Source organism: Rana temporaria, chromosome 4 (genome assembly GCF_905171775.1).
Source record: "Rana temporaria chromosome 4, aRanTem1.1, whole genome shotgun sequence".
In the NCBI taxonomy this organism is placed as follows: domain Eukaryota; kingdom Metazoa; phylum Chordata; class Amphibia; order Anura; family Ranidae; genus Rana; species Rana temporaria.
In genome coordinates, this window is record NC_053492.1 from 10,427,057 (window position 1) to 10,499,145 (window position 72,089).

Genomic DNA, 72,089 nt, shown 5'->3' on the forward strand with positions numbered 1-72,089 from the left:
CTCAGGATACTCCATCGTATCTCTCTTTTTTGGGCCGCGTATCTATGCGAGTGATTCTTAGAATCATTTTCGCATTGATACGCTTAAGATCCGACATGTGTAAGTCACTTACACTGTCGGATCTTAAATGTAATTACTCCGCCGGCCGCTAGGTGGCGTTTACTTTCAGGTCTCATTTGTTTATGCAAATGAGCCTGATACGCCGATTCACGAACGAAATCGCGTCGCGTAACCGTCGTTTGCGTAGGCGTAAGGTTACCCCTGCTATATGAGGGGTAACCTTACGCCAGTCCCACGTAGGCTATGTTAAGTATGGCGTCGAGTCCGCGTCGTGTTTTCCCGTCGGGTACGTCGTTTTACTAAGTCGTCCGCGAATACGATTTTACGTCAATGACGCACACGTCGGCGTCATTGACGTTTTACACCGAGAACTGGAGCATGCGCACTGGGCTATTTTAAGCCCGGCGCATGCGCAGTTCGTTCGAATCGGGGGCGCGTTTAATTTAAATACAAGCCGCCCCCTTGGATATACGCGGGGATACGCCGGGCCAATTACACTACGCCGCCCCAAACTACGGAGCAAGTGTTTGGGGAATACAGCACTTGCTCCTGTAGGTTGGGGCGGCGGAGTGTAAATGGCTTACGCGCCGCCCACCTACTTTCTACCAGAATATGGCCCAGAAACAGGAAATCTGTTCCGAGACTTCGGCCTAACCACAGGCCACAAGCACAAGGATACAAGTCTATGTAAGTGGGAAACAGATGTTTCCTAAAGATAAGAAATACTTGTAGCCTTTTCGTAACATGGCGGGGATATCTTCTTAAAATGAAGGAGCTATAAGTTTATATATATTACAACATTTAAAACCCCTTTAAGAAGACAGTGTGACGGCCCAGACATCAGTGATCGGTATTAACTATGCCAATCCTAGTTTAGGTGGATTTATTACATTACAACAGCTTTATTTCCTAGCAGCTCGCCTTAATATATGGACCCCTGAATATATCAGAGAGGTCACACAGGCAGTTCCCTTACAAGGATGAAAAGACTGGATCACTGTGTATTCTGGATGCTGAAGAGAAGTGCTGGTGGCTTGTTTGATCCCCTTTACTCCCACCAAGTTTTCATACATGAAAGAGGAAGCAATGATATCTAGTGCTCTCCGTACAATAAAAAAGATTTATTGTATAAAAAAATAATGCACTTTCAAATAAAGCACTGTGCCTCAGTGCAAAGAAAGTGCAGCGGATGATACAAGTATTCCACGAGAATCAGCATTCAGGACGCGGGTGATGTCACGCTAAGTCACGTGGTTCCGTACGTGTTGCGTCCCAGGGGGGCGGAACTTCATCAATTATACAGTATTAGGTAGATTCAGGTACGGCCGTGCAATGTTAAGACGGCGTAGCCTAGCGTGTTTACATTACGCCGCCTTAAGTAAGAGAGGCAAGTACATGATTCTCAAAGCACTTACCTCCTTACTTAGGGCGGCGTAGTGTAATCGTGACGGGCGTAAGGGCGCCTAATTTAAATTGGTTGGAGGGGGGCGTGTTGTATGGTAATGAGGCTTGACCTCAAGTTTTTTGCTACTGCGCATGCGCCGGGCGCCTACATTTCCCAGTGCGCATTGCGGCTAAGTACGCCGTACGGGCCTATTGATTTCGACGTGGACGTAAATGACGTAACTCCCGATTCGTGGACGACTTACGCAAACGACGTAAAAAATTCGAACCTCGCGGCGGGAACGGCAGCCATACTTTAACATTGTTATTCCACCTCATAACTTTAGGCCGACTGATAAGCCGGCCTAACTCTTTCTGAATCTACCTATATATTCTTAACTCAGAAAATGCGTCTTTTATTGCTGTTTTGTGACCCTCCAAAAGTGAAGGACTACAGGTCCCAGCATGAACCCCTCACAGCTTAGGATGTGTCACACCCCCCCCCCCCCCAACTAGTGAAGGACTACAGGTCACAGCATGAACCCATGAAATATAAGGGGGTCACATCCTTAGATCTAAGGCATTAATGCTTGGACTTGTAGTCCTTCACTAGTTGCTTCAATTGGTTGGTTCTTGACTGGACCCTGATGTAAGGTGGGGCTCTCTAGGGACCCTGATGTAAGTCCGGAGGCTCTCTGGGGACCCTGATATAAGAAAGGGCTCTCTGGGGATCCTGACGTAAGTAGAGAGGCTCTCTGGGGACCCTGATGTAAAGGGGCACTCTGGGGACCCTGATTGAAGTCGGGAGGCTCTCTGGGGACTCTGTTTTAAGAAGGGGGCTCTTTGGGTTTCCTGTTGTAAGAAAGGGCTCTCTGGGGACCCTGATGTAAGAAAGAGTTCTCTAGGGAACCCTGATGTAAGTGGAGCTCTCTGGGGACCCTGTTTTAAATAGGGAGGCTCTCTGGGGATCCTCATGTAATGAGGGGGGCTCCGAGGACCCTGATGTAAGTGGGGGGACTCTCTGTGGGCTCTTTGGGTTTCCTGTTGTAAGAACGGGCTCTCTGGGGACCCTGATATAAGAAAGGGCTCTCTGGGGATCCTGGCGTAAGTAGAGAGGCTCTCTGGGGACCCTGATGTAAAGGGTCTCTGGGGACCCTGATGTAAGTCGGGAGGCTCTCTGGGGACTCTGTTGTAAGAAGGGGGCTCTTTGGGTTTGCTGATGTAAGAAAGGGCTCTCTGGGGACCCTGATGTAAGAAAGGGCTCTCTGGGGACCCTAATGTAATATATATATATATATATATACACACACATATACATATTATGCATGTGTATACCCGCCCAAGTCTTTTGCTGCGTATACACGATAATTTTTCAGCATGAAAAAAACGTTGTTTTTAAAAAAACGTAATTTAAAATGATCGTGTGTGGGCTGCACATCGTTTTTCAGGTTCAGGTTCAATTTTTTTTTCCGAACATGCTGCATTTTTTAACGTCGTTTTAAACGATGTCGTTTTTCGGGTTGTAAAAACTGATCGTGTGTGCGCTAAAACAACGTAAAAAACCCACGCATGCTCAGAAGCAAGTTATGAGATGGGAGCTCTCGTTCTGGTAAAACTACCGTTCATAATGGAGCAAGCACATTCATCACGCTGTAACAGACAGAAAAGCGCGAATCGTCTTTTACTAACACGGAATCAGCTAAAGCAGCCCAAAGACGAATGGAACTTCCCCTTTATAGTGCCGTCATACGTGTTGTACGTCACCGCGCTTTGCTAGATCATTTTTTAAAATTGATGGTGTGTGGGCAACGTCGTTTTTAATGATGAAGTTGGGAAAACTTTGTTTTTTTGGACATGCTGAAAAACAAAGTTTTTTTCATGCTGAAAAATGATCGTGTGTACGCGGCATATGACTTTCTTTACTTCGCTGTTATGGGCTCTAGCCCCAGATCTTTTGTAGACCCAACAACGCCCCTGATTAGCGCTAAACAGCTGCCCTGTAAAGGCAATGTTTGAATATCGTAGATTTTCGTCATTGCACCGACACACTTTTTTCTTCTTCATTCAATAAATTTTTATTATAATTTTACTTATAACAAGATTGCAATCATAAAATCAGGAAATGATCAAGGTAGAAATCCTATTAGTCAGCAAAATTATTTGACTGGAATGTGGAGGCGGGTCGGGGGTTTAAACTAACTGTATATTTTAATGTGTGTGAAAAAAAACTCAGCAACTGTGAAAGGGTTAATGTGAGCGAAATGGTATCACCCTCCAACCAGCAGGCCCCTGGACCTCATGTGGCCCCCCAAAGAGTTTTGCATGTGGCTCGGGGCCCGTCTGGAGGAATGTTGGGGATGCCATGCAAACATAGTCAGGCAAATGCATGGCTGGAGGGAAGTCGGGGCTGCTATGTTTGCAATGACAACGGCAGTAGGGAATGCATGGGAGCCAGGTAAGTAAATGCTGCATGGTCAGATGTAGGGGGGTGCTGGAGTGGGCCGTAGCCCCCCAGATTTCAAATGTACCCCCTAACCCCCATAAGCTACATTTACACCACTGATTATGACCTGTGTGAATTGTAGCGGCAGCTCCTCCTGCGGCTATCAGTAGGTAGGTGTGTCTGCCGGCCATGATCACTATAATGACAGTTCACTGGAAGCCACACCTATTCTGGTCTCTCTACGCAGCCAATGATTACCTGCAGTGATCGCTGCTGGACCCACTTTGTGCTGATGTACAGGAAGACAGGACTTCAGTGAGGAACAATTCCCTCACTCAGGACAGGAATATGCTTCTCCCCTGTGTGAGATCTCTGATGTGCAGAAAGATCGTACTTCCGTGAAAAACATTTCCCGCACTCAGGACAGGAATATGGTTTTTCCCCCCTGTGCAATCTCTGATGTCTGGAAAGATTGGACTTCTGTGAAAAACATTTCCCGCACTCAAGACAGGAATATGGCTTTTCCCCCGTGTGAGATCTTTGGTGTATGTAAAGAGTGAACATCTGTGAAAAACATTTCCCGCACTCAGGACAGGAATATTTTTTTTCCCCCGTGTGAGATCTCTCATGTGCAGAAAGATTAAACTTATCTGAAACAACTTCCCCGCACTCAGAGTATGAAAATGGCTTCTCTCTTGTGTGCGATCTCTGATGTCTGGAAAGATTGGACTTCTGTGAAAAACATTTCCCGCACTCAGGACAGGAATATGGCTTTTCCCCTGTGTGAGATCTCTCATGTGCAGAAAGAGTAAACTTATCTGAAAAACATTTCCCGCACTCAGGACAGGAAAATGGCTTTTTCCCCGTGTGAGATCTTTGGTGTATGTAAAGATTGGACTTCTGTGAAAAACATTTCCCACACTCAGTACAGGAATATGGCTTCTCACTTGTGTGCGATCTCTCATGTTTTTGATAAGATTCTTTTAATGCAAAACATTTCCCGCACTCAGAACATGAAAATGGCTTCTCTCCCGTGTGCAATTTCTGATGTGTGTAAAGACTGGACTTCCGGGAAAAAGATTTCCCGCACTCAGGACAGGAATTTGGCTTCTCCCCTCTGTGCAATCTCTCATGTGTATCATAACTGGATTTGTTTGAAAAACATTTCCCACACTCAGGACAGGAATACGGCTTTTCACCTGTGTGAGTTCTTGTATGCACAATAAGCCCAGATTTAAAATAGAAACGCTTTCCGCACACAGCACAGGAAAACCTCTTCTCTGTTGGAAGGACGGCACCGTCCCTCACAGCCTGAGGTTCCTCAGGATAAGAGGAATACGATGGTCCATCTACACTGTGTGGTGCCGGATGGACATTTGAGGTAGTCGGGTTTTCTCCTGGACTATACTGTGTGATGTCCTCATCTTCTACTTTACAGTCTGGAGACAAAGTGAGACAATCCTCTGAGGTTTTCCTTATCTCCCGTCCATCTAAAATAGAAATGAAAAGATTAATTACTAGACATGAGTAGATTGATTCCCCTAAACCAGGACTCCGCCCACATCAAGCAGCTTTGTCTCTGAGGATCTTACAATTCCCCCCTCCTTCTGGGTTCACATATGTCTGCATCCAATTCCCATGACATGCGCGTGTGACCGGCTCTCGATGGAGGTTCACACAGGTCTGCAGCAGCCATGGTGCAGATTGCATTTTTGGGTCTGGTTCAGCTGCAAATTCAGGCAAAAATTTGGGCCTGAATCACACCTGAACCGGAGAACAGAAACGCACTAGACCCCAGGCCCAAAACCATGGCCGCATATATGTGAACCCGACCTTAAGGTAACTAGTAAATGGGTCCTTTGAATCTCCTACTGTAACGGAATGGCCCGTGATACCCAGAGACTTTTGAAGGTTGCGGGGTACTCCTGTGCCAGCTTCACTAATGACTCTTGGGTCTAGGGTCATCCTATGTTAAATAGGGGCATAGGATGACTGAGAAATTATATCATGAATTATATGAGATGGGACAATAATGATAATTCATGTATTGCAGGATATCTTGAAATATTACAAGTGGTTTATTCTGACCCCAACAGGTCAATAGGACAGTATTCATTCATGTGGGGACACATAGACTGTTGAGGTGCTAATTAAGTCTACCTGGCTGTAATAATAAAAGCTTTCTGTGATTGCATTTTATTGTCTATTGTGCTAATTAAGTCTTCCTCTCAAGAACCTTTCATTGTGTATGCTAATGACACTGTATTGTGTGAAAGTTCTATTGATGATAGATATGTGTTGGCAGTCTGAAAGGTCAGATGTCTGACCTTTCAGGTGTAGTGGATTAGCATGTCAATTATGTTTACTAAAGGAATGTGTTTTATGAAGCAGGTGGGAATAGCTTATCGCGGTGTCAGAAAGTCTGTCTAAGATGTGGATTGAGGGGGATTCGTTAGCACCAATTTGTGTGATGTTGTGGATGGAGTGAGTCATTGTCCAGATTTGGTTTCTAACTGTATATAACCAGCTGAGTTTACCATTAAAGTGTTCATTCGTATTGGAACCAGAGACAGAGCTGTGTGTGTGTCTCGTTTCTGGGGGAAATACAATGGGTCCTGTCTGCTGGATTGTGGAGTGTCGAGGAGCTGTCATAGGTTGGTGGAATGGAATATCGTAAACAGTGTTAACCCCTGACCGCTACACCTACCAATTAATTTCTTTATTCATGGACCTTAGTCAGAGAGTGAGGAAACAACGAGAACTGCCTTTTATAGGAGTGACAGTGATGAGGAAATTATAGGACGAGTGTCCACACCCCCTCTATCACTCATTGCCATCTTCCCAACACAAGAAGTCCTGCACTTCATTATTTAGTCCATGATTTAGTCATGAATAACAGCGGAGCACCACCAGAGGTCAGAGAATGAGGATGGGGGAGAACAACCAAGATGAAGACTGGACTGATCCTGAAGACCTCCATCATTGGGTTATTGACTTCTCCTTATTTATCACTTTCTGTTTAAGGTTCCAAATGTTTAAACATGGAAATGCATTATTATCAACATGTAAAAGTAGTGCTATTGTGTTCTGCTGACAATGATCATTGCTGGCTGCTATAGCTACTGGTAGTGATCTCATAAAAAAAGTCGATCCATCCAGCCTGCCTCAGAATCTCCATAAATCCAGTCTAGATACATAAATTGTGTCTGCAGCACAGAGAAGGAAGATTATCTGAGAGAAATACAGGAATACAGGACGGGGAACACAGCTCAGGAAAGTGACCAGGGTATTCTATCACCCGGTCCTTGCCCTTCTCTGGACCAATCAGTGAGCAGTATGGGTGAAGGAATGTATTTAGTGTTAATGACCCACCTGTGCTGATCTCTATAAATGTCCCCGTTATTCCATCCTCCTCCATAGACTGCTGATCTTCCCTCACATACCTCTCTTCTTCTTCTGCTTTAATCTCTACTTTTATATCATTCCGTTCTTCTCCCTAAACCAAGAACATTACATATGTAAAATATAAGCTTAAATATTGTGATATCACATACAAAACTCCACACATCGTTTCCACAAGTCCATGTTTTACATACTCCGTCCCACCAACCTTGTAATGGTGAGGAATGGTGTGATCTTCCTGTGTGGAATACTGAGAATACAGAGGACGGGGACATTTCTTTGGAGGGTTCCTGGTATTAGGTGGCTCCATCATATCCTTGTATTCTTCTGAAAACTCCTCCATCACTCCATACTCCTCATCCTCCTCTTTATTCTCTTCTTTAACAACAATATTATCACCCCCGAGGATTCCACTCTGAAAGATAAAATATAACATTCATTGTAACAAACATGCTTCTGTATAAATCATAACTACCAATAATTGTTCCTCATCTACCTGATGATGGTGAGGGATGGTGTTATCTTCCTGTGTGGAATCCCGGGAATACAGAGGACGGGGACATCTCTCTGGTGGGTTCCCATTACTGGATCCATCTGTAGGAAACACACACACTGACTGAATACATTGTTTCTATGTGTTTATCAGATGATGGGGGATCTAGGTGGAGCCTCCGTACTGCTCTCTCCTTTACAATAAAGTCTCCTCTTACCCGGTGATGTGAGGGGCGGCTGATTGTCCATCATGACGTCCTTGTAGAGATCCTTGTGTCCTTCTAAATATTCCCACTCCTGTATGGAGAAATAGACAGTGACATCCTGACACCTTATAGGAACCTGACACACACAATGATACAGTCACCATCCAGACACATCCCTTGTCTGTTACTGGATAATGTCCCAGAATTCCCGGCACCGCTCACCTCTCCTGTCAGCAGCTCCATCATCTTCTTGGTGACTTCTAGAATCTTCTCCATGTTGTGTCTCTCAGGTTTTAGGGAGTCACATGGAGGCACTGTGATGGTCATATGATCACCTGACTTCAGAAGAGGAAATCTCTGTATTGAGGAACCAATAGGAATATGATGTTAGGATCCCAGAATCCCCATCTTTTCGGTCAGGTCTTTGTTTTATTAATAGAGATAAGAGTGATGTCATGTGACCTCCCAGAATCCTCCTCACCTCTCCAGTCAGCAGGTAGATGATCTCCAGGGTGAGGTTAAGTATCTTCTCAGTCATGTGACTCCGGTCCTCCTCCATCCTCATTGGTGCCATCATTTGATCTATACAGGTCTCCTTGTAGACGGATAACTTTGGGAAATGTAAGTAAGTATTATTTGGATGGTATTGGTCACAAAATAAAAGGATGTGGATACGGGGCCTAAGGGCCTGGTATGCTCTTGGAGGGGAACCCATGCCGTTTTTTTATTTAAAATTCGGCGTGGAGTTCCCCCTCCAGATTCATACCAAACGCAGCTGACACAGTGCACTGCGATTACCTGCGGTTGTGTGCAGATAGCTGTGCCAAATCGTTCCTGGACGCAGTCAATTCTATTTTTTTTATCTGCACCAAACCCCAGGTAACAAAACCGCAGCTAAATGCAGTGTGTGAGGGGGGCCATAGGAAAGCATTGTGTGCTTTTAGCTGCGGTAGAATCCGCAGCTAAAAGCACCATTCTATCCATCTGTGTGAAAGCGGCCTTACATCTGAATCCATACGAGAGGAGTGTGGAGGAGGCATGTGGAGCATAACAGTGATAGTGATGAGTATGTAGAGGAGAGGAGTGTGGAGGGTATGACAGTGTGCATTATGTACAGGAGAGGAGTGTGAAGGGTATTACAGTGGGGAGTATGTACAGGAGAGGAGTGTGGAGGGGATGATGGGGGCAGTATATACAGAAGAGTAGTGTGGAGGGTATGATGGGGGCAGTATATACAGAAGAGTAGTGTGGAGGGTATGATGGGGGCAGTATGTACAGTAGAGGAGTGTTGAGGGGATGACAGTGGGCTGTATGTACAGGAGAGGAGTGTGGAGGGGATGACAGTGGGCACTATGTACAGGAGAGGAGTGTGGAGGGGATGACAGTGGGCACTATGTACAGGAGAGGAGTGTGGAGGGGATGACAGTGGGCTGTATGTACAGGAGAGGAGTGTGGAGGGGATGACAGTGGGCAGTATGTACAGGAGAGGAGTGTGGAGGGGATGATGGGGGCAGTATGTACAGGAGAGGAGTGCAGAGGGGATGACAGTGGGCAGTATGTACAGGAGAGGAGTGTGGAGGGGATTATGGGGGCAGTATGTACAGGAGAGGAGTGTGGAAGGTATGATGGGGGCAGTATGTACAGGAAAGGTGTGGGGAAGGTATGATGGGGCAGAATGGGGAGGGATTTTTTGCAGTGTCTATGGGGTGACCAGTGAGTGATGTTGGGAAGAGAAGGGAAGGAAAATTACCATGGAATGATGTCCCTCAGCTGGGGGGTAAGAAGCAGCTCTGAGTGACGTGTGTCAGCTGAATGTATGAAGTGGTCTGAGGGTCATGCAAGCTGGGGTGAGTTGGGGGCTGAGAAGTGGTCAGATATAGATAATTATAATTTAAAAAAGCTATTGTGCTCATCCACTACTATATACAGAACAATGAATCATACAACAGTACTACTCAATGAAAATAACCTCCTGTTATGAGATACCAGCCCCTAGCACTCTGTATGCTCAGATGATGTGAAGGTAATTGATGACCATTCATGTAACCCTGTGTTATCCAGGCTCTCAGTCTGTAAAATCAGAGGTGTAAACTCACCACATATACACAGGGTTACATGAATGGTCACAAATTACTTTTACATTACCTGGACTGAGCGATTGGAGGAAGTTTATATAGACTGATATGTGTTTTAGCTTGGGAGGAGATATCTATCAGCTGTAATCAGGCTGCAGATTCCCCCCCCCCCCACACTCACTGTCTCTTCTGATTCTCCTTATCTTAACCCTTCAATGCAATAAATGCACAAGAATTCCTCCTGAAACTTTGCACCTTTCCACCCTAGGACACAATCCTTAGGCCCCATACAAATTCAGCCAGAAACTCGGTCGGAGCTGGATTCTGCCGAGAAACTCGGTCGTGTGTACACTTTTCAGCGAGGAAGCCGACGAGGAACTCGTCGGGCCGAAAAGAGAACATGTTCTCTATTTCCTCGTTGTTCAATGAGGAAAGTCGGCCTGCCGAGATCCTCGGCGGCTTCAACACTGAACTCGACGAGGAACTCGATGTGTTTGGCACGTCGAGTTCCTCGGACGTGTGTACGGGGCCTCAGAGAAAAAAAAATCTGCTCATCTCCTCCCCGAATTTGGTGTGAGCAGTAGCCAACCCAACAGTAGCTACAGTGAGCTCCGCCTCCCGGTTCTCTCAACACACGGCACTGGTGATTGGGGGTGTTTAAGTCAGAGATCACAGAGAGAGCGCAGGAGACTGTGCTAATGGACACCCCGCCTGAATAGTCTGAATAATGTGCCCGGGTCTCAGGCAGTTAAAAACCCGGGCACGTCATAATTAGACTTGATCCCACCATTGCTGGCCTACGGATGACCTCAGACGTTCACAAAGTTGCCGCCTTCGCGGACGATCTGATTTTCTTTCTGACGGATCCGCTGACGTCTCTGCCTAATCTACTTCACTCCTTCCGGGAGTATGGCACCTTGTCATGCTTCCAAATTAATTTATCGAAATCCTCTGCTCTCAACATTACAGTGGAGCAGGACATAATCAGACTTCTACATCCTTCTTTTCTATTTCATTGGGCGACTGACTCTGTTCGTTATCTGGGAATACATATGACGCCAGACCCTGTTACTGTTTACCCAGCAAATTTTGAGCCACTCCTTGTGAGTATGAGAGCTGACCTACTTCCCTGGCATTCACTCATGTTGACCTGGTTTGGCCGATGCAGTGCTCTTAAGATGACATAACTGCCAAAGGTTTTCTATCCTTTACAAGCTCTCCCCATCAGGTTACCTCCCGTTTTCTTCAAGCAAGTGAACTCCCTTTTCCGGGAATTTGTGTGGTCTCATCGGAAACCTTGTCTCCAACTTCTCCATCTCCCTATAAGACACGGGGGAATGGGTCTTTCAGATGTGCGGGCATACTACAGGGGGATTTTACCTCACCAGGTTAGTGGACTGGCACTGCCATGTGGAGGCAAAACACTGGGTGGCTATGGAGCTTGAAGACTCTCAAGCTGGCCCTGGATTGCCTCCCAGCTGCCAAAAGACCTTTGTGCCTATCCTACTCTAGGTGGCACCAATATGGTTGTTAGAGACACTTTCCAGAACTCTTCACTCTCCCCATTGCTGTCACACACGATCCCTATTATGGGGTATCCGGAGTTCCAACCAGGCCTTCACAACCCGCAGTTCCGAAGTCTGCTGCACAGTGGTCGTCTCCATCTCTACGACTTCTTGGGGCCGATGGAAAGCTCTCCTCCACTGCCCTAACGAACACCTTGGTCCCCCCATTTTGGGGTAGCTTCCAGCTCCGGCACTTCCTCCGACAGTATGCTCGGTCTCTGGGTGTCTCCCGTCAGTTTACGGAAATAGAGGATATTTGCCATAGACAGGATCCAATTCGCCACTGTCTATCCATTATCTACGTTGCTGTGATCCAACCAAAAGAAGATTTCACCCTGGTTTTCCTCTCTAAGTGGGAAATCAGATCTTGCTATACGCTTCACTGATCCTCAAAAGGAGAAAATTCTGCATTTTGCCCAGAAATCTTCGATCGCCACTAAGGTCCAAGAAACCAGTTACAAGATATTGACTAGGTGGTATCAGGTTCCTGCTACTCTACACCGCATTTTCCCACAGGTACCAGATACATGTTGGCGATGCAACGCTGATTGAGGCACAATGCTTCACATTTTTTGGAACTGCCCAAGAATCAAGCCGTTCTTGCAGGAGGTGGCTTCATCCATTAAAGATCTGACCGATGTTGATCTAGCAGGAAACCCGGCGGCATGTCTGCTGCACCTCAACACAGCCCATCAAAAAATATAAGACATCCCTCACGATCCAGCTGCTGAATGCTACTAAGACATGTATTCCTCTGCAATGGAGATCTGTGATTCCCCCATCAAAGTCTCTTTGGTACTCCAAAATAAATGAACTTAGGGACATGGAGGATCTTACGGTGACCTTATACAAGAGGGAGGAGACCTTCTGGGACACCTGGAGGCCATGGCAACATTTTATATACACGGATGCCTATCTACGGGAGGTTTCACAACCAGGGTGAATGCCTGATCTTGGCCCTGGACGAGCGACCTTGTGACATGGCTATTTTATATCTCCGAGATTGTGTTTTTTTCACCCCCTCTTCACCTTTCCTGTGTAATCTTCCTTTTTAACCCCCCCCCCCCCCCTTTGTGCTCTGAAGACATTTTTCCACGGCCTCTGGGGCCCCCTAAGTGACCCCAGGTTCTTATTGCTATAGTTCAGTGGTTCTCAACCTCTCTAGTGCCGTGACCCTTGATAACATTTCTCAAGTTGTGGGGACCCCTAACATTAAAAAAAATTTGTAGCGTAGGTTGTCAGCACCCAAGGCAAGTCAAGTAATTTACGCCCCTAACCCATGGACATTTAGCGCTTCCTGAGTCCCTTCCACTCAAAAAGTATTAAAACCCCTTATGGTACATTTTAGGATGTACCACTCTTTGTTCTCATTTCTTTCCCTTTTATCTCTCTATCCTAATTTCTAGTCCCCCCCCCCCCCATTCCTCTCTCTAGCCGTCTTTCTTGTTCTTTCTCTCCCTATTTCTTTGTTACTTCCTTTTTTTTCCTTTCCTTTCCACATATTCTCTATTTTTATTCCTTCCCTTGCTCCTTAGTGTGGGGGGAATGGGATGAGTGGCAATGCTGGTGGAGAGTTGGGATGAGTGGCAATACTGGGGGGGGGTTTCTGACTGGCCAACTTAGGTGCTCTTGATGAAGGTCATCTGCTGATCTGAGAACAGTAGTGGGGACTTTTAATGGCAACTATAATCACAGGTAGTGTTACTCACAGTGTCCGACTTTGTGGTGTCTCGTGGCAGTGACACCTATGCTGAAATCAGGAGATAGGGTCTCCTCCATCCCCTCCCACTTCACATTCCTCACCAGTCAGCTGACCTCTAGTCTCTGCCCCCCAGCTATGTCGTGAACTGAATCGGTAGCTGCAAAGAAGCTGAGTGGGCGGCCGCGGGCTCCTGGGTGGCCACTAAAAGGCTGGGAGAGTGGTGCAGGCTTCAGAAACAGCCCAGGATTTGGTGACCCCTGCAAAATCATCATTTGACCCCCGAGGGGGTCCCGAGCTCCAGGTTGAGAACCACTGCTATAGTTAGAAGTGGTATTTGATGCCTCTAGCTAAGCCAGTAGTTCTGATGGCTGATAACCAATTTAACGTTTGTATGCTCTTAAATGCTCTGTTTTTGCTATTATTTTACTGTTATGTTTATTATAGCTGAGCGGTCCATATTATGTACAATTTCTAATGCATGTTGGTTTTCTATGTACCCCTTTTTGCTTTTCCTGCTTGTTTTGTATTGTACAATTTTGGGTACACAAACAAATAAAAGAATTACAAAAAAAAAAAACCCCGGGCACGTGATTCAAGACCCGGACTGTCCAGTTGAATCCTGGACAGGTGGCGCTCTGAGTCCTCCTCTTCTCCAGTGCCCTGTTGTAGAGCTCCTCTCCCTCAGGGCACTCATGTGGACGCATTTCTGTGTCATGCTGCTGCATCCATTGACACAGACAGCAGTACTCGGCCCCACCCCCGCATCATCGGATTTGATTGGCGGCAGCAGCAGAAGCCAATGGCTGTGCTGCCATTGATCTATCCAATCAGTACCCGATACACCGTTGGAGGTGGTGTGCTTGTCCACATCACTGGAAAGACCGGGTTCAGGTAAGTAAGGGGGTTCTGCTGCATCATAAGAGTTTTTTCACCTTAATGCATAGAATGCATTAAGGTGAAAAACCATGAGGGTTTACAACTCCTTTAATTCCAAAATGAAGAGAACGTTTCGGGCCTCGTAAGTGGGGTAATGTTCTGCCCCTGAAGGGGTTAATCTAGGTTTCCACACTATATATGTGTGTATCATCATCTGCTGGAGATAAAAGACGTCACAGTGACTATGGAGGAAGAGGACGGACATGACGGGGGTTACTGGGTGTAAATTAAGGTGACCAGATTTTTTAAATGAAATCCGGGGACATATTTTTCCTTTACTAGTAATGGCAACAATCAGCGACTCTCTGCCCGTCGCCGCCCGCCTCACAGCCTCTCAAGTCTTACTCTTCGGGCCCCGGCTACTACTGGATGGGGAGCGGAGGAGGATCACTCCGCCAGGGAAGGCAAGGAGATAGGCAGGTGGTTGGCCAGGATTTGAGCCAAGGCAGAAGAACATGCAAATAAAGTTGAATGGGCATGCGCCCGAAACTGAAGAAATATTCCTTTCACTCCAACCAGCACATGATCATCAGAAAGGGACAAAGATAATGGGAAAAATACAATCCCCCTATGCTAGTAGGCACGGCGGAGCGGGGGAGTGTAATTCTATTTTTTTTTTTTTTAATTCTCTACTGATTGTCTTTGAAATTGCCCCTGCCCCCTATTAAATCCAATCTGGGGACAAAACCAGGGACAGACTTGGTCCGGGGACAGTGTCCTCAATCAGGGGACTGTCCCCTGAAACTGGGGATGTCTGGTCACCCTAGTGTAAATAGAAAATAAGATCTTATTACCTCCTCTGCTGCCTCTTCCAACAATGTCTTTCTCTCTACTTCCTCCCGACTCACCTCTCACCTGAAACTTCCTGTCTGTACCTGACATCACTTCCTGTCTGTATTCCATACAGACTTCCTGTCTGGGTAGACTTGAGATCGCCACCTTGTGGAGCTCAGCCTCAGATGAACTGCAACCCAGAGAAACGTCTCGTAGTGTGAACACGGCCTTGTGCTGTGTGTATGTACTGTATATCCTCATAGATGGGTCATCTCCACTCCCACCAAGGGGGAGATAAATATATTACTGCCTAATCCAGCCTTTCTTAGCCAGGGATCCACCAAAGGTTTCTAGGGGTTCCTTGAGCAAATGAACAATTTCTGTCTCTCAGTAACAACTGACATCAATGATCTGTAAGGAGGGCAGTCTTCCCACTGATGACAATGTAAGAATGTCCTTCTCCTATAAGTCACCATTGTAAAAGACCACTACACTGACCACTAGAAACGGGATTCCAAAGCGGCGTGACCGGATGTCAGAGTGAGTGGACGTGTGCAAGCTAGCTCAGGCTCTCGCTCCATAGTATGAGATAGGTGACTGGTGGGGAGGTGAGTGAGCCCGGCTCAAGAGCTGAGATCTCCCGACGCAGAGAAATTGACAGAGGTGGAGAGGAGGGGTGGTGAGGGAGACCGAGAGTACCCTGTCAGCTGTGTATAGCGGGCTGAGACAAGGGGTGAAAGAGACTAAAGGAGAGCAAGTCAGCCTGGCATAATATTGGAGATCTCCCAGTGTCCTGTCGAGAAATTCCCCCTGTCGAATAATGCGCAGTATGGAGCCGCGGAACATCGGAATTTACGATCAGCTGTAGATGGCGCCTTCGCACAATAGCCGACATTGTGCCACACGCTCCCGATGCTCCTGCAAGGGGCGGAATTATTCATTATAGGCACGTGTGAGGGGCGGATGCCTACAGAAGGGGGCATGTTTTGTAATGATAACCAGTGCTTTTTCTTGTGTAATCTAGCTAAATAGGCCCTGCAACTAGGGTTGCCACCTCATCCCTCTAAAACAGAACACATATGAATTACACAGGTTCTCAGGCTAATTTAATTTAGATAAGCCTCCACTTGAGTTCAATTACCACCTTAATCAGCCACAGAACCTGTGTAATTCATATTCTGTTTTAAAGGGATGAGGTGGCAACCCTACCTGCAACCCCACCCATCAACATTGAAAAACCAGACCTCATCTTAACAGCACTGCCCATTATTACAAAATATGCCCCGTTCTGAAGAAATCCGCCCCTTGCAGACTTGCATGAGCATCGACAGCATGTGGCAGAATGTTTTGGCTATTGTGCGCAGGTGCCGTCTACAGCTGATCGTAAAGTCTGATGTTCGGAGGCTTCCGGCGGCTCCGTACTTGCGCAAGCGCAGTACTGGGCGGGCATTATTCGACAGGGGGCATTTCTCGTCAGAACATCAGCACAGAGAACGTAACAGAGGCGGAGAGGAAAGGAGGGGCGGTGAGAGAGCCCATGAGTACCCTGTCAGCTGTGTGTAGTGGGCCGAGACAAGGAGGTGAAAGCGCTGCCGGGGAGTGAGCCAGCTCGGCTCTACAGTGGAGACTTCCCGAAGTGGGGGGATGGGGCAGTGAGAGAGCCCGTGAGACAGAGTGGAGCCGGGGGTATGCAGAAAGCCTTGGAACAGCAGGATTTGTAACCGCCTTGACGCGGAAAAAGGGAGAATAGCTGGCTCAGGATGAAGGTGCTGGCACGCAAGCACAGCCACAGCGAGCTGCAAAAGGGAATCGGGGGGCAGCAGCTAAGTTGGCGCGATTCTCCCACACCCCCAGCTTAGGGTGACCACATTTCCAAGCTGCCATTCAGGGACACACCCTCTCTCTCACCTTCCCCAAAACAGATAAGGGGGGGGGAATGTAGTCTCAGGGGTTGATGGGGAATTCGGTGGTGGGTTATTTGTCAGGTGAATGTGCCACTTGCCACCAGATGCAGTGCTGCTGTCACTCCCTCTGCATGAGCCACGTGCATTGATGGAAAGAAGTGGAGTCACGATCTGGAGAGTGAAGATCACACCAGTCCCTGCTGGGTGCCGTAGAAGGAGGAGGTGCCGAGGTGGGTGGGGACAGCAGTGCTGCACTAGGCGCAGGCCTCGCTCCCGGCCTCACTGTCTGGAGAGTAAATTGTCACTGGTTGCAAGATGCCAGGCAGCGCCGGCCCTAGTAACCAGTTCTGGAAATGTAGTTACTAGTTAGTAGGGGGTGGCTGTGTCCTCTATTTCATTCCGGGACACTGTATTGTCCCAGAATGAAGGTGCCCGGGACCAGGGACAGACATGTCAATTGCGGGACAGTCCCGGGCAATCCGGGACACGTGGGCACCCTACCCCAGCTCAATCACCAGCAAAGGGGGACCAGCAGCTGCAAGCTAAAAAGGTCAACTCCTGTAGGTCATCATTATGTGAATTATCTGATCAATTGAAGGGTATTAAGGAGGAGTCATCCTTTGTATGACATGACGTACAAAAAGTACAGGAGCAGACAACAGCCTTAGGCCCCTTTCACACTCAGCGGAGTCCACCAGCTCAGCGGGAGATCGCTCCGTTGTTCTCCACTGAGCCGGCGGATGACAGGTCCGTCTCTGCTCACTGAGCATGGAAGAACCTGTCAGAGCCCCGCTGATTTCTACAGGGAGATTGGACAAAAATATTTTTAGCAGATCGTATAGAAGGCGGGTGCTAGAGGACACATCTCCGCTGACATCTGCATGCCCATAGGAGTCAATGGGTGGCCCACTCGGATCCGCCTGAAAAACAGACAGGTGGATCCAAGCGGGCTTATCATGTGAAAGGGGCCTTAGAGGGGAGGATTAGCTCAGTTGAGGATCATCTGAATCCAATAAAGGGCTGATATTCCTGACCACTGCACTCTGTATAATGTGGCTGTATATGATATGCTCCTCACTACTGCACTCTGTATGATGGGCTGTATATGATATACCCCTCACCACTGTACTCTGTATAATGTGGCTGTATATGATATGCTCCTCACTACTGCACTCTATATGATGGGCTGTATATGATATACCCCTCACCACTGCACTCTGTAGGATGGGCTGAATATGATATACTAATTACCACTGCACTCTGTATGATGAGCTGTATATGATATACTCTTGACCACTGCACTCTGTATGATGAGCTGTATATGATATACTCCTAACCACTGTACTCTGTATGATGAGCTGTATATAATATACTCCTCACCAGTGCACTCTGTATGATGGGCTGTATATGATATGCTCCTGACCACTGCACTCTGTATGATGAGCTGTATATAATATACTCCTTACCAATGCACTCTGTACGATGGGCTGTATATTATATACTCCTGACCACTGCACTCTGTATATGACATACTCCTGACCACTGCACTCTGTATGATGGGCTGTATATGATATACTCCTGACCACTGCACTCTGTATGATGAGCTGTATATAATATACTCCTTACCACTGCACTCTGTATGATGAGCTGTATATAATATACTCCTTACCACTGCACTCTGTATGATGAGCTGTATATGATATACTCCTTACCACTGCACTCTGTATGATGGGCTGTATATAATATACTCCTTACCACTGCACTCTTGGTCATTATTGATGAATACCACAAAACTGCTGCCCTGTAAAGGCTTTTAAAGCATCACCTATGAGCAATATTTGAATATCGTAGATTTTTGTCATTGCACCGACACACACTTTTTTTTCTTCTATCAATACGTTTTTATTATAATTTTACTTATAACAAGATTGCAGTCATAGAATCAGGAAATAGTAAAGGAAGAAATCCAATTGGTCAGGAAAATGACTTGTCTGGAATGTGGAGGCGGAGTCATCATTAATTTGTGTACAACAGGGCTCAAAATTTCAAGTCCTGAACTATTAGCCAGGCCTTAAGGGTTACTTTCTACCAGTTGCCCCACCCAACCCCTACCCTGCCCCGCCCCTAAACACGCCCTCATAAATTATCTCATGAAATTACACTTAAATGTTTTATGCAGAATTAAGTTACAAAAATAAATATTAACAACAACTTTATCAGTGCCCCTCCGCACAGCCTCACCTGTGCTAATCAATGCAGGCTCACCTGTGCCCACCATTGTAGCCTCACCTGTGCCCACCATTGCAGCCTCACCTGTGCCCACCATTGCAGGCTCACCTGTGCTAATCAATGCAGGCTCACCTGTGCCCACCATTGTAGCCTCACCTGTGCCCACCATTGCAGCCTCACTTGTGTCCACCAATACAGCCGCCACACTGTGCCCACCATTGCAGCCTCACTGTGCCCACCATTACAGCCTCACCTGTGTCCATCAATGCAGCCTCACTGTGCCCACCATTGCCACCTCACTGTGCTCACCATTGCAGCCACATTGTGCCCACCATTGCAGCCACACTGTGCCCACTATTTCAGCCACACTGTGCCCACTATTGCAGCCACACTGTGCCCACTATTGCAGCCACACTGTGCCCAATTTCCACTATTGCAACCTTGCCTGGGCAGAGGAAGAGAGGGCAGCCGGATCATGACTGGAGGAAGAGGAGAGCCATGGGATAGCCCGCTGTTACAGCTTACATTACAATTGCCTCGGCTCCGCATCACACACAGCCCTGCCTCCTCCTGACCACGGTGCCTGCAATAGACAGAACGCATCCTAGCATTGGACCCCTGTTCTATCACAGGCTTCGGGTCAGGAGGAGGCGGAGCTGTGTGTGACAGCGAGCAAAGCGGAGGCAATTGTAATGTAAGCTGTGACAGTGTGCTAATTGTGCTCTGTGATCTGGCGGCTTTCCTGTTCCTCCACGCTCTCTTACTCCGGGCCGATCATTGGGAGAACGGCTCCCTATCAACCCCACCAGTCAGCAGTGCCTGCCCTTCGCTTCCAGGCAGCCCAGCTCCTTGCAAGCCCTCATTATCCACTCGCAGAATGCGCGTGTAAAATTTGAGGGACTGGTGTATAATACAATGCACAATGTGTTAAATTATTATAACAAAGTATTGTAGAAAAGATCACACCATAGAAAATGGGGAAAAGGAGACAATAAACCCGAATATGAAGGTGACATTTGTGAAAGAGGAACACCTTACCAATTGCCACCATTTTATTCTCCAGGGCCTCTGCTTTTAAAATATAATTGTCAGGGGTTTTAACTAACTGTACATTTTAACGTGTGTGAAATAAAAAATAAAACAGCAACACTGGCTGTGAAAGGGTTTATGTGATTGAAATGGTATCACCCTCCCGTGTTCACACTCTAAACCAGGGGTTGTCCAACCAGCAGGTCCTGGGCCTCATGTGGCCCCAGAGAGTTTAGCATGTGGCTCGGGGCCCATTTGGAGGGACACAGAGGATGCAGTGCAAACATAGCAGCCTACATTGACAAGTAGGGTTGTCCCGATACCACTTTTTTAGGACTGAGTACAAGTACCGATACTTTTTTTCAAGTACTCACCGATACTGAATACCGATTGTGATGCATTTGCCTATATGTCTCAGTCTAATTCTCCCTGCTTGCCCTGTGTAATTCTGTCCTCGGCTAGCAGGTTATTGACGTGCTAATGTCCCCTCACTATTTCTAAAGGTTAATTGATCTATTGTGTTGTGTGAAGGAGATCTGTGTTTAAGTAGCTTGTGTTAATTATTCTGATTGCTCCAGTGTGGTAATTATCTCTCTATATGCGGGGTCGAGCGGTCTAGTTAATGTATTCAGTACAACTCGTAATCAGCGTCCTTGATGTCATTGTCTACAGAAAATGTGTTTTCAGCATCGGCTCCGTCGTGTCTGCCTAACCATCTGTATGGAAGCCCCAGTGTGAGGGGGGCGGAGATTTGTCATTGTAAGTTTTGGAAATGACATATAAGCTGTGTGATATAACATTAAAGTCTGTCTTGTTCTAGCAGTAAGCCTGGACTAATGTGTGGCTTAATGGGCGATCTCAGGAATATTCCTCCTAGTGGAATATTGGGTGATGTTCTTATGGAAGAAGGGAATCTTTGACGGGGATATCATACCGATACCGTCACAATTGGTTGGTAGCAGTGGGATTTTCCCTTCTATTCCCCTTCACACCCGGATTCCAAGCAGACACTGGAAGAACTACTGGAAGTTCGTGGAAGGATTGCTAGCAACAAAACCAAGCGGGTCATCATAGCAGAATCAATGGAGTTAGACCAGGAGGACGGGATTGCAGCAACGCCAGCAGTACAAGAGATGGAGACACCAGTGATTCAGGAGGAGGAATCGCCAGCCAACAAGCTAATGAGAGAGAAGCTAGCATGGTTCGGCCCGAACCCAACGACGGATGTGGTGCTGAAAGTGATGGACCTGTTAGCGAAGGAGGCTAAACAAATAAGAGACGCAGAGCTACAGTTAAAACTGGCAGCAGTCCAACAAGCAGCCGCACATCCTCCAAACAGTGAGTACAGCACAGCAGACACAAGGAAGATCCCGTTTAGCGCTTTTAATGAAAAGGACTGTGAGATTGATAACTACCTGGCAGATTTTGAGCGACAATGTAACCTGCACCGAATAGCTAGAGGAGAGTGGGTTGCAATATTGTCAGGCAAACTGTCAGGCAAAGCTTCTGATGCTTTCCGGACCGTGCCAGATCAGGATATCCATAGCTACGCCCGGGTTAAAGAAGCGCTCCTGGCTCGTTATGCAGTAACCCCAGAGTCCCACCGACAGAAGTTCAGGGACTCACGCAAAACCACGAAAGACTCTTACGCGGAATGGGCATGCCAGTTGTCCCTGTCGGCCTCTAACTGGGTTAACAGCAGCCAGGCCACCACCACAGAGGACATTTTGCAACTAATGCTCCTGGAGCAATTTTACAATCACATCCAGACGGATGTCAAAGATTGGGTGAGAGATCGCAGGCCCATGACTCTACCAGAGGCCGCGAAGTTGGCAGATGAATATGCGGATACTCGCAAGACAAACCAGGTCACACCACGGGTACAACCTCCACGACCAACGGCGCCCTCACACCCACCAGCCGCTAGATACCAACCACCTAACAGACCGATGACATCTAGCCCTCGCTATCCACGCCAGGAGGACAACGAACAACGCTGCTTCCGGTGCAAACAGCTGGGTCACTTCAAGCAGAATTACCCCATGAACGACAACACCAGGTCAAATTGGTCTCAACCTGGGTACCGCCCACCAGCAGCAGCCCATTGTGTAGACTCGGCTTGGGATCTCCAGGAGCTGGGTCCGGAAGAACCATCGGACACCATTTACGAAGTCCTCACGGTACAATCTGGTATTACGGACAACAGGGAACACCATTGTCAGCTGGTCATGGGCGACAGCCCTGAGCCGGAGGGGCCCCGGAGGGAGCGGGGCAGAAAGAGGCACCGCCGGCTACCCCCCAAGAAGAAGAGGTCCTGGAAGCCGTATAACAAGCTGACCTGGGAGGAGAAGAAGCGACTGGAGAGGGAGTCGCAGCGGGCGTCGCAGATGCGGGCCGAGATGTTCGCCAAGGGCCCACCGGTGGCCCCTTACACCACCACCCAGTTCCTGATAAAGAAGGACCACGTGGAGAGCCTGCAGGACATGAGCAAGCAGGAGCTGATCCGTGAGTACATGGAGCTGGAGGAGTGCATAAGCCGCATGGAGGAGGAGAACAACCACCTGAGGTCACAGCAGGCTGACCCCCCAGGCTCCATGAACTGGAGATGGAGCTGGAGAAGCTCAAAGAGGAGAACTGGCGGCTGCGGAGGGAGCAGAGGGTGGCTGACCCTATGGGGCCCTGATTCCCCCCCCCCCCAACTCTGAGCACTAGTGCTACAGCATTTCAACAAATATAACTTTTTCTTTTTATGAATCTCCTGTGACTGTCAGTACAGAGCCATAACCTGCCCTCCCATAGCGGGACACCTAGATGGCGGCGCACAGACCCATTCGCCGTCTTCACACTGACTTCTGGTGACTTTGCAGATCGCACAAAGACTTGGGGACTGACCGGCGTGTGATCTGACGACCCAGTGGCATACCTGAGTCTGAAGCAGTTGCCAAGGGAGGTCAGTCACGCCAAACGGAGTTAACCTCGGACTAAAAGCTCTAAACCCGTCAACCCTACTGGACCAGGGAAGGTCCAACCGGGTTTGCCGTAGCAGGGAGAAAAAGGGGGGCCATTGTGATGCATTTGCCTATATGTCTCAGTCTAATTCTCCCTGCTTGCCCTGTGTAATTCTGTCCTCGGCTAGCAGGTTATTGACGTGCTAATGTCCCCTCACTATTTCTAAAGGTTAATTGATCTATTGTGTTGTGTGAAGGAGATCTGTGTTTAAGTGGCTTGTGTTAATTATTCTGATTGCTCCAGTGTGGTAATTATCTCTCTATATGCGGGGTCGAGCGGTCTAGTTAATGTATTCAGTACAACTAGTAATCAGCGTCCTTGATGTCATTGTCTACAGAAAATGTGTTTTCAGCATCGGCTCCGTCGTGTCTGCCTAACCATCTGTATGGAAGCCCCAGTGTGAGGGGGGCGGAGATTTGTCATTGTAACAGTTTTGGAAATGACATATAAGCTGTGTGATATAACATTAAAGTCTGTCTTGTTCTAGCAGTAAACCTGGACTAATGTGTGGCTTAATGGGCGATCTCAGGAATATTCCTCCTAGTGGAATATTGGGTGATGTTCTTATGGAAGAAGGGAATCTTTGACGGGGATATCATACCGATACCGTCACACCGATACTTTTTTTAAATGTTTCCCCAAATGCAGCCATGTCCCCCCCAGATGCAGCCATGTCCCCCCATATGCAGCCATATCCCCCCCATATGCAGCCATGTCCCCCCCATATGTAGCCATGTCCCCCCCATATCCAGCCATGTCCCCCCCCCATATGCAGCCATGTCTCCCCATATCCAGCCATGTCCCCCCATATGCAGCCATGTCCCCCCCATATGCAGCCATGTCCCCCCCATTATCCAGCCATGTCCCCCCATATGTAGCCATGTCTCCCCCATATGTAGCCATGTCTCCCCCCCATGTAGCCATGTCCCCCCCCCCATGTATCCAGCCATGTCTCCCCCCCATGTATCCAGCCATGTCTCGCTTACCTGCATCCCCGCTACCGCCGACTGTGTAATACGCGCCGGGAACATTACAGCTTTGAATAGCTGTAATGATTGGCGCCGCGCTGCGTATAGACACTCCCCCTCGCTCGGGATTGGACAGTTCACCCGAGCAAGGGGGAGTGTCTATGCACGGCGCGAATCATTGCAGCTATTCAAAGCTGTAATGTTCCCGGCGCGTATTACACAGTCGGCGGTAGCGGGGATGCGGCGGGAAGCGGCGTAACGGCGGCGGGATGCGGCGTAACGGCGACGGTGGGGCGGGGCGGGAGTAGTCTATTCCGGTATCAGGGGTATTTGCGGGAGTACGAGTACTCCCGCAAATACTCGGAATCGGTCCCAATACCGATACTAGTATCGGTATCGGGACAACCACATTGACAAGTCAGGCAAATGCACGGCTGGAGGGAACCCGGGGCTGACATCTTTGCAATGACACCGGCAGTAGGGAATGCATGGGAGCCAGGTAAGTAAATGCTGCATGGTCAGATCTAGGGGGGTGCTGGAGTGGGCTGCATCCCCCAGATTTCAATTGTGCCCCCCAACCCACAGCACATACATAGGCTACATTCACACCACTCCCGGCTATCAGTGGGTAGGTGTGTCTGCCGGCCATGATCACTATAATGACAGTTCAGTGGCAGCTACACCGATTCTGGGCTCTCTATACAGCCAGTGATCACTGCTGGACCCACTTTGTGCTGATGTACAGGAAGTCAGGACTTCAGTGAGTGACATTTCCCACACTCAGGACAGGAATATGCTTCTCCCCTGTGTGAGATCTCTGATGTCTGGAAAGATTGGACTTCTGTGAAAAACATTTCCCACACTCAGGACAGGAATACGGCTTCTCTCCGGTGTGAGATCTCCGATGTCTGAAAAGATGCGACTTCAGTGAAAAACATTTCCCGCACTCAGGACAGGAATACGGCTTCTCTCCGGTGTGAGATCTCTGATGTCTGGAAAGATGTGACTTCAGTGAAAAACATTTCCCGCACTCAGGACAGGAATACGGCTTCTCACCCGTGTGGGATTTCTGATGTCTGTAAACATGTGAACTATCTGAAAAACATTTCCCGCAATCAGGACATGAAAATGGCTTCTCCCCGGTGTGAGATCTCAGATGTTTGTAAAAATGTGACTTGTTTGCAAAACATTTCCCGCACTCAGGGCAGGAATACGGCTTTTGCCCCGCGTGCATTCTCTGATGTGTGTAAAGACGGGAGTTCTGTGAAAAACATTTCCCGCACTCAGCACAGGCATACGGCTTTTCCGCTGTGTGCAATGTCTGATGCCTGTAAAGATTGTACTTCTGTGAAAAACATTTCCCACACTCAGTGCAGGAGTATGGTTTTTCTCCTGTGTGAAGCCTTTGATGTTTGACAAAAGCTGCTTTTAATGCAAAACATTTCCCGCACTCAGGACAGGAATACGGCTTTTCCACTGTGTGAGATCTCTGATGGATATTAAGATCAAATCTTAAACGGAAACACTTCCCGCACTCAGTACAGGAAAACCTCTTCTCTGTTGGAAGGATGGCACCGTCCCTCACAGTCTGAGGTTCCTCAGGATAAGAGGAATACGATGGTCCGGCACCGTCCCTCACAGTCTGAGGTTCCTCAGGATAAGAGGAATACGATGGTCCATCTACACTGTGTGGTGCCGGATGGACATTTGAGGTAGTCTGGTTTTCTCCTGGACTATACTGTGTGATGTCCTCATCTTCTACTTTACAGTCTGGAGACAAAGTGAGACAATCCTCTGAGGTTTTCCTCATCTCCCGTCCATCTACTAAAATAGAAATAAAAAGATTATTACTAGACATGAGCAGATTGGTTCCCCTAAACAAGGACTCCGCCCACATCAGACAGCTTTGTCTCTGAGGATCTTACAATTCCCCTCACTCTAGGTTCACATGTGTCCACAACCAATTCCCATGACATGCGAGTGTGACCGGCTCTCAATGGAGGTTCACACAGGTCCGGAGCAGCCATGGTGCAGATTGCATTTTTGGGTCTGGTTCAGCTGCAAATTCAGGCAAAAATTTGGGCCCTAATCACACCTGAACCGGAGAACAGAAACGCACAGGACGACAGGCCCAAAACCATGGCCGCATATATGTGAACCCGACCTTAAGGTAACTAGTAAATGGGTCCTCTGATCTCCTACCAGTTCATTTCTTTATTCATGGACCTTAGTCAGAGAGTGAGGAAACAACTAGAACTGTCTTTTATAGGAGTGACAGTGATGAGGGGATTATAGGACGAGTGTCCCCACCCCCTCTATCACTCATTGCCATCTTCCCAACACAAGAAGTCCTGCAATTCCCTATTTAGTCCATGATTTAGTCATGAATAACAGCGGGGCTGAGCCCCACCAGAGGTCAGAGAGTGAGGGTGGGTGAGAACAACCAAGATGAAGACTGGACTGATCCTGAAGACCACCATCATTCGGTCATTGACTCCTCCCTCATTATCACTTTCTGTTTGAGGTTCCTAGTTTTCAGGATATTATCACATTATTATCAACATGTAATAGTCTGTGCTCCAATCAAATCATCAGATATAAAATGTCCAGCTGGTAGAAAATGGGTGTAACAAAAGAGAATACATATTATTAGCCGGATTCAGGTAGACATACGACGGCGTATCAGTAGATACGCCGTCGTAAGTCCGAATGAGCGCCGTCGTATATTTAAGCGTATTCTGGAAACCCGATACGCTTAAATTTGGCCACGATGCGACCGACGTAAGTCTCCTACGCCGTCGTATCTTATGTGCATATTTACGCTGGCCGCTAGGGGCGTGTACGTGGATTTACGCGTTGAATATGTAAATGAGCAAGATACGCCGATTCACAAACGTACGTACGCCCGTCACAGTAAGATACGCCGTTTACGTAAGACATACAAGGTATGAACGACAGAACAGCCGTCGTATTTTACGTTGTTTGCGTAAGCGTACGTAAATGGGGCTGGGCGTAGGTTACGTTCACGTCGAAAGCACTGAGTATTTGCGACGTGATTCTGAGCATGCGCGCGCATGCGCCGTACGAACGGCCTTCATTTACATGGGGTCACGGTTAATTTAAATGTAGCTGTCCACTACATGCCTACTTTGAATTAGGCAGGGTTACGCCGGCCCATTTGCGCTACGCCGACGTAACTTACGGAGCAAGTGCTTCGTGAATACTGTACTTGCCTCTCTATTTTACGTTGGCGTAGTGCAAATGAGCTGCGCTACGCCGGCTTAAACATACGCCAAACTATGTGAATCTGGCTATATGTGTTGTAAGGGGTTAGCTCGGTAGCGGGGTGTGTAACCCCTTGGATGGGTTCACCACACACTGAATCTATACAGACTGGCAGTCGAAGACGGTTGAAAACAACGTTTTTGGTTTATTTTTCCATCTTGCTGGAAAACAATTGCAAGCATCCAAACAGCATAAACAAAATCAAACATAAAATAAACCCTAGCCACTCTGGGCGTCTACCTTCCACACAGGAACCTATCTATGGAGTCTGACTCAGCCTAGCGCTGGGCAGACAGTACTGGTCGTACAGCACAAAACAATAGTCTTTTGATTTTTATCACACAGAAAAATCACTCCTCTCCTCACCTCCTCAGAAGACTTTCAGTGCCTGCTCTGCTACTCACAAAGCCTTAGGAATGATGCAGCAATTCAGTGGTAATCCTTTGGACTACTTATAGAGGCCTTAATTGCCTCATCCTGAACAGCTGGAGTCTTTCAACGCCCTTAGACCTTGTCTGGCTATTTTTGCAGCCGACGCCTAATAACGCGATTGGTGTATTGTCTAAACAAGGCAGAAACGTATGTCCCGTCTGTGACAACACCCACAGATTTACCTGACTTCCTGTCACATACCCCCCCTCTTGTTTCAACCCTAGGGTTGGGACACAGGTTGCCAGGCAGGCATGCACTCGGGACAACCCATCTGCATTCCCCATTTTAGCACCGGGGCGATGCGTTACCACAAAACTAAATTCCTGGAGGGCTAGGAACCACCTATTTATTTTCCTATTGGTCTCTTTGTTCTGTGCCATCCACTTCAATGGGGCATGATCCGTCACCAGTTCAAAATGTCTACCCACGAGGTAGTACCGGAGAGAATCCAAAGCCCATTTCACCAAACATTCTTTCTCAATGGTGGCATAATTCTATTCATGGGCCTTCAACTTTCGGCTGAGGTACATAACAGGGTGTTCCTCCCCCTTGATAATCTGAGACAGTACAGCTCCTAAACCCACATTTGACGCATCTGTCTGAACCACAAAGTCCCGTGAAAAATCAGGCGAATTTAAAACTGGCTGACTACATAAGGGCTGTTTTAAAGCCTGAAAAGCTGTTTCTGCTTCGGGAGTCCATTTGGTCATTACAGACTCCTTCCCTTTGGTCAAATTGGTCAGGGGAACAGCCTGTGAGGCAAAATGGGGAATAAAGCGGCAATAGTAGCCCATGATCCCCAAAATTGCACAAACCTGTTTCTTGTTGGTGGGACGTGGCCAATCCTAAATAGCCTCAACTTTATTTATTTGGGGCTTGATTAGACCTCTTCCAATGGTATACCCCAGATACTTCGCCTTTTCTAGCCCAAGGGTACATTTTTTTGGATTGGCTGTAAACCCGGCTTTCCAGATGGAATCCAACACAGCCTGAACTTTTGGCAAGTGTGATTCCCAATCCTCACTGTGGATGATAACGTCATCGAGGTATGCAGCAGCATAGGCTCGATGAGGCCGAAGGGTCTTATCCATGGTACGTTGGAATGTGGCAGGAGCATTTTGTAACCCAAAAGGCATCCTCCGATATTGGAAAGATCCGTCTGGAGTTACAAATGCTGTTTTTTTCCTGGCCGACTCAGAGAGAGGAATTTGCCAATAACCCTTGGTCAGGTCTAACGTTGTCATGTACCGGGCAGAGCCTAGGCGATCAATCAGTTCATCTATGCGGGGCATGGGATAGGTGTCAAACTTAGTGATTTGATTCAGGCAGCGAAAGTCATTACAAAACTGCCAACTTCCATCTGGTTTGGGAACTAAGACAATGGGACTGGACCAATCACTATTTGACTCTTCTATCACCCCCAGCTCAAGCATTTGTTTTACTTCCTGGTGAATTGCCTCTCGCCGGGCTTCTGAAATTCTATAAGGCTTCAACTTGACCTTATCCCCTGGTGTGGTGATAATGTCATGTTCAACTCCGGAGACCCAACCTGGCAGGTCTGAAAACTTCTCCTTATTACGGAGCACAAATTCTTCAACCTCCTGTTTCTGAGTTTTGGATAGAGTCTCCGCTATCCCAACTTCAGGGACAGCCAGGTTAACTGGAGCAGAAAATCGGGTAGTCTTTGCGACCAAGGACTCTCTATCCTTCCATGGTTTCAGCAAGTTCACGTGATAGAGCTGCTCAGGTTTTCTTCTTCCCGGTTGGCTAATTTTATAATTCACCACTCCCATTTTTTCCCAACACTTCATATGGACCCTGCCATTTGGCTAGGAATTTACTTTCGACCATGGGGACCAGCACCAACACCCTATCACCAGGTGCAAAGGAACGGACCTGGGCCCCACGATTGTAAATCCTTTGTTGAGCCAATTGGGCTTGGGCTAAATGTTCCTTCACAATCGGCATCACTTGGGCAATTCTGTCTTGCATTTGGGCCACATGTTTAATCACACTTCGATGAGGGGAACTCTCACTCTCCCATGTATCCCTGGCAATGTCCAGTAGGCCCCGAGGGTGCCCCCCATACAGTAGCTCAAATGGAGAGAACCCTGTGGACGACTGGGGAACCTCTCTTATTGCAAACATCAGATAAGGGAGCAGATAATCCCAATTCTTTCCGTCTTTATCCACCACCTTCCTCAACCTTTGTTTTAAGGTTTTATTAAACCTTTCCACTAACCCGTCTGTCTGAGGGTGATATACTGATGTACGTAATTGGGTCACTTTCAGGAGTTTACAAAGTTCTTTGGTCACCCTAGACATAAACGGGGTGCCCTGGTCAGTTAGGACTTCCTTAGGAAGACCCACACAGCTGAAAACCTGAAATAACTCTTTGGCAATTGTTTTAGCAGAGGTGTTTCGGAGAGGAATCGCTTCTGGGTACCGGGTGGCATAGTCCATTATTACCAAGATGTGCTGGTGCCCTCTAGTGGACTTCAGTAATGGGCCAACCAAGTCCATGGCGATCCTCTCAAAAGAGACCTCGATAATGGGCAGGGGTACCAACGGACTGCGGAAATGTGGCATGGGTGCAGTAATCTGACACACTGGACAGGAAGAGCAGTACAATTCCACTTCTTTAGTGATCCCAGGCCAATAAAACCTCTGGGTGATCCTCTCCTGGGTTTTTTCCGCTCCCAAATGTCCCCCAAGAATGTGCCCATGGGCCAGTTCCAAAACCATCCTGCGGTACGGTTTAGGCACTACCAGTTGCTCAATGGTGTCCTCTATCCTCTGTGACACTCGATATAACAGGTCCCTTTCAATAATGAAGTAAGGGAGGGCAACCCTCTCGTCAGGGTTTACTAACTCCCCGTCTATCTTCACTACATTCTCCCGGGCTCTTAGCAATGTGGGGTCCCTCAATTGCCCAGTGACAAAATTTTCTCTGTGCACCTCGAGGTCATCAAACCCTATCGGCCGCTGTTCCTCTTCTGAGGTAGCAGGCTCCTCCATAGGGACTGGTGTTTCCCCTGCTAATACTGAGAATGGAAACTCTGGAGAATCCTCACAGTTATAGGTTTCTGGAGTAGATGGTTCAGACTCAGAAGAACCACCTACTGGGGAATCTGGGCAGTCCCAGAGTTTTGGGAAATCCCTTCCCACAATGGCGTCATGTGGCAGTTTGGGAACTAAACCCACCTGGTGACACAAGTTACCGAGGGAGGTTTCAAAGGAAACCGTAGTCACCGGATATTCTCGAGTGTCCCCATGTACACAAACTACAGCCATTTTCCTCGGATGTAAGATTTTTCCCACCACTAGATCACTTTTCACTAAGGTGACCCGGCTACCTGAATCCAACAATACCACAACATTTTTACCATCTAAGCACATTCTACATAAAGGTTTCTCATTTCCCTTTACTGCAGTGCATGTGGTTGCAAAAAGGGACTGTCGTCTCTCTGTCAGAAAGTCACACTGCATGGGTTCATCACCCGCTGGGCAAACTGCTGCTACATGTCCCTCTTCCCGGCAACGGTAACAGATTAACCTTCTGGTCCTCTCCTGTGGGACGGGTCTTCCAGGCCGTAGTCCTGCTAATTCCTCTAGTTGCTCCTTGGTACCTGTCTCCACCCCCATCCCTTGATGCAGTCTTACCTATAGGTGGGGAGGGTCTGGTCTTGGGGTGAAAAGTCTGTGCGTCTCTGGTGGAAGAGGACAAATTCTCTGTTGTTAGGTACCTTTCGACCAGGTCTACAAGTTTGTCGGCGGTTTCCGGACCACCATGGTTCACCCATTTCTGCAGGGTGTTAGGAAGAGACCTAAGAAATTTGTCCATGACTACTCGCTCCAAAATTTTTGGTCCCGACAGAGTTTCTGGCTGCAGCCATTTCCTAGCCAAATGGATGAGGTCATACATCTGCGACCGCGGTGGCTTCCTCTGCTGATAACTCCAATTGTGGACTCGCTGAGCACGGACATCCAGGGTTACACCGAAACGTGCCAATATTTCCTCTTTTAATCGATCATAGTTTTTTGCGTCTGCAAGCTCCAAATCAAAATATGCCTTTTGGGCTTCTCCAGATAATAGGGGGGCCACTAGTCGAGCCCACTGGTCTATAGGCCAACTCTCTTTTTCCGCTGCTTTCTCAAACGTGGTCAGAAACATCTCAGGGTCCTCATCTGCAGTCATCTTTGTCAATAAGTGTCTTACCCGAAAAGTCGGTATGTTACTGGCCTGACTCCCAGCCTCGGTCTGCTGTCTCTGAAGTTGTTTCACGATGGCCTCCATTTGCTGCTGGTGTCTCTGTTCCAAGCCTGCAATGCTCTCTTGGTGAGCCTGTTGTTGAGCTGCAATGCTCTCTTGGTGAGCCTGTTGTTGAGCTGCAATGCTCCGCTGCAAACCTGCATTCATCTGCTGTTGATTTGCATTTGCTAAAACCAGCTGTTTCAGTATCTCCTCCATTTTGGGTATATCTCCTCCAACTGCCCGCCACACTCTACCATGTATAATGGGTTAGCTCGGTAGCGGGGTGTGTGACCCCCTGGATGGGTTCACCACACACTGAATTTATACAGACTGGCAGTCGAAGACGGTTGAAAACAACGTTTTTGGTTTATTTTTCCATCTTGCTGGAAAACATTTGCAAGCATCCAAACAGCATAAACAAAATCAAACATAAAATAAACCCTAGCCACTCTGGGCGTCTACCTTCCACACAGGAACCTATCTATGGAGTCTGACTCAGCCTAGCGCTGGGCAGACAGTGCTGGTCGTACAGCACAAAACAATAGTCTTTTGATTTTTTTCACACAGAAAAATCACTCCTCTCCTCACCTCCTCAGAAGACTTTCAGTGCTGCTCTCCTACTCACAACGCCTTAGGAATGATGCAGCAATTCAGTGGTAATCCTTTGGACTACTTATATAGACCTTAATTGCCTCATCCTGAACAGCTGGAGTCTTTCAACGCCCTTAGACCTTGTCTGGCTATTTTTGCAGCCGACGCCTAATAACGATTGGTGTATTGTCTAAACAAGGCAGAAACGTATGTCCCGTCTGTGACAACACCCACAGATTTACCTGACTTCCTGTCACAGTGTATATATAGCAGTGGGTAGAGGGGTGAGGGCAGAAGTCTGGACTATGTAATGTACAACTTATTGTATAGGATACAACAAATAAGACTATAAAGTTTTAGAATTATGTAATGTCCAACATAGAGTATATAGTCTAATATTCAGGACTCATAATATTGGTATTCAGTTATCAGTGGAATATTAAATGTTTACAGGAAACAAGTTGCAGAGGTCCCACGCCGCTGCCTCCCATCTCCTGAGACTGCACTCAGTGACTTGGGTCTGAGACTATACAGACATATCCCTCCACCCGGCACAGACAGCAAATAACAGAGCAAATAATCCTTGGAGAATTGTGTCCAAAATCTTACTAGACCCGACATGGGGCAGAAGACCCAATGCACATACCCCATCTGCCTAGGTCCTACAACGTCTATGGTGAAAGTCAACATTTTGCTGCCAGCTGAACCCCAGAATCTCCATAAATCCAGTCTAGATACATAAATTGTGTCTGCAGCACAAAGAAGGAAGATTATCCGAGAGGAATACAGGAATACAGGACGGGGAACACAGCTCAGGAAAGTAACCAGGGTATTACAGGCTGATATCACCCGGTCCCCGCACTACTCTCGACCAATCAGTGAGCAGTATGGGTGGAGGAATGTATTTAGTGTTAATGACCCACCTGTGCTGATCTCTGTAGGAGTGTCCTCCTCTATAATTGTCCTTATTATTTCATCCTCCTCCATAGACTGCTGATCATCCCTCACATACCTCTCTTCTTCTTCTGCTTTAACCTCAACTTTAGAATCTCTCAAGTCTCCACTCTGAATCTATAATAAAAGTGACATCAATGGTAACAATGCAGATAATGTACAGATCCTAATGATACTATCAGTGATTGTTCCTCATTTACCTGATGATGGTGAGGAATGGTGTGACCTTCCTGTGTGGAATCCCGGGAATACAGAGGACGGGGACATCTCTCTGGTGGGTTCCCATTACTGGATCCATCTGTAGGAAACACACACACTGACTGAATACATTGTTTCTATGTGTTTATCAGATGACGGGGGATCTAGGTGGAGCCTCCGTACTGCTCTCTCCTTTACAATAAAGTCTCCTCTTACCCGGTGATGTGAGGGGCGGCTGATTGTCCATCATGACGTCCTTGTAGAGATCCTTGTGTCCTTCTAAATACTCCCACTCCTCCATGGAGAAATAGACAGTGACATCCTGACACCTTATAGGAACCTGACACACACAATGATACAGTCACCATCCAGACACATCCATTGTCTGTTACTGGATAATGTCCCAGAATTCCCGGCACCGCTCACCTCTCCTGTCAGCAGCTCCATCATCTTCTTGGTGACTTCTAGAATCTTCTCCATGTTGTGTCTCTCAGGTTTTAGGGAGTCACATGGAGGCACTGTGATGGTCATGTGATCACCGGACTTCAGAGGAAGAAATATCTGTATTGAGAAACCAATAGGAATATCATGTTAGAATCCCGGAATCCTCCTCACCTCCCCGGTCAGGTCTGTGTTTTATTAATAGAGATAAGAGTGATGTCATGTGACCTCCCAGAATCCTCCTCACCTCTCTGGTCAGGTCTGTATTTTATTAATAGAGATAAGAGTGATGTGATGTGACCTCCCAGAATCCTCCTCACCTCTCCGGTCAGGTCTGTGTTTTATTAATAGAGATAAGAGTGATGTCATGTGATCTCCCAGAATCCTCCTCACCTCTCTGGTCAGCAGGTAGATGATCTCTAGGGTGAGGTTAAGTATCCTCTCAGTCATGTGACTCCGGTCCTCCTCCATCCTCATTCGTCCCGTCATTTGATGTATACAGGTCTCCTTGAAGATGGCTACATTTGGGAAATGAAAGTAAGAATTGTTTGGATGGTATCGGTCACACAATAATAGGATGTGGATGCAGGGTGGGGGTAAAAGGAGGGTTGCTGTACATTGAATAACTACTGCCCCCGTGGTAACATATTTTGTTTGGTTTATGTAGTGTTTGTATTGCACAATGGCCACATTTCACTCTTCTCTTCACTTATTCCTTCCCCACTTTCTTTTATTGATTCCTAGTGTGTGTCACGTTTTTGTATTTTTATGTTTGTACACGGTTTGCACTGTGTGATTGGTTGGGTGTAGATCCTTCCTTTGACTTGTTTGCTCTGAGGCAGTGCCGTAAGGTCAATGTTGGGTCATCATGATGACCAGGAAGGGAAACTTGCTGACTTGTGGCCCAAGCTGGCAGTTATTCAGGATAATTGCTAGATGTTTGCTGACTGACAGGAATGATGTCATTCTCTGCAGTAAGAGAAAGGTTTGAATTGGATTGTATAGCAGAAGGATGCTGCTGGTGGAGTTGTGGTGGTGGGGGGGGGGGGGGGGAATCTTCTCCCTCCAATAGCAGCCTAGTGGGTGCAAGATAAGGACAGCGGTGGGGCAGAGGTTTGTTCTCTTGGTTGCCAAGTGTGCTCTAGTATTAAGGGGATTGTACAGAGTGACAGTGGGTTCCTGAGGCATTGAATTCCAGCTCTGAGTACTGTCAGAACCTGCCACCTGAGGCCTTCTCATCCACATCAGTGCCTGACCTCACAAATGCGCTTCTGGGAGAACGGTTATACATTCCCATAGACACACTCCTAAACCTTGTGGACAGCCTTCCCAGAAGAGGTGAAGCTGTTATAGCTGCAAAGGGAGGGCCAACTCAATATTGAACCCTACAGACTTATGCTGCATACAGACGGTCGTTTTTTGTGATGAAAAAAAACGACGTTTTAAATCATGAAATAAAACAACGTTTTTGAAACAACCTTTTTTAAAAACGATGTTGCCTACACACCATCGTTTTTTCACAATGCTCTAGCAAAGCGAGGTTACGTTTCACCACTTTTTTCCATTGAAGCTCACTTCATAACTTCTGGGCATGCGCGGGTTTGAAAACGTCGTTTTTTGCTACACACGGTCAATTTCTGTGAAACAAAAACAACGTTTTGAAAAACGACACAAAAAATTTCGAGCATGTTCGAATTTTTTTTTGGTCGTTTTTTTGAAGACATAAAACGACGTTTTGCCCACACACGATCATTTTAAATGACGTTTTTTAAAACGACCGTCTGTACGCGGCATAAGACTGGGATGCCATTAAAGTTCATGTGCGTGTAAAGGCAGCCGTCCCAATACTTTAGGTAATATAGTGTATATCTTGACCAGTGAGATGGTAGGAAGGTCAGGGATGTTCTGGCAGGAGCTCTGTAAGGAGGTCAGACCAAGAGCCCACTCACTTAGGGTCCCCCTGAGCCCTACAGCCTCTTCTTTTAGAGCCCTGCTGTCCAACAACCATATCAAAGTCCTTTAGCTACACTACCCACTCAGAGGCCCCAAATTTCTTCAGTCTTAGTACCCTCTCAGCTCCTCTACTGCCCTCAGAACCTTCAGTATTTTCCTCCCTCTGACACCAATAATGGAATATATTCTTCATGGCATGATGGGGAATGTTTTCTTCCTCCTGACCAGCATGTAAGGGGCTCTATGCTCCATACTCCTGACCCCTGCACTCCATCATTGTGTTGGCTGCATATTGTAATGATTGTCCATTGTCTGCCTGTGTAGTGTAATAATTGCCCTTTGTAGGCTATGCATGGTCATTGTCCTGTCTATTTATTGTCACTGGGGAAATGTTCTGCCCCTGAAGGGGTTAATCTAGATTTCTACACTACATATGTGTGTATCATCCTCTGCTGGAAATAAAAGACGTTACAGTGACTATTAAGGATGAGCTCTGGCGTGTTCGCATAGAACACGTGCAGAGCCCACCAGGAAGTGTGCACGGCGCTGTGCTAATAACAGCCAGGGAGACATTTTACAATCCCTGCAGCCGAGCATCGGGACAATGTCTCCCTGGCTGTGATTAGCACAGCGCCGTGCACACTTCCTGGCGGGCTCTGCACGTGTTCTATGCGAACACGCCAGAGCTGATCCTTAGTGACTATGGAGGAAGAGGACGGACATGACGGGGTTACTGGGTGTAAATAGAAAATAAGATCTTATTACCTCCTCTGCTACCAGTTTCAACAATGACTTCTCTCTATTTCCTCCCGACTCACCTCTTACCTGGAACTTCCTGTCTGTACCTGACATCACTTCCTGTCTGTATTCCATAGAGACTTCCTGTATGGGTAGTCTTGAGATCGCCACCTTGTGGAGCTCAGAAGAACTGCAACCCAGAGAAACCTCTCAGAGTGTGTGAACACAGACTTGTGTTGTGTGTGTGTGTATGTATGTATGTATGTATGTATGTATGTATGTATGTGCTATATATCCTTATAGATGGGTAATTTTCACTCCCACCAAGGGTAGGTGAAATATATTACTGCCTAGTCTAGCCTTTTCAGCCAGGGTTCCTCCAAAGGTTTCTAGGGGTTCCTTGAGCAATGAACAATTTATGTCTCTCAGTTACCACTGACATCAATGATCTATAAGGGGGGCAATCTTCCCACTGATGACGATGTAAGAATGTCCTTCTTCCATAAGTCACCATTGTAAAAGACCACTACACTGACCACTAGGACTGGGCTTTCGGTTTTGTCTCAACTGAGGTTCAGATCGAAACAACATCGCGTCCATCTACATCACCAACCTCATCTGCAGATATTGTCCCCTTCGCTCCTCCCAGGACCTCCTGCTCTCTAGCTCCCTTGTTACCTCCTCCCATGCTCGCCTTCAGGACTTCTCCAGAGCCTCTCCCATCCTCTGAAACTCCCTGCCCCAGTAGCCTCTACCCAGTCCATCTTTAGGAGATCCCTGAAAACTCATTTATTAAGGGAAGCCTATCCCACACCCACATACAACTATCCCCGAGCCACCCCATCAAATTCTCTGCAGCAATTACCTTTTGTACCACCACCTCCTCCCTTTAGAACAGGGATGTGCAATTAGTGGACCTCCAGCTTTTACGGGAACTACAAGTTCCATGAGGCATAGCAAGACTCTGACAGCCACAAGCATGACACCCAGAAGCAGAGGCATGATTGGATTTGTAGTTTTGCAACAGCTGGAGGTCAGCTAATTGCATATCCCTGATTTAGAATGTAAGCTCTATGAGTCGGACCATCCTGTACCTTTTGTATTGAACCGTACTGTAATTGTGTTGTCCCCCCCTTTATATTGTAAAGCGCTGCGTAAACTGTTGGCGCTATATAAATCGTGTATAATAATAATAATTTTGCTTACTGGGATTCCAAACTTCATTGAAGTTCTCCGTCCCTTTGCTCAAACTGGACCCAGGGCAGTTCGGCTCATCCCATGGGAATCCTGACAACCAGTGAAACATTTCCCCCATTCCATTCAGCCATCAGTTGGTCATTCCCGAGACACGGGTGAATGTAAACAAAGGGACCTGAAGCGAATCCTTTCAGGAGTGACCCAATCCTCATAGACTGGACATTCTATCTGTTCATGAACAGGGAATGTTTTGTAAGTCTTTGCAGGTCTATTTGTGCCCAAAGGATCATGGTGAGATGGAGGAGAGTCAAGTGGCATAATACCAAGGCTTTTGTAGACAGAGGCAATGACATTTTCAACGTAAGTGTAACAGGAGTGACTTTGGGTCGGGGGTTTGTGCGGCTAAGCTTGCTCTGGAGGCTCCTTGTCCAGCTTCCCCGATGTCTCTTATGTGTAGATCACCCTGTGTCTCTAATAGGGGCTCAGGGTGAATGAGAATCCCACTTTGATCTGTGCTAGTCAGATTCAATGCTGTATACATTGTATATAGTGGCCTAGATTCAGGTAGGGCTGCGCACTCTTACGGAGGCGCAGCGTACCGTTTTAACGCTACGCCTCCGTAAATTACCTGCGCTACGCTTCATTCACGAAGCAGTAGCTCCGTAATTTGCGCCGGCACTCCGTAAAACTGCCCGGCGTAAGCGTGCGTAATTTAAATGATCCCGTAGGGGGCGTGGATCATTTAAATTAGGCGCGTTCCTGCCTTGAACGTAGTGCGCATGCTCCGTCGGGAAACTTTCCCGACGTGCATTGCGGTAAATGACGTCGCAAGGACGTCATTTGCTTCAACGTAAATGGCGTCCAGCGCCATTCACGATTCACTTACGCAAATGACGTAATTTTTAAAAATCGCGACGCGGGAACGACGGGTATACTTAGCATTGGCTGCCCCTGCTAATAGCAGGAGCAGCCTTACGCAGAAACCGACGAACGCAAACGACGTAAAATGCGAACGCAGGCCGCGCATACGGTTGTGAATCGGCGTGAGTATGCAATTTGCATACTCTACGCTGACAACTACGGGAACGCCACCTAGCGGCCATCGTAAGAATGCAGCCTACGATACGACGGCATAAGAGCCTTATGCCAGTCATATCTTAGGCTGCAGTCGGCGTATCAAGCTTTCTGAATACAGAAAAGTCGATACACCGGCGCAACTAAGCAATTACGCTGCGTATCTATGGATACGCAGACGCAATTGCTTACTGAATTTACCCCATTGTGTGTATAATGTGTGTTGGCTGTTGTGTACTATTTGCTGTGATGGGGTGGGGTTCTATTGTCTATTGTGGCTGTCTGCCTCAACTATTATGGCATGTGTAATGCCGTGTACACACGGTCGTTTTTTTGTGATGAAATAAAACAACGTTTTTAAAAACGCAATTTAAAATGATCGTGTGTGGGCTTCACATCGTTTTTTGTCTTCTAAAAAACGAGCAAAACATTTTTCGAACATGCTTCAATTTTTTATGTCGTTTTTCAAAATGTACCGTCGTACGTGTTGTACGTAACCGCGCTTTGCTAGAGCATTTTCAGAAAACGATGGTGTGTGGGCAACGTCGTTTTTTATGATGAAGTTAGAAAAACGTAGTTTTTTTTCATGATGAAAAATGTAGTTTTATTTCATCACAAAAAACTACCGTGTGTACGCGGCAAAAGGGTCTTGCTGTGAGGAATGAGGGAGGGGGCATTCCTCCGGCACCTCCCCTGCTAAGACTATTTACTGATGAGAAGTTGGAACACACCTGACCTGTATCACCATTGTCATTGGACAGTTTAACCTGCCCTGTTTCCCAAGGGTGGGGAGTAAGGATGAGCTCTGGCTTGTTCGCATAGAACATGTGCAGAGCCCGCCAGGAAGTGTGCACGGCGCTGCGCTAATAACAGTCAGGGAGACATTTCACGATCCCTGCAGCCGACCATCGGGAAATGTCTCCCTGGCTGTGATTAGCACAGCGCCGTGCTCACTTCCTGGCGGGCTCTGCACGTGTTCTATGCGAACACGCCGGAGCTCATCCTTAGTGGGGAGGAGTGTTTTGAAGTGAGAAATCTGTTAACATGTGCTTGAATAAAGAGTCTGTTGGTTTATACCCTACACTGAGGTGCTGTCTGTTGACTGGGGGGGGCTAAAGAATCTTGGACGGTGGTCGATCTGAAAAGCGGAAGCATCGACGGTGGACCTAGATCTGTTTGAGGACAGAGGGTTCGTCACAGTTAGTAAGCATGTTGTGTGACGCTCCTTTGTCAACATAGTGGGAGGAGAAATTCTCTGCACTTTCCTCCAGTGCGCCATCCATATCCTCTTTATTCCCTTCTGTCTCTGCATGCGCTAGGACTGGCATTTTAGAATCTGAAACCATTTGGGAAACTGGAGTGGCAGAAGAGGTGGGATGTTTTAGATCTCTGGACAAAGATGGTTGTATTAAGAAAAAACAGTTCTCTTTCTAAGGGCGTTGGATTTCCGAAGGAAAAAGTCAGATGGGGCATACACACGGCCGGAATATCCGATTGAAAAAGTCACACAGAATTTTTTTCAATCGGAAATTCCGACCGTGTGTACCAGGGGTCAAGTCCTGGGGAAAAAAGTGTGGGAAACTTCCACCCAAGATCCACTCCCCCACCAAAAAAAAAAAGCAAGTTCTTTCTAAATCCCGCGATAACTCGTGGCAGACCTCCACAAAGTCTCCTGGAAACAATGACAAAAGCTCCCAGGAGACATTGCGGCATCGAGGAAGTGACGGAATACCCGCACACTAACCGATGAATCCATATACAGGAAGCGGCCAATAACATAAAGGATTACTAAGGTTCGCCTGCCCCTGACAGTGACTCGAGCTGGGCATCGCCGCTTAGTGAAGGATTGGCTCGGGCGGCTCGGCTGCTCTCAGCTGCTCTAGTCCTGCAAAGGGAACTGCGTTCCTGCTGTGAATAAAAGTGCAGGGACTCCATTCCCACGCGGTCCCGCAGGACTTGAGCCCTGGTGTGTACGCGGCATGAGTGTTGAGCAAATCTTCGGCAGTGTGAATGTTCACCTATGATTTAGAATTGGCTCCCTTTTGACCGATCTCCACCATAGCTGCAAATATTCTGCTGTGGGGTTCACATGGAGTTGGGTGCAGGAGATAGGGTAAGCATAGCTGGAAGGAGTATATGGTAACCCAGGTGTTGACTGTCCTGTAGTGAATTCTAGTGGCAAAAGGATGACGGGAAGCACCTGAGTACCTTCTGAAAAGCTGATCACCTGATGGTACATATCTATAATCCATGTTGTATGAATATGTTGCCTGTAAGTTTACGATATTAAAGTTATTTCAAAGCACTTATTGCGCCCCGACCATTCGTGTAGCTGGAGGCCACAAACCCATGAGGAAGACTGGGGGAAGATGGAAGCCCTACATACTGCCCCATCATACCCTCCACACTCCTCTCCTGTACATACTGCCCCATCATACCCTCCACACTCCTCTCCTGTACACTGTGCCATCTCAATAGCATCATGGGCCCCTGGGCAAAGTAATGCACTGGGGCCCCTACCAGCCTGAATCAGTGCCCCCTTTTATCAGGTGTCTCCTCACAGTGCCCCCTTTTATCAGGTGTCTCCTCACAGTGCCCCCTTACATCAGGTGTTGCCATCATAGTTTACCCATACATCAGATGTCCCCATCCATCAGGCATCCCGCTACACCAGGTGTCCCCATACATCAGGTGTCCACATCACAGTGGCCCCCTTCCCCCTTGTACTCACAGATCACATTTGCCTTTACCAATAATGGCAGCTCCTCCTTCGTCTGCATTGAGACTGAGGTGAGTTCTCTGTCCCCTGAAGGATGGAGGAGAAAGCTGAATCCTCACTCCATCAGAAGCCAACTGCTGCTCCTTATGACAGGAGTGACATTGCAGTTACCCCTGTCAAAAAGAGCAGCACAAATCGCCAATGCACCCCTCTCCCCCCAACACAGCACCTAAACCTGTCCTGACCCTGATCAATGTACCTGGGCCCCTGGGCAGTGCCCAGGTGTGCCCATGCATTAAGACAGTACTGCCTGTACATACTGTCCTCATCAGTCCCTCAACACTTCTCTCCTGTACATATTGCCCTCATCATTCCCTCAACGCTTCTCTCCTGTACATAGTGCCCCCATCATCCCCTCCACGCTCCTCTCCTGTACATACTGCCCTCATCATACGCTCCACACTCCTCTCCTGCAGATTAAAGGAAAATGCTGCGGATTCAGATGTAAGAGAAAACTGCAGAATTGGATATAAAGGGGAATCAACCATGTGGATTCAGATGTAAAAGGGAACTCTGCTGATTCAGGCCTAAAGGGGAACTCTAGTGACTCTGATGTAAAGGGAGACTCTTGTGATGAACTTCATATAATCAGAAATGTTATTTTATCACAAAATATATATATATATATATATATATATATATATATATATATATATATATATATATACTGTATATATATATATATATATATTAGTGTATACTACGGTATTTGCCAGCGTATAAGACGACCTTTTATACTTAAAAATGTGGCTCATAAATCGAGGGTCGTCTTATACGCCGGATGCAGACTGCGGGTGTCCATTTTTTAAAAGCCACGCCTCCTCCTCGTGCTGTTCCGTGATAGGCCTTGTACACACGACCGAACATGTCTGCTGAAACTGGTCCACTGACCAGTTTCAGCAGACATGTTTGGTCGTCTGTACGGCCGACCGGACAAATGTTTCTTAGCATGCTAAGAAACATGTCCGCTTCAACCATGTCCGTCGGACATGTTCGGTCGTCTGTACAGACTCACCGGACATGTCCGATCGGCCGCCATCCCTCGCATGCGTCGAAGTGATTCGTCGCATGCGTGGAAGCATTGACCTTCCAGGGTCGCGCACTTCGCCGCGTCATCGTCGCGACAACGGCACGGCCACGTCACCGCGCTGTCTGTCCGCACGGATTTCTGTCTGATGGTGTGTACAACCATCAGACAGAAATCTCCGGGCGGACATGTCCGCTGAAAACGGTCCGGCGGACCGATTTCAGCGGACAGTCTGTCCGTGTGTACGAGGCCATAGGCTCAGTGATCCGCCTATTACGGACGTCGTCTCGTCCTCGGACGAGAGGACGTCTGCGATAGGCGGAACACTAAACACAGGCTCTGCTGGGAAACTGAGTGTTCCGCCTATCACGGAACAGCACGAGGAAGAGGCGCGGCTTTTAAAAAATGGATGCTCACAGTCTGACTCACTCTGCCAGGCATAAAGTAATGAAGATCGGCGATGTGAGGTGAGGCAATGGCACGGTGAGGTGAGGCAATGGCACAGTGAGCTGAGGCAATGGCACAGTGAGGGGGGAAGGGAGTCGTCTTATACGGTGAGTATATCCCAAAACCAACATTATAGCTGGAAAATTAGGGAGTCGTCTTAGGGCCCGTACACACGACCGGATCTGTCCGCTGATACTTGTCCGCGGACCAGTTTCAGCAGACACGTTCGGTCGTGTGTACGGCCGACCGGACAGGTTTCCAGCGGACATTTGTCCAGCCGACCGTTTTCCAGCGGACAAAAATTTCTTAGCATGCTAAGAAACCTGTCCGCTGGAAGCTTGTCCGTCGGACATGTTCGGTCGTCTGTACAGACTCACCGGACATGTCCGCTCGGCCCCAAGCCCTCGCATGCTTCAAAGTGATTCGACGCATGCGTGGAAGTATTTACCTTCCAGGGCCGCGCACGTCGCCGCGTAATCGTCGCGGCGACGGCGCGGCCACGTCACCGCGTATTGTGTACGCGCGGATTTCTGTTTGATGGTGAGTACACACATCAAACAGAAATCGGGCAGACGACTGTCCGCTAAAAAAGGTCCGGCGGACCGTTTTCAGCGGACTGTTTGGTCGTGTGTACAGGGCCTTATACGCCCAGTCACCAAATAAGGTACATCAAAAATTGCATTGCGAGGTAATAAATTTAATGTACTACAAAAAAAGAAAATATTTTCCATGCGCTGTTAAAGTGTTCGGGTTTGGCTTGAAGAAAAGGTGGCAACCCTTTGATGCTCCTCTGTGATGTTGAGAGGACAATGTTATAGCCAGTTTTTAACTCTGGTTATTTTTCTAAGATGTACTCATTACTCCAAAAGAAAACAATCTTATTTCTTTAATGTTCATACATTCCTGAAGACGAAAATAAATTTTGAAATGCGTTGGGTGTTGATCAGCTTAATTTCCAATTTTTTTTTTGTGATCTTAATTTGAGTACAGTGTATTTGCAGACTTCAATTAACCAATTTTAACATGTATTGTAACAATTTTTATATATTTTGTATTTAACCACCTCAATACCGGGCACTCTCACCCCTTTCCTGCCCAGGCCATTTTTTAGCTTTCAGCGCTTTCACATTTTGATTGACAATTGCGTGGTCATGAGGCACTGTACCCAAATATTTTTTTTCATCTTTTTCTTAATACAAATGGATCTTTCTTTTGGTGGTATTTACTCACTGCTGGGATTTTTTTTTTTTTTAAAAAAGGAAAAAATACCAAATTTTTAGAAAAAAATATTCTTAGTTTTTGTCAGTAAATAAGTCATTTTTCACCTTTACTGATGTGCATTGTTGAGGCTGCACTGATGAGGAGGCACTAATATGCCACACTGATAGGCGGCAGGGATAGACAGCACTGATGGGCACTGTTGGGCAGCACTGATGAGCAGGGACTGACTGGCACTGCTGGGGCTTTCCTGTAATCGGGGCACTGATGATCAGTGTCCTGATTACCTACCCGGATCTCCCCTGCGAGGCGATTCCGCTGATCGGCACTCCTCGCCACACACTCTGTCAGTGTAAGGCGAGTAGAGACGATTCACGGCACATCCATATTTACATGTGACCGGCTGTGATTGGACACAGCTGATCACATGGTTAAAGACCTGTGACTCTTTTCAGAGATCATGGTTGCGCTGCGTCATAGCAACATGGTGAAGCCAAGATCGGCGCGCTGCACGCCCCCTGCGGGCACCGTTCTACAGTTCCGTCATATGACACCCTCCCAGAACGAGAGCTGCCCCAATAATTTGACGGTGGGTGGGCGGCAAGCGGTTGATAAAGACTTTTGTTAACTTTTTTAATTATCCTAAAGCACTTTCTATTCACTTAGAAATTACTTAATGCGTTAAAGTCTCATCATGAGGATTTTCTTATAAGCCCATTTTAAATGGGGATTGGTCAGACTCCCCTAAGTATGCAGATCAGGTTCTCCTGGCCTCCGCCCACTATCTTCCAGAAGCTTCTACAACCTTCCAGAGATCTGCCTCTCTAGAGTCACCCAGCATGACCTGCAGTAACCCTGACCCAATTTCCAACTCACAAAGATTACCATGAGTCATAAGCATAAATCTACCTACACTAGCACTAGTGCTACACTAAAGGGTGCTACATGTGCAAACTAAACCCATTTTTAACATGAACTGTTAGACAAGACAATTTGGTTTGTTGCAGGCTGGCTGATAAGTTGAGCTGGGAATTTTTTTTGTTTTGACATGCTTCGCCCATCTATGTGATCCTTGCTGTTAAGGCCATTATAGGTTGAGGCAATTGCCATTTGTTTGTACCGCTTTTAGAGTGTTCCCAAATTTGTACACCAGCACACACAATTTTAAGGTCTGACCTGTTGGGTATCCAATTACTTGGCAAAACCTCATCTATTATATTTTACCAGAAAAATGTGGTATTATATTGTGTTTTTGTGCACCTAAAATACACTTTGTGTATTTTTTTTACTGATATTTATCTTTGACAAACCATTGCGCTAACTTCATCTGACATAAAAAAAATTGGAACTGCCACCATTTTATTCTCCAGGGTCTTGGCTTTCAGAAAATACTGTATATGTTTGAAAAGTTTAACCACTTAACAACCGCCTCCTGCATATATACGTCAGCAGAATGGCACGGCATATATACGGGCAGATGTACGTACAGTACATCTACCCAGCCATGGGTCGCGGGCGCGCGCGACTCGGTCCTAAGCTCCGGGACCCGCGGACCTGATCGCCGCTGGGGTCCCGCGATCAGTCCCCGGAGCTGAAGAACGGGGAGAGCCGCGTGTAAACACACCTTCCCCGTGCTTCACTGTGGCGGCGGCATCGATCGTGTCATCCCCTTTATAGGGAGACACGATCGATGACGTCAGTCCTACAGCCACACCCCCCTACAGTTGTAAACACACACTAGGTGAACACTAAATCCTACAGCGCCCCCTGTGGTTAACTCCCAAACTGCAACTGTCATTTTCACAATAAACAATGCAATTTAAATGCATTTTTTGCTGTGAAAATGACAATGGTCCCAAAAATTTAACAAAATTGTCCGAAGTGTCCGCCATAATGTCGCAGTCACAAAAAAAAAAATCGCTGATCGCCGCCATTAGTAGTAAAAAAAATAATAATTAATACAAATGCAATAAAACTATCCCCTATTTTGTAAACGCTATAAATTTTGCGCAAACCAACCGATAAACGCTTATTGCGATTTTTTTTACCAAAAATATGTAGAAGAATACGTATCGGCCTAAACTGAGAAAAAAAAAAAGTTATATATGTTTTTGGGGGATATTTATTATAGCAAAAAGTTAAAAATATTGCATTTTTTTCAAAATTGTCGCTCTATTTTTGTTTATAGCGCAAAAATAAAAACCGCAGAGGTGATCAAATACCACCAAAAGAAATCTCTATTTGTGGGGAAAAAAGGACGCCAATTTTGTTTGGGAGCCACGTCGCACGACCGCGCAATTGTCAGTTAACCACTTCCATACTGGGCACTTACGCCCCTTCCTGCCCAAGCCAATTTTCAGCTTTCAGCACTGTCGCATTTTGAATGACAATTGCGCGGTCGTGCTACACTGTACCCAAACAATTTTTTTATCATTTTGTTCCCACAAATAGAGCTTTCTTTTGGTGGTATTTGATCACCTCTGCGGTTTTTATTTTTTGCGCTATAAACAAAAGAAGAGTGACAATTTAAAAAAAAAACACTATTTTTTACTTTTTTATTTAATAAATATCACATTTTTTTTTAAAAAAAAACGTTTTTTTTTCCTCAGTTTAGGCCGATATGTATTCTTCTACATATTTTTGGTAAAAAAAATCGCAATGATCATATATTGATTGGTTTGCGCAAAAGTTATAGCGTTTACAAAATAGCTGATAGATTTATGGCATTTTTATTTTATTAATTTTTTTACTAGTATTGGCGGCGATTTGCGATTTTTTTTTACTGTCACCGTGACATTGCGGCGAACACATCGGACACTTTTGACACGTTTTTGGCGCCATTCACATTTATACAGCGATTAATGCAATAAATATGCACTAATTACTGTATAAATGTGACTGGCATTCAAGGGGTTAACACTAGGGGGTGAGGGAGGGGTTAATATGTATACCTAAATTGTGTTCTAACTGTGGGGAAAGGGGGGTGACTGGGGGAGGTGACCGATGCTGTGTCCCTATGTACAAGGGACACAGATCCGTCTCCTCTCTCCCCTGACAGGACGTGGAGCTCTGTGTTTACACACAGAGCTCCACGTCTTGTCCCTGTAGCCGCCGATCCCGAGTGCCTGGCGGACATCGCGACCGCCAGGCACGCGCATCGGCATCTCGGGGACGCGCCGGGCGCGCGCGCGCTGCCGCCGGCGCGCTCGCGCGCCCCCCAGTGGCCGCAAGAATACAGGATGTCAAATGACGTCCTGTTGAATTTTCAGAGTAACCGTGGAGCCGTCATTTGACGATGGCCCGGTACTCTAGTGGTTAAAGTGACGCAGTGCCGAATCGCAAAAAGGGGCCTGGTCCTTTACCTGCATTTTGGTCCGGGGCTTAAGTGGTTAACTAATCTTCAGGCACAATTTGTGCATTTTAACAGATGGAAGAGCACTTGATGGGATCACTCTCCTGTGGTCACATTCTAAGGCTGCATTCACATTGTAACGCCGCGTACGCGGCGTATTTTGCCGCGATTAGTTTACTTTTTTTTTTTTACAAAGAATTAACATTGATGTCTATGGCCGAACGCCAATGCCGCCTGAAAAAAAAGGGTCCGGGACTTGTTTTCAGGCGGCAGGCGTACGGCGTTTATGAGATGTGAACCATCTCATAGACATCAATGGAAATTCTCCCCTCCAGCGGCACGAGCGTCGCGCTTCAGGCGTTTTGTCGCCTAGGTGTGAATGCAGCCTAAACATTAGAGCTCCCCCTAAATGAAGCCTGGAAATAACATTGTTAGGAGGCCTACTCGTTTAGCTGCTACATACTTGCAATCTTTTTATAATTGCCTCCTGACATTTAGGGGCCTATTCTTAAAAAAATTGCATGGCAGTTCACTCGGTGAAGGTGCATGTAAATTTGTTCTCTAGGAATGGGGGGACAAATGTTATTAGACTATTTACTGTGCTGGTGGAATGTTTTGCATTGATTTAACACAGGGCTCGATAAAATCCCGGTCGCCATGGCGACTAGAAATAGGGTCCTGGCGACTTGGCTTGGAAGGGGGCAAAATTTTTTTTTTTGTGAGCTGGCGCCATCTGGTGGTGAGCCGTTGGTATTACAAGTTATTACCACCAGATGTGTAAGCTGGCGCCATCTGGTGGTGGCCGTTGGTATTACAAGTTAAGCATTACAAGTTAAACAGCAATTCTAATGTCATTTTTCACTATTTTCACTGCCATCTTCTTCCCTCTAATTAGAACCCCCAAACATTATATATCTTTTTTTATCCTAACACCCTAGAGAATAAAATGGCGATCGTTGCAATACTTTCTGTCACGCCGTATTTGCGCAGCGGTCTTACAAGCGCACTTTTTTGGGAAAAAATTACACTTTTTTTAATTAAAAAATAAGACAACAGTAAAGTTATCCCCATTTTTTTTAATATCATGAAAGATAATGTTACGCCGAGTAAATTCATACCCAACATGTCACGCTTCAAAATTGCGTCTGCTCGTGGAATGCCGACAAACTTTTACCCTTTAAAATCTTCATAGGCGACGTTTAAAAAAATCTACAGGTTGCATGTTTTGAGTTACAGAGGAGGTCTAGTGCTAGAATTATTGCTCTCGCTCTACCAATCGCGGCGATACCTCACATGTGTGGTTTGAACACCGTTTACATATGCGGGCGCTGATCGCATATGTGTTCGCTTCTGCGCGCAAGCTCGTCGGGACGGGGCGCGTTTTCTGGCTCCTTACTTTTTTAGCTGGCTCCTAGATTTTTCAAACCCTGATTTAACATATAAAATACTATATTTCTCCACTAGAAGGTGCTAATTTGCAAAATACTCAGTGCCAAATACGATACTGTTGGTTTAGCTTATGTTCTATGTGTACTGTACTCGTAAGTACATGAATGTGATCTCAGTTATTAGCATGAAGTCCATTCCTAAAAAAATTGTTGGACAAATGTAAAAAGCATTTGCCCAGCCGTTACAAATTCTGCCCGTAAATGTATTAACACAGTGATTTCCTATGATCCTCAGCTCCATCTATTGGCTATAATGTGGTTATTTTACTGAAATACCTCCAGCTAAAATAAACAAATAACACTATATTATGGCCATTAGATGGAGTCAATGTTCAAAGAAAATCACTATAGAAAATAAAATACGAACAACGTTCGTGATGGCTGGGAGATTGCTGGTCAGATATTTTCAACAAAGGTTTTAAATATAGACCTCTAAGTGTTTGTGAAATCTTACACCACAAAATGTGCTCAGCCAATGAAAGGTAAGGACTCCATTTTTATTTTTATCCTGCTATCAATGGCCAACACAGTACAACACGTCATCCATGTCTTTGGTGATCTCTGATCTCCTTATGAAGTGTTTCTTACATGATGAAGATCAGCCATGGAGTATATCTGAGGTGTATATCAGGGTGTGCTTCTTCCCCACATGAGAGCTGTGATGTCCAGCAACATTCATATACAAGACATTTCCCGCACTCAAGGCACTAATACACCTCAAGGGTTGTGTGGGATCCCTGATGTACAGGAAGACAGGACTTCAGTGACGAACAATTCCCTCACTCAGGACAGGAGCTTCTCCCCCATGTGCAATCCCTGATGTCTGTAAAGATTGGACTTCCCTGAAAAACATTTCCCGCACTCAGGACAGGAATACGGCTTCTCTCCCGTGTGTAGTCTCTGATGTTTGTAAAGAGAAGACTTTACTGAAAAACATTTCCCGCACTCAGGACAAGAATATGGCTTTTCCCCCGTGTGAGATCTTTGATGTATGACAAGATCTGATGTTTGCACAAAACGTTTCCCGCACTCAGAACAGGAATATGATTTTTCTCCTGTGTGAGATCTCTGATGTCTGACAAGCTTTGATTTTTTTACAAAGCATTTGCTACACCAAGAACAGGAAAACAGCTTCTCTTCCATGTTCAATATATGATGTTTGTAGAGATTCGACTTTACTGAAAAAGTGTGGACTCTCTGATGTGTGGAAAGAGAGGACTTGTCTGAAAAACATTTTCCGCACTCAGAACAGGAATACGGCTTTTCTCCTGTGTGAGACCTCTGATGTATGTAAAGAGTAGACTTCCTTGAAAAACATTTCCCACACTCAGGACAGGAATACGGCTTCTCTCCCATGTGAGACCTCCGATGTCTGTTAAAATGGGACTTCTGTGAAAAACATTTCCCGCACTCAGGACAAGAATACGGCTTCTCTCCTGTATGGGTTCTTTTATGCACAGTAAGATTGGATTTAAAATGGAAACACTTCCCGCACTCAGTACAGAAAAAGGTCTTCTCTGTTGGAAAGACGGCACTGTCCCTCACAGTCTGAGGTTCCTCAGGATAAGAGGAATACGATGGTCCGGCACCGTCCCTCACAGTCTGAGGTTCCTCAGGATAAGAGGAATTCGATGGTCCGGCACTGTCCCTCACAGTCTGAGGTTCCTCAGGATAAGAGGAATACGATGGTCCATCTACACTGTGTGATGCCGGATGGACATTTGAGGTAGTCGGGTTTTCTCCTGGACTATACTGTGCGATGTCCTCATCTTCTACTTTACAGCCTGGAGACAAAGTGAGACAATCCTCTGAGGTTTTCCTCATCTCCCGTCCATCTACTAAAATAGAAATAAAAAGATTATTACTAGACATGAGCAGATTGGTTCCCCTAAACCAGGACTCCGCCCACATCAGGCAGCTTTTGTCTCTATACAGATATATCCCTCCACCCATCACAGCCAGCAAACAACCCCAGGAGAATTTCTCTATTGCTCTGAGATTTTGCTAGACCCAGGCGTGCGGGAGAAGACCCCAGGTGCCTAGGTCGAGGAACGTCTATGGTGAAAATTAACATTTTGCTGCCATCTGAACCCCAGAATCCCCATAAATCCAGTCTAGATCCATAAATTGTGTCTGCAGCACAGAGAAGGAAGATTATCCGAGAGAAATACAGGACGGGGAACTCAGCTCAGGAAAGTGACCAGGATATTACAGGCTGATATCACCCAGTCCCCGCCCTACTCTGGACCAATCAGTGAGCAGTATGGGTGGAGGAATGGATTTAGTGTCAATGACCCACCTGTGCTGATCTCTGTAGGAGTGTCCTCCTCTATAAATGTCCCCGTTATTCCATCCTCCTCTATAGACTGCTGATCATCCCTCACATACGTCTCTTCTTCTTCTTTAACCTCAACTTTTATATTCATCAGCTCTTCACTCTAAACCAAGAGAATGATGGAAAATAACATCTGTAAAATATAAGCTTACATAAAAAAATATTTACACATCATCTCCAAGAGTCTATATTCCAGATGTTTCCTTTCACCAACCTTGTAATGGTGAGGGATGGTGTGACCTTCCTGTGTGGAATCCCGGGAATACAGAGGACGGGGACATCTCTCTGGTGGGTTCCTGGTATTAGGTGGCTCCATCTTATCCTTGTGTTCTGAAAACTCCTCCATCACTCCATACTCCTCATCCTCCTCTTTATACTCTTCTTTAACAACAATAATATCATCCCAGAGATCTCCACTCTGAATATATAATAAACATTAATTGTAAAAAACATACTATGTATAAATTTTATAGTAACTACCAATAATTGTCCCTTATCTACCTGATCGGGTTTTGTGTAATTGTGATCTTCCTGTGTGCAATCCCGGGAATACAGAGGATGGGGACATCTCTCTGGTGGGTTCCCATTACTGGATCCATCTGTAGGAAACACACACACTGACTGAATACATTGGGCTAGATTCAGCAAGAATTTACGCCGGCGTATCTATAGATAGGCCGCGTAAATTCAAAGCTGCGCCGGCGTATCTTCTTTCTGTATTCAGAAAGCAAGATATGCCGAAATTAGGCTAAGATCCGTCTGGCTTAAGTCTCTTACGCTGTCGTATCTTAGGGTGCATATTTACGCTGGCCGCTAGGTGGCGCTGCCGTCGATTTCAGCGTAGAATATGCAAATGACCTGGATACGCTGATTCAGAAACGTACGTGCGCCCGGGGCATTTTTTACGTCGTTTACGTTAGGCTTTTTCCAGCGTAAGGTTTCTCCTGGGTCTATGAGGCGTACGCAATGTTAAGTATGGACGTCGTTCCCACGTCGAATTTTGAAATTTTTACATCGTTTGCGTAAGTCGTTCGCGAATAGGGCTGTACGTAAGTTACGTTCACGTCTAAAGCATTGACGATTTGTGGCGGAATTTCGAGAATGCGCACTGGGATTCTTTTACGAACGGCGCATGCGCCGTTCGTAAAAAACGTCAAATACGTGGGGTCACACTAAATTTCAATAAAACACGCCCACATCATCCAAATTTTAATTAGGCGGGCTTACGCCAGAGCACATACGTTACACCGCCGTAACTTAGGGCGCAAGTTCTTTCAGAATATGGAACTTGCGCCCTAATTTCCGGCGGCGTAATGTATCGGAGATACGTTACGCCCGCACAAGATTACGTAGGGCTACCTGAATCTAGCCCACATTTTTTATGTGTTTATCAGATGATGGGGGATCTAGGTGGAGCCTCCGTACTGCTCTCTCCTTTACAATAAAGTCTCCTCTTACCCGGTGATGTGAGGGGCGGCTGATTGTCCATCATGACGTCCTTGTAGAGATCCTTGTGTCCTTCTAAATACTCCCACTCCTCCATGGAGAAATAGACAGTGACATCCTGACACCTTATAGGAACCTGACACACACAATGATACAGTCACCATCCAGACATATCCCTTGTCTGTTACTGGATAATGTCCCAGAATTCCCGGCACCGCTCACCTCTCCTGTCAGCAGCTCCATCATCTTCTTGGTGACTTCTAGAATCTTCTCCATGTCGTGTCTCTCAGGTTTTAGGGAATCACATGGAGGCACTGTGATGGTCATATGATCACCTGACTTCACAAGAGGAAATCTCTGTATTGGGGAACCAATAGGAATATCATGTTAAAATCCCAGAATCCCCCTCACCTCTCCAGTCAGGTCTGTGTTTTATTAATAGAGATAAGAGATGTCACATGACCTCCCAGAATCCTCCTCACCTCCCCGGTCAGCAGGTAGATGATCTCCAGGGTGAGGTTTAGTATCCTCTCAGTCATGTGACTCCAGTCCTTCTCCATCCTCATTGATGTGGTCATGAGATCAACACAGGTTTCTCTGTTGATGGATAGGGGGAAATTACGTTGTATATGGACTGTATTGATTGTACAATATTAGTGGTCAGGGGTCAGGTTTAGAGACCAGTAGGATAAGTACAGAAGCAGGTCTACCTGGCGGATGACGTAGGCCAAGGTGCATTGTCTAAGCACTATCTGGTGTTCACCAGAGCTCCTGTGTCAGTGGCATTTTTATGGTCATGAAAACAAAATGAAAAGTACAGCACATTTTCGACTACTTACGAAAACTATGACGAAAATCAATTCCGTTTTTGTTAAGGAACAAAAACGAAACAAAAAAATGTGAGGCTTGGACATTTAAAGTGGAGGTTCACCCTCAAAAAAAAATTCTGACATCACATGGAGTCGAGCCACCCTACCGACAGAATGCCGGTGTTTTTTATCTTTTCTCAGCACATACCTCGTTATCACGATTTTCACCTCACGGCGATCCCGCCGGACTGGGCGTTCCCAAGCACTGCCTGTGATTGACAGGCTTCCGAACGGCGCATACTGCGCGTCACAGGTTGCCGACAGAACCCGAACGTCGGTGCGCAGGCGCCGTATAGAGCCGCACCGACATTTGGATTTTTTCGGCAACCTGTGACGCGCAGTATTAGCTGTTCGGAAGCCTGTCAATCACAGGCAGTGCTTGGGAACGCCCAGTCCCGCGGGATCGCCGGGGGGTGAAAATCGTGATAACGAGGTATGTGCTGAGAAAAGATAAAAAACACTGCCATTCTGTCGGTAGGATGGCTCGACTCCATGTGATGTCAGAATTTTTTTTGAGGGTGAACCTCCACTTTAACCTCATGAACTAACTTCCAGTTTAAACAGAGCCCTGCCTGCTTCTGCTCCCTGCAAGCAAGCGACAATGTGCAGCCAGCATTACAGTCCTCCAAGTCTCACACCGTGATGAGTACAACTGCCAGAAACCAGAGCCGCACTGTGCATTATAGCCAGGCCTTCCGAGTCCCGACTCGCGATGACCGCCCACATCCAGAGCACCCACTGTGTGTAGTGTACATTACAATTACAGCAGGCCAGGGATGAGGCCTCCCCTTAGACCACCGTCTGTCCAGAGCACTGTGTGTGCGCATTACAGACCTTCTGACCACTGGCACCCAGGGCACTGTGCATTACAGGCCATCCCTCAGACCTGAGACCACCATCCAGTACTGTGCAGCATTACAGGCCACCTCTGACCAGAGACCACCGGCATGGCGACATCGAGAGCATTGTGCATTACAGGCCATCCCTTAGATCACCATACAGCACTCTGCAGCATTACAGGCCTCCTCAGACCACTATCCAGAGCACTGTACAGCAGGGTTTGACAAATTTGCTTGGAATCTAGGAGCCAGCTAAAAAAGTTAGGAGCCAGAAAACGCACCCTGTCCCGACGAGCTTGCACGCAGAAGCGAACACATACGTGGGCAGCGCCCGCATATGTAAACGGTGTTCAAACCACACATGTGAGGTATCGCCGCGATTGGTAAAGCGAGAGCAATAATTCTAGCCCTAGACCTCCTCTGTAACTCAAAACATGCAACCTGTATCATTTTTTAAACGTCGCCTATGAAGATTTTAAAGGGTAAAAGTTTGTCGGCATTCTACGAGCGGATGCAATTTTGAAGCGTGACATGTTGGGTATGAATTTATTTGGCGTAACATTTTTTTTCATAATATTAAAAAAAATTGGGATAACTTTACTGTTGTTTTATTTTTTTATTAAAAAAGTGTGCTTGTAAGACCGCTGCGCAAATACGGCATGACAGAAAGTATTGCAACGATCGCCATTTTATTCTCTAGGGTGTTAGGATAAAAAATATATATAATGTTTGGGAAAAATGTTCAAATTAGAGGGAAGAAGATGGCAGTGAAAATAGTGAAAAATTACATTAGAATTGCTGCTTAACACACAAGGAAGAGCTGGGGACTTCACAAGGCCGCAAAGCCGCAGCCTCAATTACCGGACATCACATCGCGATCGAGTGACGGGGGTGGTGGGGGCCTATTCCGGGGAAAAGGCGCTCCGCGGACTAGGCCGAAGCCTAGGCCGAAGCCGCGGCCTCACCTAAAACATCCTGCCCGCAGCGATCCTGGGAAAAGGCCGCGAGCGGCAGATGCCGCTCGCGGCCTTTTCCCAGGATCGCGGCAAGCTGCGGGTAGGATGTTTTAGGCGAGGCCACGGCTTCGGCCTAGTCCGCGGAGCGCCGGTCCTATGGAACAAAATGTATTTATTTTTTGCCCACCTTCCAAGCCAAGTCGCCAGGACGCTATTTCTAGTCGCCATGGTGACCTGGCAACCGTGATTTGTCGGGCCCTGCTGTACAGCATTACAGGCCTCCTCAGACCACTATCCAGAGCACTGTGCAGCATTACAGGCCTCCTCGGACCGTCCAGAGCGGCTAAATCTGTATCTGTGAGTTTGTTCAAACCTTAACACCATAAATAATAACATATTCATGTTTTTAACTCCAGGGAGTATATACCGTATTTTCCGGCGTATAAGACGACCCCCTAATTTTCCAGGAAAAATGTTGGTTTTGGGATATACTCACTGTATAAGACTACCCCCTTCTTACTAGTCTTACTGGAAGCTGAGGGGGAGCCAGAACCGCCGACAGAAACAGGCTTTTTCAAATCTCACTATGCCATTACATTACATTCCTCACTGTGCCATTACATTACATGCCCCGACTGTGCCATCACTTGCCCCCACTGTGCCATCACTTGCCCCTCACTGTGCCATCACTTGCCCCCTCTCTGTGCCTGAGCTTGCCCCCCCCTCTGTGCCTGAGCTTGCCCCCTCTCTGTGCCTGAGCTTGCCCCCTCTCTGTGCCTGAGCTTGCCCCCTCTCTGTGCCTGAGCTTGCCCCCACTGTGCCTGAACTTGCCCCCCAGTGCCATCACTCACTTTTTTTTCAGGCGGTGCGGTGCGGTGACAGTCTCCGTGCTGCGCGCGTCAATGATTTAAAAGACGCGCCTTCTCCTCAGACTGTCCTGTTAGGCGGAACACAAATCTTCCCAGCAGCGCCTCTGTTCTGTGTTCCGCCTATCAGGGACGTCTTCTCATCTCATCCGAGGATGAGAAGGCATCTGTGATAGGAGGAACACAGAACAGAGGTGCTGCTGGGAATATTTGTGTTCCACCTATCACAGAACACGCTGAGAAGAAGGAGCGTCTTTTAAATCATTGACGCTCGCAGCACGGAGACTGTCACCGCACCGCCTATTCAGGAAAAAAGTGAGTGATGGCAGAGACCGTACCCGGCGTATAAGACGACCCCCGACTTTGGATGCATTTTTTTGCATCCAGAAAGTCGTATTATACGCCGGAAAATACGGTAATGAGTTTGGAACTTCTATAAAAAATGCTTAAACAATGAATTACAATTTAACTAAACACATTTGATTTTAGTTGACAAAAATTATTTTAACTAAAATGTACTGGAAATTTTAGTCGACTAAAATACGACTAAAACAAACAATTGTGCAGAAGACTAAAATGGTATTTTTTGTAAAAAAAACTATAGACTATACCTAAAACAAAATCAAAATTTGATCCCAAAATGAACACTGCTGCCGCAAAACATTAAAGGAGAAGACAAGAGATCAGCTGTTAAAATGCATTTGTCTTGCTCATTCCCTAGTTAACCACTTAACCACCAGCCGCCGTTAAATAACGGCGACAAGGTGGTTGCTTAACTCTGGGAGGACGTTATGTAACGTCCTCCCAGAATCACGCTGGGGTGCGCACACGGGAATTTCCGTGACCGACGGGTCCTCCAGACCCGGCGCATCACGGATCACGGTGAATTGCTGCTGATAGCGGCCGTTCACCACGTGATTTCTCCGTCCAATGACGGAGCTATCAATGTAAACAAACCGGCGTCTTCCTCCCTCCTCTCTCTGTACCGATCGGTACAGTGTGAGAGGAGAGCGCGGATGGCAGCAGCACTGTGGGATGGATCTGTGACTATTGCAGTCACAGATCCATCCATCCCTGCTCAGCCATCCCTGCATTAACCCCTGCAATACCTTCCCTGCCCAATACTCTGCAATACCTTCCCTGCGCAATACCCCCTGCGCAATACTCTGCAATACCCCCTGCGCAATACTCTGCAATACCCCCTGCGCAATACTCTGCAATACCCCCCGCGCAATACTCTGCAATACCCCCCGCGCAATACTCTGCAATACCCCCCGCGCAATACTCTGCAATACCCCCCGCGCAATACTCTGCAAAACCCCTGCGCAATACTCTGCAATACCCCCCGTGCAATACTCTGCCCCAAGTCGTGTGGTGGAGAAAATGAATGGAAGTGAATGGAGCTGTCTTAATACACACTACTGAAGTCGCTCTGACTTCAGAAAAGGTTCCTGTACTACTTCTAAAGGAGTCTTATGGGCGTGTCTGAGCAGAGACAGGGTGCAATCATGTTTTTCCTGTCCCCTGTACCTGGAAGCTAAATGAAAGAAGCTGCATGCCTTTTAAACATGGACAACGTCTCTGACCATAACAACCCAAAGACTCCCGTATTTCTGCTGATAGGAATCCTTATTCTGCATTGTTCCAGAGAACAACGCATACCTGGATTATACTACCGTTCCTTGTGGATGGGAGGCTATCTGCAGGTGCACACTACGAATCTCGACATGTGCTGATCAGACACAGCAGAGTCATCCGCTTATAACCGATAATGTCCTTGCAGAGCGAACATAACCCCCCCAGACGAATGTCTGTGCAATGCACAGGGGCCCTTTCGCTGCCGGACATACCCCCACTCTGCAAACACCTCTCTCCGACCTCAAGAAGTTTTCCACTACCAGACAAGACTCAACCAGCGTCTGTCTGCCCCAGTCAGCTCTTTAGAGCGGGCTACAGGAGTACTAACACTGGGCGACACTATGACAATACATATTAAATACATCTTCATAAAATTTCCACAACAGCATTACCTTGTATATCCCTGTATGTTGTGGTCATTCAGGTGCTTATCTAATAGTTTCTTGAAACCATTGATGCCCCCGCTGAGACCACCACCTGTGGAAGGGAATTCCACATCCTTGCCGTTCTTACAGTAAAGAACCCTCTACGTATTTTATAGTTAAACCTCTTTTCTTCTCATTTTAATGGCCATTCATCCTTCCTGAGGTCTGGTGCCCAGAATTGGACAGCATACTCTAGGTGTGGCCAGACTAGTCTTGTAGAGTGAAAGAATTATCTTTTTTTTTTCTCTGGAGTTAATCCCCTTTTTAAAGCATGCCAATATTCTGTTTGCTGAGCCTATCATCTACTAGGACCCCCAGGGTCCTTTTCCATCCTAGATTCCCCCAGAGGTTCTCCCCCAGTGAGTAGATTGCCTTCATATTTTTGCCACCCAAATGCATTATTTTACATGTTTCTACATTGAACCTCATTTGCCATGTAGTTGCCCACCCCATTGATTTGTTCAGATCTTTTTGCAAGGTTTCCACATCCAGCGTAGAAGTTATTGCCCTTCTTAGTTTAGTATGGTCCGCAAATACAGAGATTACACTCTTCACCTCATACTCCAGGTCATTTATGAACAAATTAAATAGGATTGGTCCATGCACAGAACCCTGGGAGACCCCACTACCCACCCCTGACCATTCCGAGTACTCCCCATTTATCACCACCCTTTTGACTTGCCCTTGTAGCCAATTTTCAATCCACGTACTCACCATATGGTCCATGCCAACAGACCTTATTTTGTACAGTAAACGTTTATGGGGAACTGTGTCAAATGCTTTTTCAAAATCCAGATACACCATGTCTACGGGGCTTCCTTTATCTAGATGGCAACTCACCTCCTCATAGAAGGTTAATAGATTGGTTTGGTAAGAACGATTCTTCATGAATCCATGCCGATTACTGCTAATGATACAGTTCTCATTATTAAAATCTTGTATATATTTCCTTATCATCCCCTGCAAGAGCTTACATACTATTGGTGTTTGGCTAACTGGTCTAATTCCCAGGAATGTATTTTTTAAATATAGGTGCTACATTGGTCTTTCTCCAATCAGCTGGAACCATTCCAGTCAGTAGACTGTCAGTAAAAATTAGGAACAATGGTCTGGCAATTACTTGACTGAGTTCCCCAAGTACTCTTGGATGCAAGCCATCTGGTCCCAGTGATTTATTAATGTTACGTTTCCCAAGTCTAATTTTAATTATGTCCTCTGTTAACCTATGGAGGTGCTTCCTATGATGTGTCATGAGGATAGACACTGCAGTTTTGGTTATTGAAGCCCCCCGATTTCCTTGTGAAGACTGCGGAGAAGAATAAATTCAATACCTTCTCCATCTCCCCATCCTTTGTAACCAGATTTTCTTGGGATTTTTTTTGCTCTCCTCAACTATGTGTCTTTTGTGTTCTATGTTAGCCGCCCCAATTGCCCCCTACATTTCTTGTTGCATTCTTTATAAAGTCTGAATGCTGATGATGATCCCTCAACCTTGTATTTTTTAAGGCCTTCTCCTTTGCTTTTATATGCATTTTTAAATTGGAGTTAAGCCATCCAGGACTTTAGCTTGCTCTTTTAAATGTATTACCCAATGGGATGCATTGGCTAATGCCCTTATTTAATATGCTCTTAAAGCAAACCCATCTCTTCTCCGTGTTCTTTGTTCTTAAGATTTTATCCCAATTTATGCCTTTTAGCAAGGTTCGTAGTTTAGGGAAGTTGGCTCTTTTGAAAGTCAGTGTGTTTGTATTCCCCTTATGTTTCCTATTTGTGTGATTTATACTGAAGTCAATTGACCTGTGATCGCTGTTACCTAATTTGCCCTGTATTTCCACATCCGTTATCAGGTCTGTATTGTTGGTAATCGGTAGGTATAGTAACACTTTGTTTCTAGTTGGTGTGTCTACTGTCTGAACCATGAAATTGTCCTGCAGACATTTAGGAACTGGAGAGCCTTAGAGTAATGCGTGGTTCCCTCCTTCCAGTCTATGTCTGGATAATTTAAATCCACCATTATGATAACAGTTCCCATCCTTGCTGCTAATCCAAATTGTGATAGGAGGTCTGTCTCCTCCTCCCTCATGTTAGGGGGCCTATAGCATACTTCCAGTATTATTTTACCCTTAGCTTCATCCCCACCATAAGGATTCCACCTCCTCTCTAGCTCCCTTAGTGATGTCATCTCTCACATTCACTTGTACATTATTCTTGATATATAGGCATACCCCCTCCCCATTTCTACCCTCCCTATCCTTGCGAAAAAGGGTATACCTTTAAATGGTTGCCAGGCCAATCATGAGAGCTGTTAAACCAGGTCTCTGAAATTCCCACAAAATCAAAATCCTACTTGTACAACAGTATCTCTAGTTCACCCATCTTGTCTGCTATTTCTGTGTCATTTCCACTTGAATTGGTGTTCTGCCCATGTACCCCTGATCTGCAAACTGTGTACTTGTACTCTGGTCCGCCTACCTCCATGCTCCTGTTCCTGCTTACCCTCTCCCGGCTTGCTCCTTGCTCATCATCTGCCTGATCTCCTGTGCATAACACTGACTACGCTTCTTAATCATATCCTACTGCATGTATATATTTGGTTTAGGTAGTTGCTAATTGTTAATTTACTCATTCTCATGTTTTGGTTTATGTGGTTCTGGTATAATGGAGGTGTGTTTATATTGTTAGTAACTTTATTCATAAAAAAATACATTTTATATCATATTTGTGCATAGTCTTCTCATTGCAAGTCCTCTGCATAGTGGGGAGACAAGGGGGCAGTGGTTCTCAGTGGAGGTACAAGAAGGGCACTGGTGCTCATTGGGGGGGACAAGGGGGGTCCTAGTGCTCAGTGGTTGGACAAGGTAGGCACTGGTGCTCCATGGGGAGAGAGAAGGGGAGCACTTGTGCTCAGTGGGGGGAGATGGGGGAACTAGTCTCAGTGGGGGAGAGAAGGGAAGCACTGGTTCTTAGTGGGGGACAAAAATAGGGCAATGGTGCTCAGTGGGTGGATAAAAGGGGCGCTGGTTTTCAAAGGGGAGAGAAGGAAGGCACTGGTGCTCAGTGGGATAGACGAGGAGGGTACTGGTGCTCAGTGGGGGAGAGGAGGAGGGCACTGGTTCACACTGCACTGTGGTTAAATGGAGGGGTACTAGTGCTCAGTGGGGAGACAAAGGGGGCACTGGTGCTCAGTGGGGGAGATGAGGGTATTTGTGCTCAGTGGGGAGACAAGGAGGGCACAGTGTGGTTAGATGGGGGTACTAGTGCTCAGTGGGTGAAGAGGGGCAGTGGGTGCCTAGTGAGTGAACAAGGGGGGAAGTGGTGCCCAGTGGTGGGAGAAGGAGGTCCATGGTGTTCTGTGGGGGAAGAGAGCACTGGTGCTCAGTGGGAGAATGGGGGGGTAGCATTGGTGCTCAGTGGGGAGAGAAGGGGAGCTTTATTGCTCAGTGGGGGAACAAGAGGGGCAATAGTGTTCAGTGGGGAGAGAAGGGGGCACTGGTGCTCAGTGGAGGGACAAGGGGGCACTGCTGAGGGGGCAGATTAGGGGTACTTCCAGTCAGTGGGGGAGAGGGCAATGGTGCTCAGTAGGTGACGGGGGCACTGGCATTCAATACCTGGTTATTTGATACCTTCTGGAATTCTGTAGAACAGGGGTCTCAAACTGGCGGCTCTTCAGCCGTTGTGGAACTGAAAGCTGGAGGGCCGCCTGTTTGAGACCCCTGCAGTAAAAAATGTCTCCCCTCTCTCATGTCCTTGTCTGTTGACAGGCCCGGACTGGCCATAGGGCAGACCGGGCTGCTGGGCTGCATGTCTGGGGGATGAAGAGCCGGCCGCGAGTTCTAACATGCAGCGCTGGCGTTCTAACGCCGGCCGCTGACTTCAGCATATGCTGGGTGGTGGTGGGAGGAGCCGATCCATGGTAACCCAGGCTGCCGCTAAACAGGAAGTCGGTGTTTGCGCGGCCGACGGTCACCTGGCAACCAGGACGCCAGGAATGGAGGAGGGACGGGGAAGCAGAGGAAGAGGCCTTGTGCACCACCACCTACCGAGACCCGCCTCCCGCACATGAAAGCCAGCAAGATTCTGCGGCCGCCTATGGTGGAACCGAATGATCAGCTGAACGTGGGAGGAGCTGGAGGAGGTCTTCTGTACGTGACTGGTGACACTAACTGCTTACCGCTGCCTGGCATGTGGATGGAGCTGAAAGAAGTGCCCCAAGGTAAGAACTTGCCAGGTGGTGGGGGGGAAGCGCTGGGATGAGGGCTTTCCAGTCAGACCTTATCACTGGTGTGTGACCCCCTCCACTTTGCTTCACCCCTCCCCTCCTTTCCACCTGGCTATATCCCGTCCACCTGGCTTCACCTCCCCTCTACCATCCACCTGGCTGCACCTCCCCTCTACCGTCCACCTGGCTGCACCTCCCCTCTACCGTCCACCTGGCTGCACCTCCCCTCTATCGTCCACCTGGCTGCACCTCCCCTCTACCGTCCACCTGGCTGCACCTCCCCTCTACCGTCCACCTGGCTGCACCTCCCCTCTACCGTCCACCTGGCTGCACCTCCCCTCTACCGTCCACCTGGCTGCACCTCCCCTCTATCGTCCACCTGGCTGCACCTCCCCTCTACCGTCCACCTGGCTGCACCTCCCCTCTACCGTCCACCTGGCTGCACCTCCCCTCTACCGTCCACCTGGCTGCACCTCCCCTCTCCTGTCCACCTGGCTGCACCTCCCCTCTCCTGTCCACACCTCCCCTCTCCTGTCCACCTGGCTGCACCTCCCCTCTCCTGTCCACCTGGCTGCACCTCCCCTCTCCTGTCCACCTGGCGGCACCTCCCCTCTCCTGTCCACTTGGCTTCACCTCCCCTCTCCTGTCCACCTGGCTGCACCTCCCCTCTCCTGTCCACCTGGCTGCACCTCCTCTCTCCTGTCCACACCTCCCCTCTCCTGTCCACACCTCCCCTCTCCTGTCCACCTGGCGGCACCTCCCCTCCTCTGTCCACCTGGTGGCACCTCCCCTCTCCTGTCCACCTGGCGGCACCTCTCCTCTCCTGTCCACCTGGCGGCACCTCCCCTCTCCTGTCCACTTGGCTTCACCTCCCCTCTCCTGTCCACTTGGCTGCACCTACCCTCTCCTGTCCACCTGGCTGCACCTCCCCTCTCCTGTCCACCTGGCTGCACCTCCTCTCTCCTGTCCACACCTCCCCTCTCCTGTCCACACCTCCCCTCTCCTGTCCACCTGGCGGCACCTCCCCTCCTCTGTCCACCTGGCGGCACCTCCCCTCCTCTGTCCACCTGGTGGCACCTCCCCTCTCCTGTCCACCTGGCGGCACCTCTCCTCTCCTGTCCACCTGGCGGCACCTCCCCTCTCCTGTCCACCTGGCGGCACCTCCCCTCTCCTGTCCACCTGGTGGCACCTCCTCTCTCCTGTCCACCTGGCTGCACCCCTATCTTCTGTCCACCTGGCTCCATCCCTCCACCTAGGTGCACCCCCCTCTCATATCCACTTTGCTATACCCTGTCCACCTGGCTGCACCTCCCCTCTCCTGTCCACCTGGCTGCACCTCCCTTCTCCTGTCCACCTGGCTGCACCTCCCCTCTCCTGTCCACACCTCCCCTCTCCTGTCCACACCTCCCCTCTCCTGTCCACACCTCCCCTCTCCTGTCCACCTGGCGGCACCTCCCCTCTCCTGTCCACCTCGCGGCACCTCCTCTCCTGTCCACCTGGCGGCACCTCTCCTCTTCTGTCCACCTGGCGGCACCTTCCCTCTCCTGTCCACCTGGTGGCACCTCCTCTCTCCTGTCCACCTGGCGGCACCTCCCCTCTCCTGTCCACCTGGCTGCACCTCCCCTCTCCTGTCCACCTGGCGGCACCTCCCCTCTCCTGTCCACCTGGCGGCACCTCCCCTCTCCTGTCCACCTGGCGGCACCTCCCCTCTCCTGTCCACCTGGCGGCACCTCCCCTCCCCTCTCCTGTCCACCTGGCGGCACCTCCCCTCTCCTGTCCACCTGGTGGCACCTCCTCTCTCCTGTCCACCTGGCTGCACCCCTATCTTCTGTCCACCTGGCTCCATCCCTCTACCTAGGTGCACCCCCCTCTCATATCCACTTTGCTATATCCTGTCCACCTGGCTGCACCTCCCCTCTCCTGTCCACCTGGCTGCACCTCCCCTCTCCTCTCCTGTCCACCTGGCTGCACCTCCCCTCTCCTGTCCACCTGGCTGCACCTCCCCTCTCCTGTCCACCTGGCGGCACCTCCCCTCTCCTGTCCACCTGGCGGCACCTCCCCTCTCCTGTTCACCTGGCTGCACCCCTATCTTCCGTCCATCTGGCTCCATCCCTCCACCTAGGTGCACCCCCCTCTCCTATCCACTTTGCTATTCTCTGTCCACCTGGCTGCACCTCCCCTCTCCTGTCCACCTGGCTGCACCTCTCCTGTCCACCTGGCTGCACCTCCCCTCTACTGTTCACCTGGCTGCACCTCTCCTGTCCACCTGGCTGCACCTCCCCTCTACTGTTCACCTGGCTGCACCCCTATCTTCCGTCCATCTGGCTCCATCCCTCCACCTAGGTGCACCCCCCTCTTCTATCCACTTTGCTATATCCTGTCCACCTGGCTGCATCTCCCCTCTCCTGTCCACCTGGCTGCACCTCCCCTCTCCTGTCCACCTGGCTGCACCTCCCCTCTCCTGTCCACCTGGCTGCACCTCCCCTCTCCTGTTCACCTGGCTGCACCTCCCCTCTCCTGTCCACCTGGCTGCACCTCCCTTCTCCTGTCCACGTGGCTGCACCCCTATCTCATGTCCACCTGGCTGTACCTCCCCTCTCCTGTCCACCTGATTGCACCCCCCCTCCTGTCCACCTGGCTGCACCCCCCTCCTGTCCACCTGGCTGCATCCCCCTCCTGTCCACCTGGCTCCACCCCCCTTCTGTCCACCTGGCTCCATCCCGCCAACTGGCTGCACCCCTCTCCTGTCACCTGGCTGCACACCTCTCCTGTCCACCTGGCTGCACCTCCCCTCTCCTGTCCACCTGGCTGCACCTCCCCTCTCCTGTCCACCTGGCTGCACCTCCCCTCTCCTGTCTACCTGGCTCCATCCTTCCCCCACCTGGCTGCACCCCCTCTCCTGTCCACCTGGCTGCACCCCTATCTCATGTCCACCTCCCCTCTCCTGTCCACCTGGCTGCACCCCCTCTCCTGTCCACCTGGCTGCACCCCTATATCATGTCCACCTCCCCTCTCCTGTCCACCTGGCTGCATCCCTCCACCCAGGTGCATCCCCCTCTCCTGTCCACCTGGCTGCACCCCTATCTCCTGTCCACCTGGCTCTATCCTTCCCCCACCTGGCTGCACCCCTATCTCATGTCCATCTGGCTGAGAGCACTGACCAGAGTGTTCTGGCGGGGGGTGTCCCCCTGTCCCCCCACAATAAATCAGCAGGGAGATCGCTGTACTAACATTGGGGCTCCGACCTGAGCTGTCAGTATAGTGGTGTGTACAAGGCTTAATGCTTTATAACAGGTTTTTCAGTATTCACAAAGCCGGTTACTAAGCATTACTTACAGAGCCAGTTATAAAGCTTGTTTGATTTCTTACTATTATTTAAGTGGTTTACAGCATTTACTTTATAAATATACCCTGTCTGTTTTTTTATGTATCTGGCACTCAATTTCTTTGAAAAAAAAATTCGGCACACTATGCCCTAAAGGTTGCCCCTAAATTAGAGTAACCCCCTCTATTGCTGCTTTATACTATTTTCAGGACTCCGCTATCAAAACCGGAGTTAAAGTAATCAAATCCAAACCCTGGAACCCCACATCCCGCCATCAACCGCCCCCGCAAAATACTCCCCCCCCCCCCCCCGGGCTGCTCAGTCTAAAATGCCCGGGCCTATTTTTTGTCCCAGTCCGGGCCTGTCTGTTGATCTTTTTCCAGACACAGTGACAGTCCAGACCATCACTGCTGCCACTAAAGAAAGAACAGCAAAGGAGACTTCCTCTATTCTCTTCTCTGCTGGGCTGAGACTGATGACATTATCTAATGCAGAGCCCAGCAGAGGAAGCTGTTGGTGGAAGTCTTCCTTTGCTGCTGGTTCTTTATTTACTTGGCTGAGGTATCTCTGCACTTCCATTCACAGCAACCCTCAAGATGTGCCCGGGCCTGGCTTGTCTGTGCCAGCCACAGGAGTAGAGATTCCGCTGTCACTACTTCCGTCAGTGGTGCCGCCAGTTTCAGCCCTGGATGAAATACTTGACTCTTCATTCACTGGAGGGGAGATTGGAGAACTGATCACCCTCCACTCCATCAGTCATGCTGGTCACAGACCTGCAGGAGGAGCAGTGGAGCACAGGGTACACAGTGGAGATAGTTGGGCATGGAAGGGGGGTTAGTATCTTCGCAGGAAGGATGTGGAAGTGCAAATTCAGTACAAGCCGAATCTAAATCTTATCCCTCGTTACAAGCGACTGCTAAGGTAGGGTGACCAGACATCCCCAGTTTCAGGGGACAGTCCCCTGATTGAGGAGGCTGTCCCCAGACCAAGTCTGTCCCTGGTTTTGTCCCCAGATTGGATTTAATAGGGGGCAGGGGCAATTTCAAAGAAAGTCAGTGCAGAATTAAAATTAAAAAATTTGAATTACACACCCTTGCTCCGTCGTGCCTACTAGCATAGGGGGGTTGTATTTTCCCATTATCTGCGCCCCTTTCTGATGATCTTGTGCTGGTCGGAGCGGAGGGAATATTTCTTCAATTTCGGGCGCATGCCCATTCAGCTCCGCTCGCATGTTCTTCTGCCTTGGCTCAAATCCTGGCCAGCCACCTGCCTATCTCCTTGCCTTCCCTGGCAGAGTGATCTTCCTCCGCTCCCCATCCAGTAGTAGCCGGGGCCCGAAGAGTAAGACTTGAGAGGCTGTGAGGCAGGTGGCGACGGGCAGAGAGTCGCTGATTGTTGCCATTACTAGTAAAGAAAAAATATGTCCCCGGATTTCATTTTAAAAATCTGGTCACCTTATGCTAAGGTGAGAAGGGGACATCTCCAAAATGAATAGTCACTATGGAGGAAGAGGACGGACATGACGGGGTTACTGGGTGTAAATAGAAAATAAGATCTTATTACCTCCTCTGCCAGTTCCAGCAATGTCGTCTCTCTACTTTCTCCCAACTCGCCTCTCACCCGGAAATTCCTATTTATACCTGACATCACTTCCTGTCTTCCATAGAGACTTCCTGTATATCCCACTATAAGCAAGATCACCACCTTTTGGAGGTCAGAGGAACTGCTGCCCAAGATACATGTGAACACAGCCCTCATGGTGTGAACACGGCCTTGTGCTGTGTGTGTGTATGTACTGTATATCCTTATAGATGGGTCATCTCTTTTTTTTTTTAACAGGGAAAGATGGGTCATCTCTACTCCCACAAAGGGGGATAGAAATATATTACTGCCTAGTCCAGCCTTTCCCAACCAGGATTCCTCCAAAGGTTTCTAGAGGTTCCTTAAGTAATGGACAGTTTTCGTCTCGCAATAACAATAATTTCATGACGATGTAAGAATGTCTTTCTCCCACTGACTACTAACATAAGGCAATCCTTCTATTATTGGTCACCAATAAATGGACCACTTGGAATAATCCACAGGCTTGAACTGAACTGAACCCATGGTTGTAGAGAATTTGTTTTGTTTGGGGGTTAGCGACTGGCTGAACTACATGGTTATAGTATTACCTCTTCTGCTAAATGTGGTAGCTTCCTGCTCAGGCTGGTTGATAAGGAGTCAGCTGCCACAGGCCCCATGCACACGAGACGCTATTACAAACGCCTCTAATCTCAGCTTTTCAAAGGCAAAAACCTGCATTTAAAACGCCCGTTTTTGCCGCGATTTGCACGGCGTTTTACCGCGATTTGCGGCTGTCAGCGTTTATCCCCAAAACACTGTAGACCCTCCCCAAGCTCAGAATCAAACTATTTGTGCTGCGTTTTGCGTCTAAAACGCAAAAGCTGAAAGCTTCTGAACCCAAAATTTTGGGTTTGGAAAAACGGCCCTAAACCCAACTGCTTTGAAACGCCAAAAAACGTGATCGTGTGCATGGACACATAGGATAACATTAAATGTGTTCAGGGGCAGTTGAAAAAAATGCCCAAATGCCTCTGAACTCGAGTTTAGCAGCGTCTCGTGTGCATGGGGCCTAACGCTCGCTAACATCTTACCCCTGGCTCATTCAGTTGTCAATGGGAGATTCCCAACAACAGGTAAACAAAATTTAAAAAAAGTGTAGGGCACCCATTTTTTTTTATCCTAGGCTCTTCAGGTCTGGTATAGATTTTAAAGAGGAAGTAAACTCCCCTATGTTGTTGGTACCTATAGGTAAGCCTATAATAAGTCTTACCTATAGGTACTGTAACCATCTCCTAAAGTTGCACCGGCTATTATGTCATCGGTGCATGCTCTCTGAAGGAATGGCTGCCCGTTCCGTTTCATTGGGGCCTGTGACTGGCGGCTCCCGCGCAGGAGTGACGTCATCGTGGCTCTGGCCAATCACAGCGCCAGAGCCCACAAACCCAGAAGAAACACAGGAAAGATGTCAGCGGTGTGCAGGTGGCACTGCAGGGCTTTGTTCTAAGGTAAGTAATCCAATGCATACTAGCTCATTATGCCTTTGTCTTACAGTTTTTTTTATATTGGGGTTTACAACCTCTTTAAGAGTGAACTCTATGCAAAAAAATAAAATCTTAGCATGCAGCAGGCATGCTCCCTCCTGAACCATACCAGGCCATGCCCTCAAAATAAGGAGAATATCTTGCCAAGTTCCTCCTGGTTGGAAAGTTAAACAAGTACAATGTGTGAGCTCCTTTTGGGAAACATGAAGAATCTGTACAACATAAGTCATCAGGAAATGTATATCTGTCTGCAAAACACAGACAAGATATTGGAACTCTAATTCATGTTAACTATTGAAGAGCTGAACTGGCTTGGTTTGGTTTGATGTCACATCCAAATCTAATTTAAATCAATGGGAGCTGAATCTGTCAAATTACAAATTCCCATTTTCTGTGCAAAGGGTTGTCAAAAATGGCATGGGGGTTGGCACTTCCCTGGGGAACATGTACCCAGGAAAAGGATGTTTTTAAATTGACAAATTACATTTCTCTTTCAGCTTTTTTTTTTTCTTTTCCAAAAGATTTTTTTGAAATTCAAGCCAACAGATTAGGTCAACAATGAGATGGTTATAATGCATGTAAGGCCCCGTACACACGAGAGGATTGATCCGCGGACCAGCTCCAGCGGATAGATCCCCTGGTGTGTACGATCCAGCGGATCTGTTTCCGTGGATTTTTGTCCCCGGGGATGGATTTCCAGCAGATCAAAATTTCTTGACATGCTAAGAAATCGATCCGCTGGAATCCATTCCAACGGATTGATCCGCTGGTCTGTACAGACTCACCGGATCAATCCGTCCGAATCCATCCCCCGCATGCGTCGTAATGATTCGACGCATGCGTGGAATTCCTTATATGACAGCGTCGCGCACGTCGCCGCGTCATCATCGCGGCGACGGCACGACACGTCACCGCGGACGGAATTCCGCGGGGATTTTGATCTCATGGTTAGTACAACCATGAGATCAAAATCCGCCAGAGGATTTATCCGCGGAAACGGTCCCCCCGTTCCCGCTCCGACCTCAGCTCTCCCCGGGCAGATGAAGCTACCTAAGGGCTGATTAATGGCCACAATGATTAAAGCTGGACCCAGACATTGATACAGACTCTGACTCTGATACACCCTGTTGGATCCCGCTGCAGGATCTACGCTTGGGTCACTTGGATCGCACAGGTAAAGCCGTATCGGCGAATACCAGTGAGCGGCGTGAGTGGCGTGCTATTCCTATCTCTCCCCCTACCTGTGTCGCGCACATCAGAGGGTCTTGAAAGGGGCCGCGTAAGTGGCAGCCGAGCCTCGAACTGAACTGAACACAGACTCTCTAAGTGATCTATCGAACCGCCTGAGCGGTGTACACTGGACCCCGCAGAGGTGAGGTGAGGTTGGAGAGCCTGGAGAGGAGGTGGTCGAGATACAGGTGAACGCCGCCGAGCACTGCTGTCATAGCGCAGTGCGCCCAGAGAGTTGCGGAGAGTCGCGAGAGGTGAGGTCGCGCCGGCGCGGGGGGGGCTCCGATCCCGATCGAGCTGCGGGCACCGCTGAGCGAGCGGATAGAGCTGTCCTGGACGAGCTGCGTCACATCGTATTGTGCAACAGACAGTGTTAAGAATGATATCCTGCATACAGTACTTCCATGGGTAGCTAGTCTTATTATAATTAGGGGGTGGGGAATGCATTTGTGGGCGTGACAAAGAAAAAGTAGCATAGGAAGGCAACATAGGATATAAACAAGACCAAGGATAAATTGTAATATATTACTATTAGTGCTGTCAATTAAACGCGCTATTAACGGCGTTAACGCAAACCCACGTTAACGCCGTCAATTTTTTTATCGCGCGATTAATGAGGCGGCGTTCGGGGGTTATACCGGGATGATGCCTGCAGCCGCAGGCATCATCCCGGTACCGTTGTTTAGAGCGGGCGATCGGCTATCCAAACATAACAACCGATGCGGCTAAAAGCCGCTCGGTTGTTATGCCGGAGGAGCGGGAGGGGACATCCCCCCCCTCCCGCCGCCTTTCGCCGCTCTGACCGGGCCTCCCGTCCCACCGGGAGACCCGATCCTCCTTCCGGCGCCTTCTGTGTCCAGGCGGAGACTGACACTAAGCCGTAAGCGGCTTTGATTCAGTCTCCGCATTGAAACCACGGAAGCGACGTCATGACGTCACGTCCGGGTTTCTCGGCTGCCAATGGCGCCGGATTTAAAAAAGTACACAGTATTCAGAATCGCCGTTTTCGGCGATCTGAATACTTTGAAGTGCAAAGGAGGGCTCGGAGGTCTTTTAGACCCCCGATCCCTCCATAAAGAGTACCTGTCACCACCTATTGCTGTCACAAGGGATGTTTACATTCCTTGTGACAGCAATAAAAGTGATCAAAATGTAAAAAAATTAAAAAAACACAATTTAATATTATAAAAAAATTAAAAATAAATAAGAAAACAAAAAAAAATTTTTGGGCGCGATTAATCGTGAATTAACTATGACATTAATGCGATTAA

General features: G+C 47.8%; 1 protein-coding gene across 1 annotated transcript; it reads right to left on the bottom strand.

Annotated features, from left to right (window-relative positions):
* Nucleotides 1-3,393: 3,393 nt before the first annotated feature.
* LOC120935505 (zinc finger protein 260-like) lies at nucleotides 3,394-33,430 on the bottom strand. The gene is made up of 3 exons (XM_040347554.1): nucleotides 33,387-33,430; nucleotides 24,980-25,763; nucleotides 3,394-5,227 (listed from the first exon to the last, which is right to left on the bottom strand). The coding sequence occupies exons 1-3, from the start codon at nucleotides 33,428-33,430 to the stop codon at nucleotides 4,199-4,201; spliced, it is 1,857 nt and encodes a 618-aa protein (XP_040203488.1). The 3' UTR covers nucleotides 3,394-4,198.
* Nucleotides 33,431-72,089: the final 38,659 nt, after the last annotated feature.

What these genes read in the sequence shown, in the direction of transcription:
- LOC120935505 (XM_040347554.1), bottom strand. Translation starts at nt 33,430, where the DNA reads ATGTTGACTTTCACCATAGACGTTGTAGGACCTAGGCAGATGGG. An exon ending in GTAGGACCTAGGCAGATGGG is followed by an intron (nt 25,764 to 33,386) that starts GTATGTGCATTG and finishes GGAACCTCAGAC; the next exon opens with TGTGAGGGACGGTGCCATCC. An exon ending in ATCAGAGATCTCACACAGGG is followed by an intron (nt 5,228 to 24,979) that starts GAGAAGCATATT and finishes GTAGATGGACCA; the next exon opens with TCGTATTCCTCTTATCCTGA.